This window comes from Opisthorchis viverrini, assembly GCF_000715545.1.
Source record: "Opisthorchis viverrini unplaced genomic scaffold opera_v5_499, whole genome shotgun sequence".
In the NCBI taxonomy this organism is placed as follows: Eukaryota; Metazoa; Platyhelminthes; class Trematoda; order Opisthorchiida; family Opisthorchiidae; genus Opisthorchis; species Opisthorchis viverrini.
Window position 1 is genome coordinate 208,036 of NW_008752162.1, and position 67,786 is coordinate 275,821.

General features: G+C 43.1%; 1 protein-coding gene across 1 annotated transcript; it reads left to right on the forward strand.

Moving 5' to 3' along the window:
- Nucleotides 1-5,218: 5,218 nt before the first annotated feature.
- T265_11463 (hypothetical protein) lies at nucleotides 5,219-53,228 on the forward strand (the record flags this gene model as incomplete). Its single annotated transcript, XM_009178122.1, has 6 exons — nucleotides 5,219-5,367; nucleotides 5,493-5,815; nucleotides 7,384-7,484; nucleotides 15,749-15,922; nucleotides 39,193-39,234; nucleotides 53,139-53,228. The coding sequence occupies 6 exons, from the start codon at nucleotides 5,219-5,221 to the stop codon at nucleotides 53,226-53,228; spliced, it is 879 nt and encodes a 292-aa protein (XP_009176386.1).
- Nucleotides 53,229-67,786: the final 14,558 nt, after the last annotated feature.

The window sequence follows — 67,786 nt, forward strand, 5'->3', positions numbered from 1 at the left end:
TCACGTGGCCACGTTTTGACTGGTTTCACGGGTGTTAACTTCTGAGACGGACGTTTCAGTCACAGTGCAAATGTAGCTTTAATCCGGGTGACTTGTGGATGATTCATATGGGTTCGATTTTGTTTTGTACTATAGCACACAATGGTATAAAGCACACCTCACACAATGCTATTGCTTGGCAATCCAAAAATTACACTGCTTAGACTTGGGTACCTAGATGCCAGGACTAGCTTCCTTGCAGAGCTCCTCTATGGAACCCGAAGTCCCTAGTGAGCTGTTTTCAAACTTGACCGCCTACTTTGAAAAAACGAAATACAACTGTCATCCCGAAAAATACACTCATTTACATAACAGATTGGTCTTTAACAAGTGACCCAACCAAAACTCTCCGTAAAATTTTATGACTCACCATTTGATTACATTTCATCTTTTGTGAACTTTTTAACTCCTGGTATTGTTGCTCTAGTCTAAATTGTTTTAGGCCTTTGTGCGCGCCAGCGAGAGAAAAGGATAAAGGGGAGTTATGCGAAGCAGACAGATAAGCTTACGCAATTTCAAGATGGATCCAATGTAGGCAAAACCGTGAAACCATCACTAGAGTTTAGACAAGCGTGGGACGGAATTACATATGCTAATTCTAACTCACTGTGCAATCCTCTGCTCCAGGACACCATACCCATTCACTACACCAAGGAAGTCATCATCATCATCATCATTGTCAACATCCATTTTCTTCACGGATCATTCCTTGCGTCCATTCAAAATTTACTTGAAGCCGTATTCGAAAGACAAGAATCAAAATAGACGGGAACGGACTTGGTGCTGACATAAAAAACATGTTAAGAACATGACGCAGTCGCCATCGTCATCAACGAGAGCAACAACAGAAAAATGCACCGATACTGCATTATAGTGAAATCACGCCAGCTTATATGTAATGAGAGGAGGAAGGAATAGGAAGGAAAAAATTTGGGGTAGCCCAGAGAAAGCATCCGAGATTCCTACACTTCCGACACTCAGTGGGACAATCTGGATATAATCTGACAGCACGAACTCCACTGACATCGCTGGGTCGCTGCTTCAATTAGTGCCTCTAGTGAGGTAGAGGAAGAGTCAGGTGAACCTCATTCTTGAAGGTGGAAAACACCAACGGTACTCAAACTCTCCATAGAATCTATAATTTTATTATGCTATGTTACTCTATGTCCACTGCTATTTTTTGACAATTCGGACTGGATACGGAATCAACACCCCTTTCAGTGGCCAGTAATTGGTCGTCCAGTTATGAAATGCCCTCGTGTAATTCAGGCGTATCTCCAGATAATCATTTTTCACCAAAGTTTATGGAGATTTCCGCCGTAAAATTCCGAATGTAATCACTCTCCCAACAGACTGCATGTAGTACAGGAGGATCAATAATCCATACCGCGAATTGATTTTTTATTCCAGAAGTTGCCACTCGAGGACTCTTTAACCAGTGATGTGCATCCCATGCTTGACGATTGACGTTGTATCCTGACGTAGGCGGGTAGATAAGTCCGTTGTTTGGCTGCCTGCGTCCAAACTGTTAAATTTTTGCAACTACAAAGCAAATCACCAATGATTCCCAGTGAAGATGGAACAGTTGTACATTGCTTCTCAAGCTTTCAACATAAACTGCCTTCTCCTACAGAAACAAGAAAACGTCCTCATACTATCAAAATCACACATTATCCTGTAGAAATAAAATTCTGTACGTTGTGCTGTCGGGAAGATTTTGGCTGCTGCCTTCTTTGTAACGTTCTCCGTATCATCTACGTCTCGTGAGTGACCGTATACGACTAGCTTTTTTGGTTATGGTTTGCTCAGTAACATAATTGGACCCACAGCGAAATAATATGTGTTTAGCAACGTCACGTTAGCAAAACAAGTTCTGCGTGACCTTATCATTGGAAGCACCTTGACGAAGCCTACCAAAGTTGTGAGAGAACCGTCCGAGCTTCGTAGCTTCTGTTCCATTGTCGGTTGATTTATAGGCCAGTTGTAACTATATACTCTTTTATGAAGAGTTACGGATGACAAGGCACAAAATTGTTCATCTCAGCCTCTTCAGTTTGTTCGCAATTCAGCCGCCTATAGAAAAATCTGTGTGCTATAACCGTGGTTACCAAAGGTAACAATTGTAAAGGAAATAGTGTGAACCTCAACATGGCCAGTGTAGTGGATAAACCCACCGTTATCACGACCAATGGAAGTGAACTGGAAGCTCAGGGTCGTTTTGAAGAGTAGATTATTTGGTAGCGCGGGTCCAAATATCGTTTTGTACGCGCTAATAGAGGCAATCAGTAGCTAAATTAACATCCACTTGTCTGATTTTCGCATGACCATATAAATATGGAAATGGAAAACCGGTTTTTCGGACATATCGCGGGTTATAGTAGTTGCTAGGGTTTTGGATATATGAAGTTGTTAGATAGCTGTTTCTCACTTTAACTAGATTTAGCATGTTTTCATTGGGACGGTTACACTTCGCTCTTTCGAAATGGCGCTCTTGTTTGCATGGTTAAATGTGTTTAGTAAAGTAGATGAGTAATGTAAAATTACTGGTAGCTAAATTAACATCCACTTGTCTGATTTTCGCATGACCATATAAATATGGAAATGGAAAACCGGTTTTTCGGACATATCGCGGGTTATAGTAGTTGCTAGGGTTTTGGATATATGAAGTTGTTAGATAGCTGTTTCTCACTTTAACTAGATTTAGCATGTTTTCATTGGGACGGTTACACTTCGCTCTTTCGAAATGGCGCTCTTGTTTGCATGGTTAAATGTGTTTAGTAAAGTAGATGAGTAATGTAGAAATTACTGGGGAACACTATCATAAGCTGCCGGGGGGGGGGAAACAACGTTTTGAACGCGGACATCCAAGAAGCAATTTATTTTTATCTAAAACTGATCTGGAAACGCTTCATCTGTCGGTCGTTGATCAAGAGAACAATCGCCTGTTCTTTGCAATTGGTAATCAGCTTGGATATGTTTCCTCACCAAGCGAAATGACATCATGAGCAAATAGTTGTATAGGCAGTCCCCCATGCCTGTCTAAAATTATACGGCTGTAAATGACTGAACAGAGCAAAGCCTTATCGGGACTTCATTCGCCCGTTTCCGTCTGTGCTGCGTCGTCGTCCGTATTGCCTACATAAGATTGGTGGCTTGAGTAGTTGCTGCCTGAGGACAAGTTTGTTCATGACCAGATTGGTCGGTGACCGATTCAAAAATGTGTCTATTGACTCTGACTTCGGCTTCCGAGTTTAGTAATTCAACTACAATAATTCATAAGCGTAACCCGTAGGCAAAGTTGAGCACTAGATGGAAATACACAGAAAATCCTCGGGTATTTGTAAACCAAAAAACCACGAGTAGGCAATTTTGGTATTCATTGTTGAATTCTTATACTTTTCAGAAATTCTTTGGATAAATTGTTATCCTGTGGACATATTCCACAACCATCCTTATGATGGCTGCAGTCAACCATATCTGACAGCACGAGAAATCTTAAGAAGTCTTGTTGGGCAGTTCTTCTTGAAAGTAAAGCCCAAAAGCCAGGAAAAACTGTGAAGCCGTTTCACGCTTGCTGGAATTTATCAGCAGTGAGCGTCTCGCGAAACTCCAGGTAGCTTCAACGAGGAACCGTGACGGTCCGCCTAGTAGTTCCACCGCTGAACTGGTGACCAGTGCAGCTGGTCATCAATCTGATTAGCTCAAACAAAACAAGATGAAGAGCCGCTAGTCCGCCAAGAACGGAAAACCACATCCCGTGGTCAGGTGTTGACTGGCGCCTCTAGTGAATGATTTTTCTCAACAAGGTGAAGAAATCCTTCTTCTGGCCTGCTTATTGTTTCATATTAGTGCGAGATTTACACCTGTCAGTAAAAACAATCTACAATGAAAGGCCGGGAATCACTGTACAGCTTCTTCAGCAGAATTGAAAATCAACAAAACCAAAGGGCTTGCACGCCTCATTGACCCATTGAAGTATACTGGAGTGTGTCCCCGCGACACTCACGGGGTCTCTCATACAAGGTCAGCCAATGGCTACACGCCTGTCGAACACAAACTCCTGGTCCTTTAGGATGGTGGTTGGAAACTGTGGCCCCTGGTTCTGTAGAGAGGGCAATGCATGTGCACTTACCCGCAAACCCCGCTGACTTGAATTTGGGCTTTTGATTCGAATGCCTTGGTGCCACCAGCTTTCCAAACATTAGTTTTATCAATGGATGACGGATTGAGGCAAGAATGACCTTCACACGGAATGATTTGCTCATGGCATAAACATGGAGTTCTGATGGAACAAGCCCCGTCACCAAACAAATACGTGTGCGTAGTCGCATAGGCTTGTAACACAAGTCATCACTGAATTTTATGACGTCACCTAACTCTGTCCAGCATTTTCACTTGCGTTGCCACGTTGCAACCTAATGAATTTCAACAACAACTGCTCAAAATCGACAACAGTTGCACATCTTCAGTGGAGCCCGGAGGACGATCGATGATTTGCAAATCTGGATTCAAGGCATAAAAAGATGCAGAACCGCGGTTATATATTCGTTGGAAAAATAACGATGACAACATGTTTAGAATAGACTTGTGTGTTCCATCGGCCGCAAAATACCCACATATATCGCGGATATATATATGGTGACACATTACAGCCGATTTTTGAAGCTTAGAACTCCAGCACGGTTTGGGATACTTGACCAATGGCACATGAGAAGAATTATTACACGAGTGACATTGTGATAAATTATCCCGTTGCAACCACAAATGTGGATCCAAAAATATCGAAATAATTCTGGAGCAATCTTGGTGGCGTTGAAGACTGAATATTCAAGCTGATCCCCGTATCCATCTATTTACTACTATTGTCATCTAATTTTGAACAGCATGGTCACAAACATAAAATTTGAATGCAAGGGACTAATGCGAAACTGTAAGAGGAGGGTATGAAGTGAAATATTTGAAACGTCTCATCCGAATTCGTGGCGTCAGCAGTTCCTGCCAGATGAGATGAATCCCAACATATGTAAAACGTTGGTATGGAAACACGTGTCCAAAGGCCAACAAATAGAGAGCAAACAAATAATGCCGATTACTTTGAAGTCGCAATAATCGCCAGCACAATCAGGACTCGCAAAGAAGTCAAAAAACTTCCGTCATACTGGGTTTGGTGTGAGACCAAATGTACGCTCAACCCCACCTGTTACGCATAAAAGTGTCGTACGTACGAAGAGGGCCCACAGTTGCAAGCAAGTACAAGTCACTGGCTGTCACCTTACGAAGTCTTGGTCCAGTAACAACCGGGGCGGATTGGGGAAAGCGGATGCCCCGGTAAGAGATGATCATCGGTTGGTGGACCGTAACGTTGAATTGGCAACCGGTCGCACGCAGAGCTGCGATTATGGCGTGGTATTAGTGATCAACACTGTAGTTTTGCGATTCCTCATTCCACACAGTCACTCTGCGCGCATTTGGTACTACGCGAATGTCTATTATAGTTGCTCGGCGATCCCGAACAGCGAATGTGTCAGGTTGGATGAAAGACGTCGAAGTAGGTGCCTTCAACAAAGTGAAGACGGTGCAGCCCGGTCAACGGGGACGTTTCGCGAGTTTCTTTGCAACCCGAATATGACGAGCACATCTGGTGTCAGGTGGTTTCCAGCAGGACTGCAAAATATGCGACAAACTCACCGGTTGGCCACAGTTTTCACGACATATGATAGCCTAGCCACCATGACCACCACCGAGGAAGCACTCGTTCTGGAAATACGACTCATCGGTTAGAAAGAGGCGAAACCGCCAACACTCATAAAAGGCAACCGTCAAAACTGCTGTGCAGACTGTCACCCCAAGCAGCCGTCAGCCCTTGCCTGGTGTTTACACATGCACCATGGATTCCGATCGAAAGGCTGATATCCTGGAGAATTCTGCCAAATGCGGAGTCTTTGACATCATTGCGTAGTACTGATTAGTAGTAGCACTGAGTTGAAAGGGGCTTTCCCCTACACGTTCTCCGCTGAATCGGGATTGTTGCACTCAAACTGTTTGCCCGTATGGGTGTAGCTGATCGATGTTTCCTTCGATAGACGTTGCCAGCCACGAATGTATTTCCTCATGTAGCTGCCCAATACTTTGAGGGTGTTCCGGTGAACTTGGCTGGGCACGAGCGAGTGTGTCAGCTTCGGTATGATGCAGATCTTCGTGATCTCCATTTTTTGACTCTGCGTCAAAGGGGCACGCGTCAACTCATCGGGCAGTTTGAGAAGGTGCTGCCGGTGGTTGGAGACACGTTCCCCTTTGAAGTAGAGGGGATGCCCAAATATGTTACGGTGCCTGTATGACCCAGAGAAGTTATGAGGTCTACGGACAAGCGAATGGTTCGACTGAGACTACTGTGGCACGATATTTCCTGCTACCAAAAAATCACCATCGCTTGTATCTTTCATGCATTTTCATGCCAGCTCTTCCCTATTCGAACGAAGTTGCTTTAGGATTCTATTTCGGGTGAGCCTGCTTTTCCGCACACACGAACTAGTTCTTCAGCGAAGGCTAAAGCGTCTACCTGGATTTCATGGAACTGGTATTTTATTTGCGGCATCGTCAATCCAAGAAACCCATCCATCCCATGATGAACAATAATATGGAGAGTGGATCCACACCTCTGTGGCAGTGAACCTCGAAAATGGGGAAAACCGCCACGGCATTCTCACAGGGCTATGCGATATAAACGACTAGATGTGGCGGTGCTCCAAAAGGCTCAGCAGATTTGACAACAAACACCAAGCTGAGGTTAGAAGGAGTCGCTGACGAAGCAAGCGTGCCTCAGTGATTTGGCCTACAAACAGCCGTCTCAAAGTACAAATGCAAACACAATTGACATAAGTTGTAAACTACAAACCGAGCGGTCAGCAAGCACCTTATGAAAGACAAGAACAAGGATATTTGACGCGCAGATCGGTCGGTGATGTCGGCTTTGGGATCCTCGGAACTAGGGTAATACGGGCACGTCACAGATATGACGGACAAGCTCAAGAGAATAAAAGTAAATTGAAATACCCAGCGAGCACGTTAGCATTGAAATAGCAGAGCATTCTAGGCGTAAGTTTATCCAGGCCTGGGGACGAATGCCCAATAAATGGATCGAACTTCATCTCCTGAAATTGGCTCGGTCATGCTCCAGTAGGATGGTACTGCTATGCGACTTGGTCAGCTATCCACGGGTTTTGCTGCTGAAAACACCTGTTTCCAATACTGCTCTGCCTCCATAGGTAGGCCGCAGTTGCCCTTCTATAATCCTTTCATGTTTAATCGGGTATATCAGACGCTGCATATTTCCGTCTTTTGTAGTATACGCTCTGGAAAGCAGTGTAGTTACCTCGGCGGATCTACTGTCCTTTGACTGGGATCCCATTTGCTTACTCACGACGACGCCGGCATACAGTTTCCAGGTGTGTGGACGTGTTCTGGAGGCCTGCAGGTTCAGAAATGACAGGATTTGCTATGGTATCATGGTGTCAGACTTCAACTATTTGGGCAAATTCCAGGTGGTCAACACTAGCAAGCGAACTGTCAGCATGGGGTTCCAAGAGTGACACGGCGCCATATGCGCTATTGTCATCTGATTCTGATCAGTAGGCCGGCCTGTGACCGAAGGTTTGGTCACGTCCACCAGATGCGGACTGGTCCTTTTGTGCTTCCTATTTAAGCACCCATAAACTAGTTTTGATGCTGATAGCCGACCGACCTGGAAAATACCGCCTTTGTCTCGTGATAAGTGCGGTTTGCGTGCCACTAGCCAGGCGGAACAGCGATTGTGATTCCAGGTGAGTCCAGCGGGTACGGAAATACTTAACTCGGCCAAGCTTATCTGCATTATGATGGGTGGGGTGTGCGTGCCGGCGATGTCGAATTATGCTAATCTGCGTGTAAATCACGCAGTGTAGACCAATTGGGAAGCCAAGCTCGTACCAACACTTTCTTTGTCGTGAACTCGATAGTGGGCTCTAAAGCCAGCCTTCGGTTTGCAGCACTTGCCACATTCCCCACACGTGAACCCAACGAGACTTTCCTGTGTCCTGGTTGACACAGGTGCGGCGGCGCCAGGTAATTGGTAGTATACATTGTCAAAAGTAACCAGCGCATTGATAAGTGAGTGTTAACTAGTGGTATTTTGTTTTCGTGGTTCACTTGATGTTTCCACAACCAACAAAATAAACACACAAGCTCATATCGTATTTAGAGAAAGGGTCATTCACGTCCAGACACATGGCTTCCGAGTATAAAATTAGAAGCTCATTTGAAATATGGCCACATGCACAGAATTGGACTTCGAGGAACTCTGAGTGTGATCTATCCACGCCCGACTTGGAGATGCACATCCAAATTTCAAGAACTCTCGTTTGCTCATAGAAAACATTTGTGTAAGGCATTAGAAATGGACGTTATTTATTCGAGGCCTTTTTAAGCTCTCACAAAGCTAGCAATTTCTTAAGAAATCGTTTATTTAATCTAACACCTGTTAGAGACGTTATTAGATATGGCTGTCAATTGCTGCTAGTATTTCCACAGATTGCCTGAATCGATGATTGTATCGCAGCGAAACATTAGTGGTTGATAGTAATGTCAGGCTATCGCCGATCATGATTAGGATGATGATTTGACTGATGATGATGATGATGATGATGATGATGATGATGATGATGATGATGATATGATCCGACGCCTCATTGTTTGTGTTCGGCCGTTTGGTGGGTGTCAAATATTAGTTAAAACTCAGATTATAATCAAAGCTTGTGCCAATGCGGAAGGAGATAATACGCGATGCCCTTCTACGCAATGGGAACATGAGAAAAATATTAACAATGCGTGCGGTTTTGAACTTGTAATAATGTATCACCTTGCAAAAGAAACCTTCAAAACAAGGCTAAACTTCACCTCATTCGTAGGATATTGCTTTCAGACCATGTTTCGAATCCAGCCGCCGCACTTCGGATAATCGTGTCAAGGCTTGTGCAATACGGCGATTGATCAGCCATTGTGCTTCCCTCTGGCAGTATGGTGCCTGCATACCATAAAGTTGCTGCGGCTGAATTATTTCTGCGATAATTATGTTCCTAATATGAAAACTGTTATTTAACCTCTTTGAACTTCAGTAGATTATCTTCAACTCTAGTGCCGTGAGGATTGGAGGGTTGATCTTCAGTGAATACTGCTTCGAAAGCTGAATATGTTTGGAGAAATGGAACAGGGGGTAAATGCCTTTACAAACACGTGCCGAATGAATTTCAACTGACCAGTCCAAGCACTGAAAATATGTCGAGACGTTGCCAACTCGGGTGACTCTACAGTTTTTGTATCACCTGGTCGCTGATCGGTCCGTCAAGCCCAACCTCTGGATTGCAAATGCTATAGTACACATTCAACTTCCGCGGTAATAATGTGGTTCCTCCAAAGAGGTCGGGGACTGCCGGTTATTTGCTCATCTGCAGGGCAGGATACAATTGCGAACAATGTTTGACCTTAAGACACTAGTTAAATGCAGAACTAATTTTCAATCCTGACCGATGTGTACAAAGAGACGATCGGGCACACCAGGATAGGACAGGAGGCGAGCACGGGGTTAACAGTAGTTGCTGGGGCTAAATATGTTATTCCCTCTGATCGCATATATTGATCATTAGTGGCTCTTAAATTCATGTGTTTACTGAAGTTTGGTCGTTTTCTTGTAAGGTTCGAAAACACAATCCAAAGACCGTGGATTCCACGGCTATAAGAATAACCGCACTCACTAAATGTAGATAAACAAAATAACTCGTAATATGGCCTAATATTGGCAGGTTCGATGAACATTGTTAAATAATCCAAGTGTATGCGGCAATCAAAATATTTCTAGGAAAATTATTTACAGCTGCTTAGTTCTGCAATTCATGATCCTGGGCATCGGCCTGATTTGTCGTCGAAAATTGCAGGGTTGACTTTCCCTGGTGATTCGCGATATGTAACAGTTGTAACCGCTCCTCAACCTGGTGTTACAGAATGACTACCAAAAATTCTAGCTCGGTGTTTTTGCATAGTTTAGCCGTTAGGCTTTCAGATAGGTTTTTTGAACGAGTTTCCACTTTCAGCTTTCACATATCTGTACATTAGTCGTTGTGGGTGTCTGTGACTTTCTGCAGATGTGGTTATCAGAGAGCACGTCAAGGAGAGCACCAGAATTCCACTACACTCCGGACCACCAGCGCTAGTTAAGCAGATCATTGGGCAATCCCTTCGATGATTTAAGGCTCACTCGATTACGACTGGAGCACCGATCAGTTTTGTGATCGATGCTGGCTTCATCAATTCCGGCTGCCCAAATCTAAAGTTTATTACCATAATCGTTCATCCACTCGCGTGTAGTCCTGTGAAGCCTGGAAAATTGCCGGAGTTTCATCAGTGAACTAGTCTAATAGCGTGGTTCATGGGGGTCCGCGCTCCGGCGGATTAGTGTTGGACAGAACCCACCAACAAGAAACAAATGCCCCTTTCGCGAATAACCAGGAGTAAATATCAGAAAGAGCATCCTGTATTTTCGGCCTTAAATCTGGACATTCAGATCGGGGCTGTGAGCCTGACAAATTGTTGATCACTGCAGTGTTTTGTAACTCTAGTCGGGCACGCTGTCGACAGAATTTTCCTGTTTTTTTTGAAGTGCGCATTACAGATGATTCCTAACTTGCATGAAAACATTGGTTCAGAACAATACCCAAGTCATTATTGGCAAAATACCAGTGGCAAAAAGTTAAGCTTTGACTTTTGTGTATTTTTCTCGACGAACGCAGCTACCAAAGTAATAGAACACGACGGATTTCGCAGCTCAAAACTCCAACAGAAGTTTCGCTACACGGCCAATGCCAAATCAAGGGAATTAGTATTTTTATCAATGTGAAAACTTATCTCGTTGCAATCATCGATGTGAATCTCAAAATATTTGAATAACCAATTTTTAACGAGGTGACGCTAAAGGCTGAATATCCAAATGGTCCTCTTATTCATTTTCATAAATATGGTGGGTTGGTCACAGCGATTTGCTTGATATCTGGTTCCCAAGCATAGCGGGAACACAATTTCTCATCAAATTCATCAAACGACACATCCAAGGACGTCTTGTTGATAATTATGGTGTCTTCTAGTTAGACGGCCAAAATTGCATCAATGAACGCCACAATAAACCTATCATCTGAGGGAATGGTTATCTCGATCGACCCAAAATGTCAAGAAATATTGGACTGAACATAAAAAAGTATGTAAACGTTGTTAGAAAATGACGATACTCATTCAAAGAACGAAATCCTCTCACGTCGTTCGCAGAATTTCAATGACTTTTTTGAAAACAACTCAAGTTGATTATGCTGCAGAACATGGCTTGTAATCGGACTTACTGGCGTTCTTGTTGTGAGTCTCTATCGAGATTGCCATCATAAATGCTCGAAGGCGTAGACACCTGAAAATGATTGGAGTTAGCCTTAAGTCAACTCAATGCACATCTTCTTTTTTTCCTTCAGAACAACAAGCAGCAACAGATTTGGGAGATTTTGATGCCTTGAATAAATACCGTCAATTTTCCCACCTTTCTACAGTTGCTTTGCCCTCTTCAACTGATGTTACGGGTAGATGTTCTGGTTTGCATTAAGGAGTCCGTCGTGAATACCGCCCACCCAGGTGCCGGGATGCTTGTTGGTATTCAGTTGAGATATCTTCATCCCCTTTCTGAAAGAAACTCTAATTACATTCGCAACAGCCTTGTCTTCGGACGGGGAGTTATTCTTCTGTGTATATGATAAGTCGTACGCTTCGGGACATCAACCGGGTCACTATAAACTGCTTACCTGTTGAAGAAGGTGAATAAGGAAATCGACTTGAATATTCAATCCCAAAATCTATCTAGCTCGCCCTGATTTTTTAAAATGTTTTCACATCCACATTGGTGATTGCAACGGGATAGGCTCCCTCAATGTTGAGGTGGGGGGTATTTGTTGTATGCTGGACGGGGATTCAAACCGACGTTCAGAGTCCTCTCGACGTCTCCCTCTTACTACCACACCATCCTGCTTAGAAGACTGTGTTGCTCACCCGTAAACGCATTTGTTAACAGCCTCGTTGTTGCTCTACACATGTCATTTAGCATTGGTTTTGGTTATGAGTTCAACGCTTTTGATCGAAGACCCAAGGAAGTATTAGGTTAGTTGTTGTTTTTTGGCCACATCAAACAGCTATCTTGCGAAACTACCCGTACGGTAGTGTGACACAGATTTTGCGAGATGCGGGGGTTTGTGCTTTGTAGAATGCGGAAAATTACCAAAGTGTCATAGATTTTTGTAAGAATTTTCATTATTGCATTAAAATGTGAGACTTCGCGTGAGATTGCGAGCCAGAAATTCACGATTTGCAATAATCGTGAAGGACTATGAAGAACATTCCTAAAGTTGACAAAAGGAGAAGCTAATGTTAAATAATATTTCTTCGGGGGAATGAAGCCGGGAAGATCTGTACATCTGTTCTATCCGAAATGAGGTTCACTTGCACTGTGATTCTCAAGAAACCTGCACTTAACAACCTGGCTGGTGCTTCGAACACCTAGCCACTCTGCCGGCCAGGATCGCTAAAGTGTTATGGAATGGGTTATGAAGCCTTGTATTGTCCTGAAACAGATGAAACGTGAGACAAAAAGGTTACTGTTGGGTTTGGAAGAACACGTCTATTTATGACAATACTAAAATCCTATATAATCTCGCTTCATGTGTGTCATACCGTTTCAGCGTGGGAATCAGTATCTTCAGAGAAAGAAATCCAATCAATTGATATCAAATTGGTGTATGGTTGAAGGATAAGCGTTTCAATCTTGGCTTTTCTAACCGGATGACAGAATGAGGCAAAAATGACCTTTACGCTGGTTTTTGTTGTAGCATAAATGTAGCCTTTGCTTGAAGCAAGTCCTGTAACCAACCAAAAACTTGTCCATAGTCGCAAGGCTTTTTAATTCACGTCATCACCGAATTTTACACCTCACCCAGCTTTGGGACAGTTTCCGTTGCAGATCCTATGTACAATGTATGCGACAGGGACACAGGATAGCGTCAGACGGTGCGAAGCGGAGTAATCTTTTCACGCCATTATAAGGATAATCTAATGTCCGAGAAAATGTCGGCATGATTTCGCGGGTAATCTGTTTTTGCATCCTTTGGCAGGTTGCAATATATTTTTTTCTAATAACTGCCCCACAACTGGATACAGGATCATGTCATGGTGAGCCCGACAACACGTGACCATGTGATTTGCTTTCTTTAATCGAAGAGTGATAGATGCTATATCCAGTCCAACTTAGAACGCATCGCACCAATGAACAGCAGTTTTTCACCGAAATTTTCTCTGATTGTTCAGTAGGCAAATAAAGGACGACTAACCAGACCAATTTAGAGAATGGTTTCGTCTGATAAAATGCAACAGATTATTTAAAACACAGCGAACCAAAAGCGGTAACGGGTGCAACTTTCTGCCGTATCCCTTGAAGTAATGCTTTACTTGGAAACCGAATTCATGGCAATCCACAAAACCATGCTTCAACATTTATTGACAAAATTACCGTGGTATATTTCTGCCTGGAAGTGTCTTTCTTCCGGAAAACCATAGCAGATTCTATTGTGCCTACCCACTGTTAGAACAAGGCATCTCAAAAATCCGACAGTAGGTGCGATACTTGAAGTGTGACGTACGAAAATAATTCGTACCAAAATAGCATTGTGATTACTTATCTCCTTGCAATCGCCAATGTGGATCTCGTAATATTGAAATAATCTAGTGTAAACAAGGTGACGTGTACGAGTATATATATTATTCGTTTTCCGGATCCATCTACTTAAATATGGTAAGTAGTGTATAATGGTTCAGTTAATATTTCGGGACAGAGGCAGCAAATGCCCATGCACTTATTCTCATCGAGCGATACATCCCCATCCGGAGACGAGACTTTCTCATATGAAATAGGCGTCCCTTTCAAAAATGTGGCCAAAATTTCACAAATTAACCCACAAAGTTGCCCCATGTGCTGAGTCAGTGGTAACAATAACTGACTAAGAATGCACATCCGAAATTACATGAAACCCTAGATTGAACATAGAAAATTTTCCTACACTTTCTTTCGACAATGACGATTTTCACTAGGAGACCCAACACCCCTTGCAATGAGAACAAATCTTTTTTTGGTATGATGCAGGTCATGGGTGGTAACCAATGATACCGGCATTTTTATCCAGGTTACGTCAATGAGTGCATGTAGATGTAGGCACCTGAGAATGCTTGCAGTGGATAGCCCTCAGTCCCTTCACTGTCCACCCATATTCTTCTCTTCACAATAAGCATTTCAGCCAGAAGATGACAATGATGATGGTGATGATGATAATGATGATGATCGTATGCTACGCCACCAAAGCTCGATTGGTTGTGTTGTGTTGGGCGTGCTATATCAAGGTTGAATACAGATTGAACGTTTGATGAGTGTCAGATACTAGTTAACATTCCGGACGTAACGAAGAATAGTGGACATGGGCACAAATCGAAAACAACAAAACACGCGACTCCGCTGTCCACAGCGAGAACCTGAGGGCTTAAACATGGGGCAAAAACGGTAATTTCATCATATGGCAATAATTCATGGAGGTGGGAGCAGCATGGCGGGCGTCAGCATACGTATTGTCAGCCTATAAATAGTTTGATCATCGAAAATTTGCAGGTTTGACCCCTCCTAAACATTTGTGAAATGCAATAGGTGTAAACCCTCCCGGGCTTGGCGGTATAGACTGGCTTCACCGATTCGACGAAATCAATACCACACCTATTCATACTACGAACAAACTATAAGTAGCTTAGGGGAATATTATTTTCGCTAGATGCTTGAAAGTCCCTCTGAGGGGTGACAACTGCAGAAGCCCGTCAATCCGAGATCATGTGGTTGAGTTTCAAGGACGATTAGTGTTATATCCGGCCTAACTAGTAGCTAATCCCGCTAGTGATCTGCAGTTCTTGGCCCACCTTTTAACTTGTTGTTCAGTGGACGGATTAAGGATCGACCTGCAGACAGATCTGGTGTGTTTTTCATCTAATAAAGTTCAACACATTAATTAAAACACAGACTAGAAACTTCTCGCATCCGTAATAAGTATTTGTGCACGAAAAATTCGCATCGTTTGAAATGTTTTCATGTTTGATTCAGATTATTTTGTTGACTTATATTCTGACCCGCTGAAATCTTGCAAAGTGCCAGATACACATTTTCACTACGATTTTGATAAATATTCCCGTATCCATTTCCCATGGAACAAAGATATAAGCAAAAGTAATTTTGTTGTCAGCCGCTATGTAAAATCATCTTGCAGTCTAAGTTTGCGGCTCAGAACTTTCCGCGCTCAACGAACTTATCCCCGTTTCTTCTAGAAAAAAACAAATAACGAAGGTGCAAACACTGTTGAAACACCTCTCCACAAATGATCAGTCATTGAGCAGCTGGAATTTCGGCAGCTCCTTGGGTGTATCATGCCCTTTCCGAAGCCGAGTTGTCTTTACTCTTTTCGATCCTCAACGGTTTTGAATTTTATAAGTGTTCCCCCGGCGGTCGGTAACACCCCATGGAGAATGGTGGCACCATTCTACTGCTGTTTTTCTCTTGTATTTCCCCAAGCTGTGGTCAAGTTTTCGCGAGCGTTCCTCTTCCACTCTCTCAACTCCTACGGAGACCAGCGTGGCGCCGGCCACTGAAGTCGCGGATGTCAGCATGAACGGGAACTTGTCCGTGATTGGCTCTATGGAGGTGCCAGTCACCTCCATTGGCCGCCAGGCACCCATTGATCGTCTGGTTGTTACTTTCATTTGGACGCTTTTTCGCGGTTGGTATGGTATTCTCATTAGCTGTCCGACGCTCAGCTTCTGCAAGCAACTCTTAAACTCTTCGTTCCCAAAGCAAAGCCTGTCATCATTTGAGATCATTTTCGTCCTCCCATTGTTGGTCATGATGTGATGCAATACTACAACGCGGGCTGTTATCGCTTGTTGATTTGACACACTGCCACCTAGACCTCAATACGGAAGGTGCTCTCTCGCCATGTTGTTAATTTCCGCTGGTCGTCAACGGAAATATGCTCATGACCTCGAAGGAACAAAACTCGCCGATTTCTGGGGTAGGAGTAGAATCCTTGGAATGCGTTGCTCCTGTAGTATCCTCCTCAGTCAGTTGGTACCGCTTACAGGACACCACATAACGCATCACCTCACTTCTCATCCCGAGCCAGTAGGCCCTCTGCCGGTGCATGTGGTACGTCTTGATGCATCTAGTGTGTGCCCTCTCGTAACCCTCAACTACAGGTCCGTCCTAAGGCGCGTGATGATGACGGCAACGCAAAATCAGAGTAAGTGGCTTTCCAAGAGGTGAAGCCAGCTTCATCGAGACTCAGGCGATCGAAATGACTCTGGAACTTTTCTAATCCCTTGTTTTCCTCTCCGTTGTCGATGCTGATTCCAACCCACGAGGCGGCTGCAACTTTTCTTTACATAGGATCCTTCCGTTGAAGTTGCCCCAACCAGTCCGACAACAAGGTTTTGGCACCAATCATGATCCTAGGGGCCTCATCTTCAGCCTCTGGTCTCGACAGTAAATCAGCCTGGCGGTTCTCTCCCATGGCACGTGTCGGATTGTGAAGTCGTACGTTTGCAACCGGAGCTCCAAGCGCGCGATCTTCCCACGAGGATCTCTGGTGGTCTTGATCTACCCCAGGATTTGATAATTGCTTTCGGCATGAAGTCACTGTATAATCCACACTTATCCAGGGCCCAGACGATCGCTTAACATTCTATCCCAAACGGATTTTCATCGCCCGTGAGCAGTTCAGAATATTCTTCGACCGCGGACCGTAGTTACGGCACGTTACAACACGGAGGTTTAGGAAATGCTGTTCGCTCACGGCAGGGCTTGATTAAACTTCAGGCTCGACTGCGATTAACGTTGTCACCAGCTTCCGCCTACTTCAAATTAACCAGGGAATCTGCGCTTTTAAGAAAATCTACTCCAAAGTTTGTCTGCTCCACGTCTAGTCTGATGAGGAATCCGTGCTGCACGGATCTGTCGCCTGGGCGCATGGAGTGGATTGACAGTTCGTCAATTTCCAGTCCGTATCCACCCATTGTTATCACGAATTGCGCGCACGGTTTGCATTCAGATTCCTTCCCACCCCGTCTCAGCGATACCTGCGCTCTTGTATCAATCCAATACGTCACTCCTTTTCCGTCCATACCGATAATGGCCTGTATGGCAGCCTATGTCAATGTGCTTATCGCAACCTACTCTAGAGAAAGGAGTAATCCATGGTTTTATTACTGCTCTCGTTGAACACCTCCCGGTCCCAATGGTATTCTAAGAATTCGGTTGGTAAATGTGCTTCAGAATTTTTGCCCACCACGTCTCATCTGCTGCGTTTGTCCACCTGTTCCTTAATTACCCGAGTATATGCCATATGAATGGTCATCTGATTTGACTAGCAAAATTTGAATTGGAAAGGCAAAAAGCATCCAGGCCAGTCAATCATTCAACCAATTTCGCAAAGGTTAATGATGCAAGCCGCACTGCTCTCGTTGAACACCTCCCGGTCCCAATGGTATTCTAAGAATTCGGTTGGTAAATGTGCTTCAGAATTTTTGCCCACCACGTCTCATCTGCTGCGTTTGTCCACCTGTTCCTTAATTACCCGAGTATATGCCATATGAATGGTCATCTGATTTGACTAGCAAAATTTGAATTGGAAAGGCAAAAAGCATCCAGGCCAGTCAATCATTCAACCAATTTCGCAAAGGTTAATGAGTTCGTGCAAGCCGCAAAAGTACGACCGTATGTGACCAGCTTTCAGGCATCGCTGTGCTTTTGAAGCCAATATCAAGCCGCTTTGTATTCAAGTTATATTAGTTCCCCTGTCCCATTCTGCCATGCAACTCCAAGTAATTTTCCACTACACTCGTTAAGTACCTCTCGGTCTGAATGGTATTCTACAAATTCAGTTGCGTAAATATGCCTCAGACTTTCCCCTAAATCACGCCTCGTCTGCTTTGCTTTTTCGCCCCTCCGCAATTACTGATCACATACTACATGTATGGCCGTCGGTCTTTGTCTACACTAATGCACTTGATGTCCTCAGGACTTTTCGTGGTGAGCTAAAATTGCAGTTTCATCCTCGCTTTATGGACTTGGAACTGCACCACAAGCCACCCAATTCTCTTTTTCGGCTCCGAAATAAATTGCAGTTGTTCCCCAAGGTCCGTCTAGTCGTCATACATTGTACCTGCAATTTGTCAACGAATTTCAGTGTCTCTGTGTAAGGGTGACAAAACTCATCACAACGCGAGTCTGTGATGACGAATTTACTTTGTAGTCATCAGTTGAAGAGCTCCCCAGGCATATAGGTTAGTAGCGTCTGTTGACATTCAGTACAGCCTTCGTTAATCGATCTAGCCGGGATGACCCGTGTGTCCACGTGAAGATGACGTCTCCACAATTTTTACGCAATGCAACAAATCTGCGGGAGATCATGTGTAACAAAAAAGTAATGGATAAAACGTAATCATTCATTTGTAGTAATGTGCCACTCAGAAAAGCAGGAGGTTTGAGATACTGCCCAATTCTAGACAGGAGCATTCGAAATGCCAGGTTTTGACTGGAATCACCTACCCCCCGTTCAGTTACCTATTGTGAGTATCGAGGGACGTCACTTACGCTAGTTTAGCTGCAGCCTACGGAAACAAAATGCCAATTCACATTTCGATTGTCCCGGGAATATCGAATGAGCCAGCCGCCATATACCTGCATACGGTGTTCTAGCCGTCCCCGGGTGTTTTATTGTTTAGGCAACTTATCCATAGGGCATACACAACACCACGAAAGATTTGCGCACCTAGTGCCAATTCATCATTGGACAGAATTCGGAGATGCAGTTTGACTCACAGTCCAAATGAATGAGACCAGTATACTCGAGAGAATTATCTGGTTTCAGTTTTGCAGCGCCAAAACGAAGTTAATGTACAAATGAGCTCATTTGTATCTATGACGAGTGCCAGTTTCCCCGGAGGAACTCTAGGATCAATATCCGATAGCGACCTTCAAATAGCGCGGAGCCGTTGTAAATTTTGCACTCACATGAACCCACTCGCTTGTTCGGAATATATTTACTGTGTGCCCTTGGCGGTAAGTTCCTAATGTATCAAGCGATCGCTAAATTCTGTGCGTCAACGAACTACCCAGACATTCGTCTGAGTTTGGGTGTTGGCTGGATGCCCAGTCTCTTCTGTTTTGTTTCTATGCCGAAGGGTGTCAGTGAATTGCCCGCGTGAAACGCTGAAGACTGCTGACCACTGATCACATAGGGTCACAACAAGGAAAGTTACCGGGACGGGATTGCTTGGATTGGACTTGGATTGCTTAAAACCTGTTGTATGCATTCAGTAGAACTACCTACCATCTAGCGGCTGACGACTTATTTCGTTTCGAAGTTATGTTGAATTCTGCCTCCACTTGGCTGCAAACAGTATCCAGTTCTGTGCAGTGTAAACTTTTTGTATACTGTAGTCCACACTCCATATCCATCGCAGACTGTGGGCGACAGGTCTAGTCAACCGAAGCAAGAGTGTCCAGTACAAAATGATTTTGCACGCTAGTCCTAAGAAACACACCTGTGGAACGTGTAAACTAACTGTCACTTTGATTCTGCTCGGTGGTGTGGATTCGTGTTTGAGTTATTCATCTGCATTTTTCTGTCAGCCTTATGCTTTAGTTGAACATCACATTGTACGCCTATCTATTGGATCCCATAAAGGGGAGACCAGTTTTTGGCTGCTGAATGGTGTTCCGCAATCTTCCGGGTAGGTGGTCGTTTCAAGAATAATCATAATGTTCTTGTGTATCAACCGCGTGGCCAACCGCTCTGTTTTGTCACCTGTGTTCTATTAGTCAGTGCCTAAGCAGGTATTCTTCCTTCCCTAGTAATCGGTCTCTTCGTTGTGTTGATTTCTGTGCTGTACCGGGCATCTGGCACATAGAAATGTTCTTTCTTGGGGTAACCGCTTAATAGTCCTGGACAAGATGCAGCTGGCTTAAAGTCGGTCCGGTCTCACGCGCATAAATAAGTCTCATCTTTATAGACAAGTTGACAAATCTAATACAACAACGTCAGGTTGCGGGTGTCTTTGAGGAGCAACCGCTAAAGCAGACTTTTTCAAACGATTCTCTTCCAGTCTGATTGCTAGACAAACGGATGCCTTCAAAACCGTTTCAATTAAACATCCTATGATGTTGTAACGGAGTGTAAGGGAACTGATTCAAAGTCGAAGAAGCTAAGTCTCTAGTCCGGCCAGAGTGAAGAGAGAAAGCAAAATTTAGGCACTGCGTTTTAGTCGACAGATGACGACAAAACTGCCCTACCTGCGTCGATTGACTGGACCATTTTTACTTATACTGCACATCTGATGTGCAATAGTACGTCAGATCTGTGAAAGCGATAGGGTGAGTCTACAAGGTCTGAGAATCCGGATAGTTTTGGATGGAATCCTTCGGTTTAAACCAACGATTTCTGAACAGCTATTTTGATTGAAAATACAAGCCATGCCTTATGACGTTGGCAGAGCACGAGGCGGACCATTTGCAATTCATTATACTTTGACAAAATGAAACATCAGTGTGTGTCCATTAGAAATAGACACTGCAGACAGTCTTGATGTGGGTTTCGACATCGTATTCGTGTTTACGCAGCTCCATTAGATGAGCTGTTTCCCGAGCTACATCTGGTAACTGAAGACAGATAGATAACAGGATAACAGGGGAAATCAGTTTAGGCATTAATTAGGAAGACTCAGCACGCGTAAGTTTGACTGCGGATTATATGTGTCCAACGTATGTCTTGACTAATGATTAGGGATGCTTCCAAACGAACAAGGAATTGTGTTTCCACGCGATTCATCCTTACATCCACCGGCAGAATTCAGCATTTCCGAGGAAGATATGGCCTTTTTATGCTAAACAGTGTGATTGATTGTCGGTGAGTTATACGGAACATCGAGCTAAAAATGTTTCCCTGTTAAAAAAGCTATTTCAAAGAGCTTTTTGTGAGTATCAGGATATCCGAATTTCGGACGTTCCAAAGTGTATTGATATAAGCGTGTTTGGATTTCCAAGGGTTCTCCGGTAAACAATCAAATGAGAGTAAACTATGTAGGTTGACTGACAGCAACACGTGATTCTACAATGAACAGTCATCCATTTATGAGATCGACTGCTCAGAATGTGGAGAGCGAATATTAACTAATCCAAAACAAGTTTTTCCATAAGCCCTCGATGTTTCGAGAAGGCAAATGTTACACCCCATTAGAATGCTTTGTTACCAGGGAAAATGAGCAATGCAGCGGTGCCGTAAATTATATTATGTAGGTTGACTGACAGCAACACGTGATTCTACAATGAACAGTCATCCATTTATGAGATCGACTGCTCAGAATGTGGAGAGCGAATATTAACTAATCCAAAACAAGTTTTTCCATAAGCCCTCGATGTTTCGAGAAGGCAAATGTTACACCCCATTAGAATGCTTTGTTACCAGGGAAAATGAGCAATGCAGCGGTGCCGTTACTGTGGGTATTGTACAATGCTTGGAATCAACAGTGGTCAGGGATGCAAAATTGATTGAGTCCGTGAATCCGTGTCCATTCAAAGCAACGCATTTTTCCCAAGAACTACCTAGACACATGGACTGAACAAACGGGGCTTATGTCACGGTATAACGATTAACCAGGATTCAAATCAAAAGACCTTTGGAAAAGGTTGTCAAAGCATTAAAAAATGACGGTCACCGAAATGACCCGATTTCATCAGTGAGGAACTATCAACTTGCGCTTGTCTTCCCACTGTTTTATCGCACCTATGTTTCCGGAATGCTGCTATTTAGACGCCGAATTTTCCGGCGAATTTACCGCGGAATTCCGCGTCTCATCAACAATTGTCTGATTTCAGTAAATTATAACAAAGTTTAAATCAACGGACATTTGTCAAATCATTAAAAGACAGACACCTACTTAAAGCAAAAGATATATATTGATATGAAATGACCCGCGTTCATGAGTTATGAGATACCATCTTCAGCTTGTCCTTATCTCACCTATGGTTCCAACTTGCAGTTGTTTGACCATCGAGCAGTTCGGCAAATGCTCCTCTAAATGGTGCGTTTCTGAAATAGCAGTAGTAAAGATCTCAGGCTAATTGCTGGCCGAATCTTGCTTTGCTCTCTTTCTTAGCAGTGTTGAACACATCGACCCTTTGAAAAAGGGTAAAACCCTCGTCGAAATTATCGCTGTTCACTTCCGACCTACATTAATCAACTTCCTGTGATGGCCGGTTTATTCCCCGGTGAAACAAATCCCAGTTGGCCCATCCAAATCAAAACGACTGAGCTGAACTGAACTGAACTAAACGGAACATAACTGAACTGAACTGAACTGAACTGAACTGAACTGAACTGAACTGAACTGAACTGAACTGAACTGAACTGAACTGAACTGAACTGAACTGAACTGAACTGAACTGAACTGAACTGAACTGAACTGAACTGAACTGAACTGAACTGAACTGAACTGAACTGAACTGAACTGAACTGAACTGAACTGAACTGAACTGAACTGAACTGAACTGAACTGAACTGAACTGAACTGAACTGAACTGAACTGAACTGAACTGAACTGAACTGAACTGAACTGAACTGAACTGAACTGAACTGAACTGAACTGAACTGAACTGAACTGAACTGAACTGAACTGAACTGAACTGAACTGAACTGAACTGAACTGAACTGAACTGAACTGAACTGAACTGAACTGAACTGAACTGAACTGAACTGAACTGAACTGAACTGAACTGAACTGAACTGAACTGAACTGAACTGAACTGAACTGAACTGAACTGAACTGAACTGAACTGAACTGAACTGAACTGAACTGAACTGAACTGAACTGAACTGAACTGAACTGAACTGAACTGAACTGAACTGAACTGAACTGAACTGAACTGAACTGAACTGAACTGAACTGAACTGAACTGAACTGAACTGAACTGAACTGAACTGAACTGAACTGAACTGAACTGAACTGAACTGAACTGAACTGAACTGAACTGAACTGAACTGAACTGAACTGAACTGAACTGAACTGAACTGAACTGAACTGAACTGAACTGAACTGAACTGAACTGAACTGAACTGAACTGAACTGAACTGAACTGAACTGAACTGAACTGAACTGAACTGAACTGAACTGAACTGAACTGAACTGAACTGAACTGAACTGAACTGAACTGAACTGAACTGAACTGAACTGAACTGAACTGAACTGAACCGAAATGAATTGAACTGAAATGAAGCGGAACGTACTCAAATGAACTGAACTCAAGTGAAATGAAAATGAACTGAACTGTGAACTGAACTGACCTGAACTGAACTAAACTAAACTGAGGTGAATTTATTTGATCTCGCGCAACTTCATTCAGCTGCTGTCAGTCTTGATATGCTCACATGTGCACTGCAGACAATAGGACACCCTATTCCATTACACTTCCGACTATTTGTAATTCTGCACCACTTTTCACCTTCTATCATTCGCTTCGGTGATTACGGGCTTAGACTTGAACTCTCTTCCAACTGAGGAACACAATGCTGGGAGGTGATCTTCCGATTTCAAGTGAAGAACGAGAGTGCTGGTGATGTGACTGCCGGATGAGCCCCAAACGTCCCTACCGTATGCTTCATTTGCTGGTCGTCTAACAAGGAGTGGATTCGGGACTGAGACGCCAGGAGTGAATCCTTGGCTAGTAAGGTATACATTTTTCTGCACACTTGTTTCCGTACACCACGAGGTCAACTCACTTGCTGAATTGAGATGCAGCGCGTCTGGAATCGAGCAAATACTGGCTCATAACACATGAGCTCATCCTTTTGGGACATTTTCTTTATCTTTGGTTTACAGGTGGTTCCCACATTTATGACGATGTCGCAAAGCACTTTTTGACGATGTGTCCAAACCGGTTGAAGGGAAAAGGATAGTTGTGGGAGATTATCGATAGACTATTAAATTTTCTTTTGCACATCTGAACAAACCAATCCGGGTTTTTGGTTTTTTTAGGTTAACGGCCGCTAACGTATTGGACTGATGACAATTACGTACACTCATGCGTCGTCCCGTACATAAACCGATTCTCAATAGGAAAAAGGAACTACAAACCCGAATTGCACCATGCAGTTTTCGCCAGGCGGTTTCGTGTACTTGCTCAGTTGTGGCCTCCATCAAGCTTCGAAACATTGAAAACAAATGCGCCCGGGATGCGCGTTTCCTGTCTGCAACACTTGGTTGGAATCAATGAAACAATTGGGCAACATTCACAGTTACCAGAAGCTCTGTCAATGCTGACTGGCAGAATTGTCTTCCGGAGCTAATCACTATTACGAAGAAAATACTTAATATCGTCTGATTGCCTGAGTGTCTCAAACTGCCGCCAAAATTTATTTTTTGCACATCATTTTCGGGGTAATTAGAACATCGTTAAATTTATTCATGGATTTCGCTCAATATTTGAAACGGGGTCTCACCTCTCATGCGTAGGTTCATGCCATGAAAACATCCAACAAAACCCGTTGATGAAACAACGCCCCCGTTGCAGGACTAGGTAGCACCTTGTGTTTAGCGGGTGATAATTCTTGTGCGCTGTTCAGCGTCAGTGGTTAACATTATGTTTTATCAGGTGCATAACACGAGACCCACACTGATCTGTTAGACTGATTAGTGCTCGCCATCTGCACGATTATTCCTGCTCATGATACACGCAGTCATCAGGCGCAAAACCTGGTTAGTCCATGTTTATCTCGTTCTCCTGGGTTTCTCTGGATTGACGGGTATCTATCTGTCGATTTGTGTGTCAAACTGCCTACCTTTCTACCTACATGTATGTTTGACCATCTACCTGTCAGACTGCTGTCTGCCCGTTTGTATGTATGTATGCATGCATGCATACATTCATATTCGGGTGTTTGTAATTATATGTATTTATTGCATGTAGGTATATACATACGCGTGTGTGTCTCTCTATGTCTACTTCGGTTATTCTATCGGAGAAGCTTAGTATATGTATTAGAGGAACTGACCGGTCCGTTGATTGAAGTAAAATGCAAGTGCCTTCTTCCTGGAATGCCTTTTCCAGTGAAATTCTACATCCACAGTTATGACAGCGCCATTCGTCCGCCTGAATGAGTTCACAGTTGCATAAATTGCGTTATATCGCTGCAACCAGAGACGCTAATTCATGACTGGCTAGTAAACCACATTTGATTTTCCAGAAATTTCACCAAGTGATTGTCCTCCATGTGAGCTGCAGTAAGAATGAAGAACCCACTGCCTCTGTGGAAATCCTTAAGACATTTGCTAACGCTCTAGATTGCCTGGACGTCTCTCCGTTGTTTCCACAGTTGAGAATGACTCAGAGCTTCGAGGTCCTTCCTCGAAAACGAGACCTAGGAATCCTGTGAAACAATGAATGGCAAGTCTCTAACCAACTGAAAGAGGTCCACGTATTCGCGCTTGTTTAGGGACTAGTTCCGGGCACAACATCGGCGATATGGTTCATAACCAGCTATGACAGTGTCCTATCCCATACATTAAAGACCCGGATTGCCCCGCAACCGCAGTTCTACACCTTGCCACTAACCCGTTTGTGTTAAAATACCCCACTGAGCAATAAACATTACTCTCGAAACTGTTCCTCAAGCACCATAGCAAAGATGCACAGATAATCGTATGTATTATCATCTACCATGTGGAGACGGATCAGCTTACGCAATTCCAAGATGGATCAACATAGACAAAACAGTGAATCCATAACTAGTTTTTAGACAAACGAGGTATGGAGTGACACATACTACCGATGAATTAGTGAGCAATTCTCTGTTCCAGGACATCATACACATAAAACAATCACTAAGTATTTGATGCTCCTCGGCAATCATCAGCAACAGCATCATCATCGAGAGCAACGGCAAAGGGAAACACTGGTGTTCCACTGGCATAAAAGCATGCCAGTTCATTTGTAGTGGAAAAAAGAATAGTGTGACCGGAGGGGAAACCTAGGGCTAGCCTACAGCGAACGTACGAGATACCTACACCTCCGACACAGTTGGACAATCCATATATAACCTGATGAACGTCACGTCACAGATATCTCTTTGTCTACCACATTTGGCAAAGCGTTGAGGATCACAAGGTTCGAGAAGGGAACGAGAATGAACAAGGCATCAAATTTCTTTCAGCTTTACTGGCCAGTGCACTGGGGTTCCAACCCGATATCAGCATTTCGACTGTGCCTATCTAGACATCAAATCAGCTGCCAAGGCCATCGTGCTCCCTTTGGGTTGAATAGTGGCTAGGAACAAACTGCGTGTTCTAGCTGAATGTGTTTTTTTATTTGATCAGTTGAAGGACAACATGTGAATGAGTTTCATTTAGTCCTCTTTGAGTTATAGATCAGCACCTTGTTAAATGTCTCGCTGTCCCGGGATATGAGTGCCGCAAAATTCTCTGTAGTGTTATTCAGCTAAATTGCTGACGGTAATGTAAACCTTCATTGAGAAGGACACGAAAGGAGCAATCTTATTCTGAATTCGGAATGTCGTGCTGGAAGTCAAGCCAAACGGCAGAGACGATTTCAGCTCCAATGTGGTTAATTTAGGGAGGCTTCAAATGATGTAACAATAATCCGTACGAATAATCCATGTTAGATGCCGTCACTTAGGGAATCACGCACCGGTGATGTGGATCCCTTTCCTGATGAATGAATCACATTATAACCTGTCTTATGCGGACAAATAAGGTTGTCTGTTGGCCGCCCTTAGCCAAACAATTAAATGTTGCAACTACTTAGCGCACCAGTGATGATTCCCAATATGGATGGAACATTTGTACATTCCTTCGCAGGTCTTAGTGGCAGACTACCTTTTCATGCACAAACGCATAATAGTTTCCAAAGATACGCAGTGTCTCTCTCGAGGTGAAATTGTTCACCTTGTTATCTCAGGGGAATTTCGGCCGACGCGTTCTTCGTAACGTTCTTCGTATCATCTACGCATCATGAGTGGCCGTATGCGATCATTTTCTTTGTCAACATTTGTTCAACATTTGTTCTGCAGACTAAAGGGATCAACCAGAAAATCGTGTGAGTTGAGCGGGCTCGAAATTTTCAAAACAAAATCAATGTGGCGGTATCATTTAAGGACCCTAGACGAGACCTGGTAAGCTTAAATTTCTGGGGACATCACTCTTTACAGTTGCGTCCGAAAATCGTAGATTGTGCCCAATTTCCGGTTGATTACCTTTATAAATTATTACCGATGGCAATCCACCAACATATGTTTTTCTAACCAGTTTCACTCCGTTCATAATTTAGCCTCGTTTTGTAAAAGCTGTGTGCTATAAACTTGCTCACCAAAATCAACAAAACTTTCTGATTTATCAAGGATGCAAATGTGGGAAACACCATCGTTGTTGTAGACATGTAGAACTTGACCCGGGAATAGAATGCTGAAATAAGCTAGTGGTGCAGTGCAGTGTGCTTACGGGATGTAATTAATAAGTAGGTGTAATAGAATGATATAAAAGGCTCGTAAATTCCGTTCGAAGTTGGTTCTCTGGCTTGCATTTGAATACATTTTCACGGCGGTGTGCATGTTGTGCTACACGTTCGATTAATTGTTAACTAAGGATCTTTGGCGCATTAATGATGTAAAGATCCTATAGTGATCCCGGTGGACAAAGGTTAATGTTTGCGTGAATATACAGCCATGGACCATCAGTAGTATATTTTCTAAGCACATCCTCACCCAGGGCCCTTGAATATAATTCGATTGGACAATAAATGACAATAAATGACCATTTAAATCTCCAAGCGGGAACCAATATTTCCTGTCTTTTTAAGGTTTCTTATAATTATCGTAGCAATCGGCTGTATTAAAAATGTTAAGACCACTAGAATATCTGCTTAATACTTGTTCCAAATGATCACCTGTTTGATGCACTCAAGCGACATCTGGATATCAATTTTAATAATTTCATGCTACTGACAAATGAGACGTAGTTAAAAATTGCGATTCATCTAAATGGATATACCAAATTGATCTGCTATCAACTGTGCTGATCGCACCACAGATCTAAGGCGCTCAAAGTCATGAAAACGCATGAAAAACAACTTACGGTTTCGTGCGACGGGATTTCTTCCATATGGTCGATTCCACCCACGTAGCTCCCAAAACCTTGAACTGGGGCTGCATGAACCAGAGATCCTATAATTACTCGGGAGTAGTACAAAACGTAGAACATTCCCAAGTTGATGCAAAGAGGTGATTCTTTAGGTAAATTTACAGGCAAACATAACTCTTAATAGATTTTATGAGCATATCCTCACCAAGTGCCCTAGAATGTCATTCGATTGTGTAACAAACGACTTGCGGTTATTACAGCCGGCTAGCAAGAACCAACCGTTCATATCTTTCGGGGAACATACCACAAAAGTTTATTTTTATTTAGTTGTGTTTATTGCGTCAAAATTCCATGGTTTTGGTAGCCGCAAATAGGTAAGAAGGTACAAAAATTATGGTACATCTAAACCAATGCGGGAAGCCCAAAAAATTACCTGAAACGCATCTTCATGCATATGTGTGCTGATGCACGCCAGGTAGCGCCCAGATCAACGAATAATGGCCCTCAGCGCCGGAAGTAGAGTTTTTGACAAATGTTCTGAGCACCGTACACTTCATTGATTGAATCTTGCGACCGATCATCGAAACTGCCAAAATTAGGCCACATTAACAACCATTTTGTTGATCGACATGCGGTCAGTCCGGTTATGCATTTGGCTGTGTAATCCACGGTAACTGGATTGTGTTATGAGACTTAAAAGAATACGACCAGATTATAATGATACTTTTAAATTAACAGCATAAAACTGATCAATAAATGGGAGATAACGTAACGTAATATGGAATTAAAGTTTTAGCCCGAGCAACCGTTGTGAATCGCGTGCTAGTCACCTGGCATCTCCTGGTGTTTCCGATCTTCTTTGGTATATATCGGTCAGGATTAAAACTTTTCCAAGGTTTGCCTTGTTTGCAGTCGTACCCTAGTCCCGAAAATGAGCAAATAACAGTTCATCCTTGACATCTTCAAAGAACCGCATTCAATATGACCTATCTTTTATGTACCTCCTTGCGTCGATAACGAGGGTTCAGGCATGAAGATCCGTCCCGCTCCAGAGCCCTACTGTAGGAAGATAACTCAAAACAAGGGACAGGATGGCCTTTTGAAATCAAGCAAGTGCGAAATTCACAAACAGCATCGCGGTAAATAAACCGCAATTTTGACTTCCAATTCAGGCTTTCGGATAGGCGTTGGGTGGCCACTCATTACTGACTGCTTTGCTGAACTAATTGATTGCTTCAGCGTTCGAAAAGCAACTGGATTTTCTGACATTTCTGATGTTCCCTCTATTAAGCTTACGCTGTGGTTTGAGCGTTCTGGTAGGTTTCAAGCATTCCGGAATATTTATCAGAAATCTGATTTTTTACACCAGATGTCTTGCTTCAATACTTCTTCCATGACCATGCACTGTTTGATACCGCCCAACGACTGAAGTCACATTTTCTAAAGGACGTTGAACGCGACGTACATTGGAGACAAGATATTACGAGTGGCTTGACTTGTCTATCAATAGAAAAGCTTCGGATCAATCATTATGTCCGGTTGACCCCGAGGTGTATAACGTAAACTTGTTGCAAACCAAGCACTTCCACTGGTACGACCAGCCGTTCTGCAAACAAAAGGAAATCAAAAACTGAAAGTGTCGGTTGGCTTTGATCTAAACTACACAAGGGGTTTTGTCTTCAATATGTTGCGGCTATTTGAGGAAATGGTCCACGGGAACAGAAATCATCCGGAAACCATGGTATGGGGCAAATACTGTGATTTAGCCAAAACATATTACTCGGTCTCGTCCGACCCGTCTTGTAACTTGTTTGGGCATTTCTTTCAATAATCTGAGAAAAGAATCATCGGAACCGAAATAAAGGCCCGTGAAATCGCTGGGTCCGGTGAAGCAGTAAACGAGTGATAGCATCACGTACCAAATACCTAATACCGGGGCTCACGGAATCTTTGGTACGCGAAAGATTGTGCTCCTAAAGGATTGAGTAATCCAAGTGGACCAGGTGTGCCTACGAACAACGCGAACAACTAACTCTATGCTTACCGGGCCCTCGGATTCCTACACAGAGATGCAATATGCGTGACATGGCGAACATGCATGGCTGCAAATCCACCCGAACTATTCATGAGTTTCCAGGCCAAGAAAGGAGCAGTTTTGATGCGGGGTTCGGTTCGTTCTGTAGGCACTGAGCCCTCGCAAGCACATCCGAGTGCCGTGCAACATGGCCGCTGGTTTCTTTGCTGAACTAAGCAATTAGGTTAGAGATATTCCATCACGAGTGCAGGTGGCATTGTCAGCGCGCTGAGAGTGGAAGTGCGGTTGGGTTGGATGTGCTGTTTGTTACATTTGCGCGAATTGTTATCTTCTCTGATCAACCTTAATCGATGGTTGATCGTCTGGGTGAGCATTTATAGTTACCTGTTGAGTGAACTTTTTTCTGATTGGTAGATATGCAAGATGAAGCATTTTGGTGGTGCTATTGACTTGGCAGTTACAAATATGGATTCCTTCTCTCCAAAATCTGACATGGCTTTTGGTAAAATGAGCCGTTCTGGCGCTACCTGATAGCAGCGTTTTAAGACTCATCATTTTGATATCTGTCTACATTCAGCGGTTTCAATCGACGTAACCTATGAACACAAATGTTTTACCAGTAGCAGAAGCAGTCAACAAAATAGTCCCGCGTTAGATACTTAAACTGAAAAAGCCATCGATGGGGAAGGAATTACACTGCGGACAATGCACGGGGTCTCTTACGCTCATTCTATTTATAATGTACTTGAATCGAATATTTCAACAAGAATTTGTGTATTGCGTCGGAAAAATGAATCGTCGCAGTATGGATAAAGTGTTCGTTGTACGGGGGACTGCAAGTCGAGCCGAAGTTTCCTAACCTCAATCAACTTCATGACCGTATTGAAACTAACGAATTTTTGTTTCATTTCTCGCCAGTAGGTAGCCAAATGCTGGGGGGCGCGAGAGTGAAAATGATTATTCTGGATGTACCACATTACTCAAAAGTTTGCTGCGATCTCTTCGGCAGCCCACCACCTGTTTCGCCATTCTTCAGTCTCACTCCGAGTTTCCTTCTGCCTCACATCCTGTTCCAACCAAACTTGGCCAGATTCTGAGTACTGCTCACATTTGCGCATGAATTCAATTTTGACAAGGGACTCAGATGAACCCAACTGAATCGCTTGTTTGAGGTGGTCTGACGCAACTGAATGCGCTGACGAAGCCGCCTCATATTTTGGTCAGCACGATTTTCGAGCTTCCACAATGCGTTCTTCTTTATTCATGAAGTTGCTGAAAACTCTTGGATAGCTCAGGACAGTCTCCGCCACTCTTCGCTTGGATTAGATATGCACACTTCCTGAATTCCCGTCAAATTTATGTTCAACACGCTCCGTTGAACTAACGAGAGGTTCATTTGGGTCTCCTGTCAAAATCGAATTCGTGTGCAGATGAGACTAGTCATCGAAATTTTCTTACTCTAGTTAACTAGTTTATTCAGGGATATACCTTCGAAAATTGAACGATTCATAGGGATCATATTGTATAAAATTAAAGACAAAAAACAAAATTCGAAACACGTTAATAATGTAGAGCCTCGGCCAGGGAGTCATCTTGAGTCCCTAAGGAAATTTGAACTTCAGAAAGCAGTAGTCCACGGATGAGATAAAATTCAACCTTGTTCAGGAGATCACGTTGTTTAGGTGATATATTAGTACAATTACAAGACCACACGAATTGCCAATATATTTCTCATTTTTTCATTGTGTAGAATGGTGTCGCATATCACTTCATTCCGCTTTGTGCCCATGTACACTGAGCTTATTTACGACCTGAATACTACCTAGAAGACGACATACTAAACGGCTAAACACACTGACATACACGGACTTCTTGAAGCCTGTTTATCACCATCACACTTTCATCGAATGGAGACTCCGGTGCACACCCGTACACCGATTTGCTAACTGTCTCGACGTGGATTCATGGTCATCGGATTGTACCGGTTTCGATTCTCAGATAACTGCCTTTGATCGAGGACCCAAAGACATCTTATGTTAATTTTGGTGCAGGGGGCACGTCTCACATTCAAAAAAGAGAAACAACCCATTCGTTAGATTCCACGCATTCTGTGAGCCTCAGGGTTTCGCCGCTATGTCATTATGCGTGTCTGGAATGGGAAACATGACCAGGATGTCACAGGTATGTGTATAAATTTCATCTATCCTACTACAATTTGAAATTACGCATGAGATTAAAAGGCAGGATATCAAGAGCTCCGATGAAACTGAACCGCCAGGGAAAACCTTCCTCCCGTTGACAAAACGACAACTGTTCTGCTAAACCCCACCAGCATTTCGTCCGTTAAGGGATGACAGGAAGAACTACACATCTGTTCGACCTTCACCGAGGTTCACTTGAACTGTGCATCTAAAGAAACGAAAACTGGACTTCCAGGCTGATGATCCGAACACATAACCGCTATCTGCTTCTCGCACACATATGGTTTTAGTGCTCTTATGACATATTGCCCAAAGCATGCACAAGGACTGAGCAATCGCCCGAACACCCTATCCTGGAAAAAAACTATTCGAGTTCTCGAGGGTGAATTGGAAACACGTTATTAATATAGAGCCTTGGCCAGGGAGGCATCTTGAGTCCCTAAGCAACTTTGAAATTCCGAAGGCAATTGCCCACGGGTGAGATAAAATTCAACCTTGTTCGGGAGATCACGTTGTCTAGGTGAAATATTATTACAAGTTCAAGACCACACGAATTGCCAATATATTTCTCATTTTCTCATTGTGCAGAATGGTGCCGCATATCACTGCATTCCGCATTGTGCCCCGTACACTGAGCTTATTTACGACCTGAATGCTACCTAGAAGACGACATACTAAACGGCCAAACACACCGGCATACACGGACTTCTTGAAGCCTGTTTATCACCATCACACTTTCATCGAATGGAGACTCCGGTGCACACCCGTACACCGATTTGCTAACTGTCTCGACGTGGATTCATGGTGGATTGATTGTACCGGTTTCGATTCTCAGATAACTGCCTTTGATCGAGGACCCAAAGACATCTTATGTTAATTTTGGTGCAGGGGGCACGTCTCACATTCAAAAAAGAGAAACAACCCATTCGTTAGATTCCACGCATTCTGTGAGCCTCAGGGTTTCGCCGCTATGTCATTATGCGTGTCTGGAATGGGAAACATGACCAGGATGTCACAGGTATGTGTATAAATTTCATCTATCCTACTACAATTTGAAATTACGCATGAGATTAAAAGGCAGGATATCAAGAGCTCCGATGAAACTGAACCGCCAGGGAAAACCTTCCTCCCGTTGACAAAACGACAACTGTTCTGCTAAACCCCACCAGCATTTCGTCCGTTAAGGGATGACAGGAAGAACTACACATCTGTTCGACCTTCACCGAGGTTCACTTGAACTGTGCATCTAAAGAAACGAAAACTGGACTTCCAGGCTGATGATCCGAACACATAACCGCTATCTGCTTCTCGCACACATATGGTTTTAGTGCTCTTATGAATTTAGTGCCTGGTATGGGCTAGACGAATCAGCACTGCGTAATCCTAAAAGAGATGAAATTATTTTCGGTTTTGAAAGATAATTTTTGTCTGTGAAAAGGCCAAATTTCACTCACAAATCGTGTAAGATCTCGCGTATCCTGGAATGAGCTCACGTTTATGTTTTTCCATATTATCTAAGCCTCGAGAGCAGTAATTTCTGTGAAGGAACTTCAATGAATCATTAACTCGGTTAGCATACGGTTGAGAGGTATGAGTTTTCATCTTGTAGTTTCTAATTGGAGGAAAAAATTAGGCAGAAATGACCTTTACACGGATTGTTTTGCTGGTAGGATAAACGTTTGGAACAAGCCCTTTCACACAAAGGTTTGTGACTCCCTTCACCACCAAACTTTATCGCGTCACTTAACTTTGCATACCGTTTCGCTGCCAAACCACTGCATAATATATGGGGCAAGAGGCAAAGGATGACATCTGAAGGTGCAAAACGGAGGAATCTGCTAACATCATGTTAAGGCAAGTATGGTGCACGAAAAAACGGTAAGGTTTCACAAGTAATCGTGTTTTTCTTGCGCTGGTATGTTTCAACATGACGTTTGCCAAATAATAGTGCCCCAAAATCGACAACGGGATCACATCTTGATAGGAGCCCGGTGAACAGATGATACGCTTGAAAATCAGAACCAATTGCATACACAGACGCACAGCCACGCATAAATCTTGACTGGTACAATAACAATGGCAACAACTTTGGCGTGGACTTAAATGTTCCCCCGACGAACCAACCATGGTCCATTACGTGAATCAGGTTAGAGAGCACAGCCGATTTTCTCAGCTTGTAACTCTGACAGAAAGTGCGACACTTGAACAATGCCACATGAAATGTATTATTATCTAGCTAGCATTGTAATCCTCAATGTGGATCAGAAAAAATCGAAATAAACTTGGTTATGGTAGATGACGTCAACGACTGATTATTCAGATTGATCCCCTTATTTATCTACTCAAACAGGGTGAGCAGGATGTGGGGCTCCAGCTGATGTTTCAGAATCAGGACATGAAACAAGTAGTGAAAATCTAAGTGATTCTGGACATGAAACAAAGTTTTAACCCAGCAAACGAAACCTTTGAAGGAAGGTTTTACTTCACCTCATCCGTAACTGATTGTTTTCGGAAGTCTAAGGTAGCTAAAGTGCTTAGGATAACTCACTGGTCGAAGCTCGAAATTACTATGTACCGATTCCAGCCACGGCATCTCGAGTAGCATTCTTCTGGCTTTGTCGATACGGCGACCGCGCAGCACTTGCGCTTCCCCCGGGCAGTATGGCAGCTGCATAAAAAAGGGTTGCTCTGGCTGAATTATTGCTATTAAGCGGTACCCAGTAATAAATCTCCTTCTTCTTCTTCTTCAATCTGATTTTCAGCAGATTATTTTAACTGTAGTGCTCTGATAATTGGACGGGTAAACCTTAGTGATTACCGCTTCGCAAATTGAAGCTTTTAATGCAATTGAACAGGGCACACATTTGGTTACAAGCACCTGCCCGATGTAGTTTATTTGAATGGCCCAATCACTGAAAATATGTCGACACATTGCCAACCCGGGCAACTATACAGTTTATTTACCACCCGGTTTCTGATCAGTCCGTCAACCACAACCGTTGGAATTTCAAGGTCTCGTGAGCCAATGGCCCTCCTTGGTGCTGATGCATCCTGTGCCGGTGAAAGTAAAACCTTTTCAACCCAGCTTCCAGGCTAGTCACAGTGGTTGGCAGACACTTGATATACCGCCCATAACGGTTGCACTCTTGACGTTCCCCATTTCTCAGAGACTATTTTGGTCGTGTTCCAAGTGGATGACGCACAAGCTTTGAGTTTCTGAGAAGGTCGGTTAAATTGAATACGGTTCCTCAGAAGAGGTCGTGGCCCATCGATTCTTTGTTCATTTGCAGAACTGGGGTACATCAGGAGAGGCCCTGTGGACACCAAGTGAATCACAATCGATACTTCTGCTAAAACTGTAATTTTATCTTAGGGATATTACGGTCAAAATATTTTGCAATAATTGATCAGTTTTTACCTGGTTTCACCTTAGTGGGATACCTCTAATTTGGTCGTATTCTTATAGGTTTCAAAACACCATCAAATGACCGGGGACTGCACCGCCAAAAGGATAACCGTACTGACAGCATGTAGATCAACAAAATGGTTCTTATTGTGGCTTTATTATTGCAGCTACGATAACCATTCTCAGGGTTCAACTATGCAAGTGTATTCGGTACTCAACATATTTGTCATTGAACGTATTTTCAGCCGCCGAGGTCCATAATCCGCAGAGCTGCAATCTGCACAGCAGGCATCTGCATACATATTCTCAGCCAAGCAAATTGTTTGGTCCTAGAAAATTTGCAGGTTTGAATTTTCCGGGAGATTCGTTAGATGCGATAGTTGTGAGTACTTCTCGTCTTGACCATATGCTCTGATGCTCACTCTTTGGGTGGAATTTCTACTGGAACTGACTCAACATCTTCATACTACCAAAAATATATTAGATGAATAATAGTTTCACAAGATGATTGAAACTTCGTTCTGCGACGTCGTCATTTGAGGACTCCATCAGCACAAGTTTACGTAATTTGGTTTCTGTGATTTTAGTTGCTACATCCTGTTTAACGGCGAGCTAATCACACTACTGGCCAAAATTTACCTGGTTGTTCAGTGGGTGAATTTATGAGAGACAATCAAACAGATCTAGCGGGGTGTTTCCTCTACTGAAGTGCAACCGATTGTTTAAAATACTGCATTGAAATTCTTCAAATCCGTATTAAGATTGCTTTGAAAATTTCAGCAAATCAGAAGTTTTAGCATACATCACATTCCTGATTCAATGCACTACATCATCGAGTATGAACTAGGTTTCGTAGGTTGAAGATTCGGGATACCGATGGTCATTTGAATTCGGGCATTTTCAGCATGTTGCGGTAAAGTGTGATTATTATAATAAAAGTAGTTGATTATCACAACACCACCTCAGTGGGATTTACTAACCCGTCAGGTTGTTTAAACATCTAACTTTTTATGGGATCAGTCATTTCAGTACGAAACAGATGCAATGCCGACAGTGAATGATTGAACCAGATGCTCAAAATCATAACTTCTAAGACGCTGGGCTGATCGATTACTTCAGCGATCAATCGGAAACCGGCGTTCCTGAATTTCTTGACGTCCTCTCTATTGCGATTTCTGTGTGGTTTGAATGTCTCGGAAGGCATCCGGCATTCTGGAATACGTTTCAGAAATATGATCCTGAATACACCGGATTTATTGTGTCCTCACTCCATCTGAGTGTAAGTGAAGTGGGTCGGGTGTAATAAACCAAGAGCTTGTATTCTCCAACTTACATACAGCATACACGCGGGAACGTTGTTTTCGTCATTGTTCTGGAATTTTTATTTTGCTGTAGGCTTGTAGGCAACGAGGGCTGTCAATAAGAGGTCGATAAAAACAGCCTCAGATGAATGATTTCATCTAGCGTGCCCTGTAGGAAACTGATGCCAAACTAGCCTTCGCAGCTCTTCTGGAACGAAAACGCTTTCTGCGAACATGAAACGATCACCAAAAACGAAGGGTGACAATCGTGTTTGATAAAGCTGAAGCAAGTCTTCATTTGCAACATTTGGTGGCCACTTGGACAGGTGACTCGGCAGCGGATCTTTTACGGTTATCTTGCGTGCCAGAGCAAAAGTGATTAGAATTCCTTCGATGGCTTCCGTTAGTGTAAATCGTAGTTTTAGTTCAGCTGATATTTTAGCTATAACTGAATCTTCTGTGTCCGTTGGTTTATATCTCCTCATAGTTTCGATAATGCATCCACCTGACTGGTCTTGTCGGTAGATTTACTCTTGACGCAGAAGTGGTAACCGTGTACCACGGTAGCTCATCTTTCAAGTCGATTAACAGAATAGACCGAAACGTCGTTCTAGGACCCAAACACGGGTACTTGTGTTTTGTACCAGGAACTAAAATAAATTTCCGGTCATAAGGAAGCTTGTGGACCATTATGGCAGCAAACATTTTCACCAGGACTTCTTACTCGATCTGACGTTCACTTCGTTCTGTAGCTGTAAAAGTGCTAGCTACATGGGCTATGGCTTTTACCGAGCCAATTTCCGAGCCACTTTCTAATACTGATTCAAATATTTGTGAACGGCATTCTCCTCATTCCAATCGGTTGGTCTGTTGACCAGTGTAGCGTGCAAGTAGGTCAAAATGTGCTACCCAGGACACGACTCATCGGGCAAGGGTGCGTGATTTACAAACAAACCAATCTTTCTCAACAAAAAGGGCAATGAGCTGGCAACACTGTCGGCACCAGTCACCTCATTGGGCTGTCAGCCACTCCCAGAACCTTCGGTTATAGCTTTCGTTTGGGCGATTTGTGTACCGGTGGTATGGTGACATCTTTAGTTGTGTGATGCCCAAGCTCTGCAAACAACTCCTCAGCTCCTTTCTCACAAAGCATGGCCTCTGAATACTTAAGATCATTTGTGGAACCCCGTGGTTAGCCAGGATTTGACGCCTAACTACACCGCCTACTGTCGTCACTCGTAGACTTCATACGGCCGGCGCCTCGATCCATTGTCACAGGTGTTCTGTCACTATCACGATATAAGGAATTCCGCTGGCCGCCACTGGAAAAGGCTCATCATTTCAACTTAACATGGCTCGCCTATTTCGTAGACGATAGTGCCTTCACAGGATAGGTTGGCCGGTCTCATCTTTCATCAGTTGGCACCGCATAACCGAACACCACATGATACATCACCACAACAATCGTCCAGTTCGATGAGGGCCAGTAGGCCCTCTGCTGAAGTCGGTCTTACGTCTCGATGCATCATATGTTTGCCATCTCATCTCAACATTACCAGCATCCACCTCAGGACGCGCGCCATTGCGGGCAGCAGCTTATAAGAATCCACAGCTTCCCAAAGTCAACCGTCCGTAACACAGGATCCCGCCGTTAATGTTGTACGAATCTTCCAGGCTCCAATTCGACGACGTGATTGTTGGAACCAAGCATAGTCCTGAAGTCCTCATTTTTGTCTCTGGTTTTGACAACCAAATAGCTGGGTGGTTCCCCTTTTGTGGCAAGTGCCGGATCGTGAATTCCTACTCTTTCAACTATGGTGCCAAGATCTCAAGTGTCCCACGAGGATTTCTGGTTGTCTTAATCCATTTCAGGGGTTTGTGATCGGTTTCGATATGAAATCTTTGTACAAGCAGGTATGACCTGCATTTATCCATGGCTCAGACGATCATTAAACATTCTCCTTTAAGCGCATTTTCACCCGTGAACAGTTCGAAATATTGCTCGACCACGGAGCGTACTGATGTCACATTACAAGTCGGAAGATTTCGGACAGGCAGCTTGCTCACTGTAGTGCTAGGGCAAACTCGAGAACAAACTGCCCCCAGGATTGTCTGATCTATGTCTATGCTACACATACCCATTGCCTAGGCTGATTGCGTGCACTCACAAGCCGTCAATTTTCAGTCGGCATGTATCCACTATTCTCACTATTTGCTCAAGGGTTTGCATTCCCTTTCGTTTCCTCCCCGTCTCAGGGCTACCCGTTCGACCCTAGCAATTAGGCAGATCACTGTCTTCCTGTGTATTCTGGTTACGATCTGTATTGTAGCTTGTGTCACGGCGCTCATCGCAAACTACACGGGAGTATAAGAGTAATCAAAATTTGATCATATGCGACTGGTCCGTACGTGAACGTTGATTGTTGCAGTGGCCAGGCATTCCACACCTGTAGCATCGGCCATTTCGAGCGTGCTCCCCGAAGGTCACGTGATCGGTAGCAATGTTGGGACTATGATTATGAATATGGCGTTGGTTCACAATTTGGATGCATTCCGTGACCACCGCGAACGATTAATGACTTGGTCGATTCTATTCTCTTTACTGATTGTAGATGTGGTAGCTCTGAGGGTGCATGGTGTAAATCCCCCAGGAAGAGGAACTAGGGGGATCGACCGCTCCACAGAATGCCGCAACCCTTGTTTCCCCATATTCCAGATGTACCTTGGTGCATTTGTCCATTTCTCAAGTTTTTGACAGAGATATTGCGCAAATGTCGGTGTAGGCCTTAATCGGGTGGCATAGGAAATCAGTCACAGACTAAAAGTATCATCCGATTCTTACACTGAGAGGCTCGCCTGTTAGCTGTGCATCAATACCGGGATGGTTTTATGGAGGCGCCAGAATAATTGAAAATGTGACTGAGATACGATGAATGGAAAAGTACAGGAAATCATCATGGTGATCCAGGGGCACTAGATGTCGTAGCTCCCAGGTAATTTTCAAACATCGAGCGGACGAACACAATAAGCTCACCTTGCTATTTAGCGCATGAGAGGAATACGAACATTACAGAATAAATTAGGATGGCATAAAAATGTCGTACGGACTCGTTTGAAGAGCTAAATAGACAATTTGCTTACCAGACCCAAACCCGCCGTCATTATTATCAATATCCAGACATGTTAACACGTCATTGGTTCCCAACAGCAGATGGTAAGAAGAAAAGAGAACAACTCTGACCATGGTACTCCACGGTTACACAAGGACGCCAGAGAGACAGATGCATATTTTCATCCCTTCCCTGTTACGATGTGAACGGGGAAATTTCGCATCACTTGTCTAATATCACCTTCTGAGACGTTGATTATAGTATCAAGCTTCTTTGAATTCAAGTCCTACCATTTCCCGGGTCCCTGTACAACTCTAACTTATTTTTCATTACTCTCGCTAAACGCCTCTCGATGGTTCCGCAAAGGTGCTTCAGTATCGTTTTTTCAATTAGGCCCCATCTGCTCCGGTTTCTGACCTCTTCTCAATTAACCACAGTGGATGTCAGTTGCATGACTACCTCTGCGGTGCCGCAATGGTGTCCCTTTACTTTCGGACGACATTTTGCAGCACGATGATAAGATTGCCAGGATAAAAAAATGCACTTCTCCTCTGGCTCCGAAAGGTCATTACAGATGTTCTCTAAGGTTTTGATCAGTCGTTTAGCATTGTGCCTGCCTTAGTAACAGCCACATGATCTGTCTTGGTCTGTCTCGGTCTACACTAGTGCTCTTGATGCCGTGAGGACAGGCCGTATGTGGCCCGCAGTCAGGTAGCACAGCTTTAATAAATTGCAGACAGTGACCTTCAAATAGCGCGGGGCCGGTGCAGCTTTTGCACTCACCCGCATTCACTCAGATGTTTCGATTATACGTTTGTAGTTTACCCTTATCGGTCGGTCCTTTTTGACACCAGGCCCTGGAGTGGGAACAGCAGTTTGATATAACACCATCATTCCGTTTACTTTCCTCCGATATTTCTCTAAAAACTAGGTGTTCTTTAGGGTCGCCACCAGCTGTTTGCGAGAACCCGCCCCAAACATTCGCTGAATTCTGCGTGTTACCTGTCTTGTCCACGTGAAGTTCCCTCTTGCTACATCTTTGCGCAATATGGTAGTTCGTATAATAAAGATAATAAATAAGAAATATTGGTTCTTTTCTAAAACGTGCCACTCAAAATAAGCACGATGTTTGAGGTACTTCCGAATTTAAGACAGGAGAAGACGAAATGTCAGGGTTGGGCTCGAACCGCGGAACCCAATCAGTAAGTTCCCAACCCACAAACGGAGCTATTTTGATCTCTGTATTGACAACGTTTTCAATACAAGAAGAAGCGTCTGATAGTTGGTCTATGGTTTTCGTTGTGAATATGATAATCTGTGAGTAAAATGTGGGGTATAACACGTTTCTGTCATTCTTGTTACATGACTAGTCCGGGCGAAACCTGACATGGTGAGTTCTTCGCGTCTTGCTCCTAGTTCTTTTTGTAACAAAGGTTGTCATCTACGTTAACTAGTCGGTAGCTTAAGAAAACAAATTATCAATTCATATTTTGCTTGTCCGTGAAATTCCGATTGAGCCAAATATCATACACCTGCATAGGGTACTCTAGACATCCTCGGGCAAAATGTGAGATGTCCAGTTCTTTGCATCTCGCTCAACGTTGCGTCCGCTATTTCGAATAAGGAATGGATTCATTCACGTTAGTTAACCGACAGCCTAAGGACACGGATGGGCTGATCAAATTTTGCCCAGCCAGGGACGTTCGAATAAGCCAGCTACCACGATGTGTTCTAGCCATTCTGTGATGCTACATCATTCGCAAAATGTATCTTTGGGGCAATAGGAACACCCCGAATAATTTGCGCAACCATTGAAGCCATTCAGCGAATGCTGAGGAGTATTCATGCACGCAATTGAAGCACAACCAAATATGATCAGCCTACAGGCATTTCATGGAGGACGAGGTCGACGGGTGTTCACCAATGCGCAATGGACAGCCTGGATCAATTCCAGATAGTGTCCCTTAAACTAGCGCTTGGCAGTCGTAACTTTTACACTCAGCCCCAATTTTCTTGTTTGAAATGAAGCCGTTGTGTACTAATATAAGTAAGTTCTATCTCGCACCAGGCACGGGAAGGGGGAAAGCATTTGGTGGCGAAAACCTGCCCTAAACGATCGCATAATTTTGTGGGTAACCGAACCAATCTGACTGCCTTTTAAGTTGCGCTGGATCCACAATACCTTGCATTTTCCTCTTATTTCGTAGGGTGCAAGCGAATTGTCCGGGTGGAACACATTCCTCTCAATAGATGAAAATGCTAACGCTTAAGCTGCTGAATACTGATGGCATAGGTTCAAAACACAAAAACTTATCGGGACAAGAAATACATTATTCTCAATTAACCACAGTGGATGTCAGTTGCATGACTACCTCTGCGGTGCCGCAATGGTGTCCCTTTACTTTCGGACGACATTTTGCAGCACGATGATAAGATTGCCAGGATAAAAAAAATGCACTTCTCCTCTGGCTCCGAAAGGTCATTACAGATGTTCTCTAAGGTTTTGATCAGTCGTTTAGCATTGTGCCTGCCTTAGTAACAGCCACATGATCTGTCTTGGTCTGTCTCGGTCTACACTAGTGCTCTTGATGCCGTGAGGACAGGCCGTATGTGGCCCGCAGTCAGGTAGCACAGCTTTAATAAATTGCAGACAGTGACCTTCAAATAGCGCGGGGCCGGTGCAGCTTTTGCACTCACCCGCATTCACTCAGATGTTTCGATTATACGTTTGTAGTTTACCCTTATCGGTCGGTCCTTTTTGACACCAGGCCCTGGAGTGGGAACAGCAGTTTGATATAACACCATCATTCCGTTTACTTTCCTCCGATATTTCTCTAAAAACTAGGTGTTCTTTAGGGTCGCCACCAGCTGTTTGCGAGAACCCGCCCCAAACATTCGCTGAATTCTGCGTGTTACCTGTCTTGTCCACGTGAAGTTCCCTCTTGCTACATCTTTGCGCAATATGGTAGTTCGTATAATAAAGATAATAAATAAGAAATATTGGTTCTTTTCTAAAACGTGCCACTCAAAATAAGCACGATGTTTGAGGTACTTCCGAATTTAAGACAGGAGAAGACGAAATGTCAGGGTTGGGCTCGAACCGCGGAACCCAATCAGTAAGTTCCCAACCCACAAACGGAGCTATTTTGATCTCTGTATTGACAACGTTTTCAATACAAGAAGAAGCGTCTGATAGTTGGTCTATGGTTTTCGTTGTGAATATGATAATCTGTGAGTAAAATGTGGGGTATAACACGTTTCTGTCATTCTTGTTACATGACTAGTCCGGGCGAAACCTGACATGGTGAGTTCTTCGCGTCTTGCTCCTAGTTTTTTTTGTAACAAAGGTTGTCATCTACGTTAACTAGTCGGTAGCTTAAGAAAACAAATTATCAATTCATATTTTGCTTGTCCGTGAAATTCCGATTGAGCCAAATATCATACACCTGCATAGGGTACTCTAGACATCCTCGGGCAAAATGTGAGATGTCCAGTTCTTTGCATCTCGCTCAACGTTGCGTCCGCTATTTCGAATAAGGAATGGATTCATTCACGTTAGTTAACCGACAGCCTAAGGACACGGATGGGCTGATCAAATTTTGCCCAGCCAGGGACGTTCGAATAAGCCAGCTACCACGATGTGTTCTAGCCATTCTGTGATGCTACATCATTCGCAAAATGTATCTTTGGGGCAATAGGAACACCCCGAATAATTTGCGCAACCATTGAAGCCATTCAGCGAATGCTGAGGAGTATTCATGCACGCAATTGAAGCACAACCAAATATGATCAGCCTACAGGCATTTCATGGAGGACGAGGTCGACGGGTGTTCACCAATGCGCAATGGACAGCCTGGATCAATTCCAGATAGTGTCCCTTAAACTAGCGCTTGGCAGTCGTAACTTTTACACTCAGCCCCAATTTTCTTGTTTGAAATGAAGCCGTTGTGTACTAATATAAGTAAGTTCTATCTCGCACCAGGCACGGGAAGGGGGAAAGCATTTGGTGGCGAAAACCTGCCCTAAACGATCGCATAATTTTGTGGGTAACCGAACCAATCTGACTGCCTTTTAAGTTGCGCTGGATCCACAATACCTTGCATTTTCCTCTTATTTCGTAGGGTGCAAGCGAATTGTCCGGGTGGAACACATTCAATAGAATAGATGAAAATGCTAACGCTTAAGCTGCTGAATACTGATGGCATAGGTTCAAAACACAAAAACTTATCGGGACAAGAAATATCTTTGGTTTGCTTATCGCCAGTGTCTTGCAGTCACAAAAGCTACTTACCAAATAGAGAATGATGATTCACTTCGTGCTGGTGTTACATAGAGGTCTCTACCAAACAGCATCTATTTCAGTGCAGTGTAGGCTATTTGGATACCGTAGTCCACATTCCACACAAAAATTCTATCGCCTCTTGTAGGTTGCCGGCTGTTGTAAACCACGGGCTATTAATTGGTAGGTAATTGTCTTTATTAACTGAGCTCGTAGAAACACATCTTTAGAGTTTCTTACCCAACCGGTTCTCGCTAGCGTTGACTCGTCTTTGATCTATTCATTTGCATTTCCTGTCAACTTCGTGCTTCATTTGAACGTCAGATTGTACGTCCATCTAATGAAACTCAGAAAAGGGAGGCCAGTATTAGGCTGTTGAAGAGTATTCAGTTCACAAGACCCTAGAATCCGGACGGTTATGGTTACATTCCTTTGGCCTTTGCGGAACAAATTCTGGACCGTTATATTGATGGAAAAACACAAGCCGTGTCTTGTCACGAAGCGAAGACGTTACGGAACGCTTTCACTTCATTTTATCTAGGCAACATCACACAAGCGATTGCCTGTCGGTTAGGGACAGACGTTTTGGATAGACTTAATGAGGGTTTCGACCTCGTATCCGGTTTTGCACGGCTCCATTAGATGAGTTGTGTGTCGACCTACTTCGGGGACCTGAAGACAGGAGATAACAGAATCTCATTTAGGAACTCGATCCAAGCATGCTAACGATAGATTCACCACGCTTAAGAATGACCAAGCATCATACATTTATAACAGCTGTTTAGAAAAATGACTATGAATATTTTCAAACGAACTGCTGTGCGCATAATGAGGTATTGAAAGCAGTGACGAAGGTCCATGATAAGATGGGATTCTCGCTGCAGCAGATATCGATCGCGAATGTGGAGGAAAAGAACCCGATCGAGGCGGGTTTGAAAATTTTGGAATTAGCCAGGCTCTTTGGCCTGTTGATAATCGAACGAAACTATGTCAGTTAGCCATCCGTACAGGAAAGTGTCTGGGTTCTCTTTGGTCAACCATATTCCGCAATTAGTTCAAGTAGTATGATATCAGACGGAACAGTAGAATTCCTGTGCTTTCCGATGGTCTTCCTGAGTTCAGAATGTCTTCCGTAGGTTACGAAAATGCCCTTACTTAAGAGGAACTATCTTCAGTTCGCTCACTTCCCCACTTAATATTGTGTGGGAATAGTGGTAAGCAATTTTGTGCGTTGAACTGTATTCCTAAGTGAGGCTTGCTCGGACGTCCAAGGGTTCTCCGGTGAACACTCAATTAGGAGTAGGGTGCGTATGCTCCGTAAAATAATCCACAAAATGTTTACCACCAGGTTTCCAGATGAATGTTCAATGCCGATAAAAGTACAAGAGTGCTAGTGCTGTACGTACCATATTTGTCCCGAAGTTTCCTTCCGAGAAGGTAGTTTGCTGGACGTTTTAATGGTTCTACGGGGCTGGTGCTTCTCGTAGATGACGGTCAGGATTAATTAATCGGCACATAAGCTATTTGCGCACACATGTTCGAGTGCATAACGTGGTCAAATCACCTGCTGAATTGTGAAGCAGTCCGTCTGGAATTGATCGAATCCCACCTCGAAACATATGAGCTCATCCCTCTTGGACAAGCCATTATCCGTTGGCTTATGGTGGTTTGACGAAACGTTTTCTCGACGATGTGACCAATCTAAGCGACGGAAGAAGAATAGTTTCCGGGAGATAATCAAAAGACGACGAACAAAATTATCTATCCCGCAAAACCCCAAACCTCCACCCAAAAAGTTGCCTAGTGGGTTCCAAGCGTGTATCACGCTACCTGAATGGGAAGTCCTGAATGGTGGGTCAATCAATCATCACAACCAGGACAGATACTGGGTCAATTATGACCAAGTTCTTCTGTTCAGACATGAAAATTCAGATGCGACCAACGTGGTTTGGTGTCGTATTCGTTACAAAGTTGCCTCGCATGTCCCATATCCGGTGTTCCGTTCCAGGTATGGTGATTGGATATGCACTGATGATGAGCCATAACAAGAGGGCAACTCGATTCTAGTGCTTCCGTTTCTTGCGGAACTATTACGCCAGAAAAGGACGACCGTCCGATCGACAGCGTTGTGATTATGAACAAAAGAATAAGAGCTTCCTTGAACATCTAAACAAACCATGTTGATTATTTGAGTTGCTTCAGTAAACGGTCACTAAATGTGTTGTATTCATGACCGTTTACATGATCCTATGCGTCCCCAACAACTCTTCTCCACCAAACAAATCGATTCATACCTGAAATAACCCTTCAATGGGCATTAACATATTTTTTGATATAAATTGTATAAGAAAAACAACAAAACTGAAATGCACGGTGCAGCTTTCGCCGAGCATTTTCATGTTCTTCCTCGGTCGTGGCCTCTATCAGGCTTCGAGACGTCGAAAACAAACGCGCCATGGAAGAGGGCATCTTATCTTCAGCATTTGGCTGGAAGCAAGACGACAATTGAGCAACATTTACTGTTAGCAGAAGCTCTGTCAGTAATGAGAAGAAAATAACAAAATCACATGGTTGCCTAGGTAACGCTGATTACCGCTGAAATTTATTCTTTTGGATATCATTTTCAGTTTAGGCAGAACATCGTCAAACGTTTCAAGGATTTCGCTAAATACTTCTAGCGAGCACTTTACTCTGATGTGCAGTTTCATTTCATCAGCACATGGTACAAAGCTCGCTGACGAACCAACGTGCCCGTCGCAGAATACGTAGAAACTTGGCTTCAGCTGCAGGTAATTTCTGTACACTGTTCAGGGCCAGTGTAAAACAGAATGCTCTGTCAGGTACATAAAATGAAATTTACGAATAATCCCAATCGATCTGACGATTGTCAGCTAGACTGATTAGTGTTCGCTATCTGCTCGGTTAGGAGTACTAATGGTACAGGCAATCGTTAGACGCACCACCTAGTTGATTCATATTTTGCTTATTCTGTTTTGCTTCTGTAGATTGACTACTATCCATCTGCACGGGAGTTTTAGGATCGGCTCCTGATCCAGTATCCGCACTCGTCCAAAATCCTACTGAAGAACCCACTGAGTTGCGAAGGACGCAGTCCTTGATATAGGACCGAACTGATAACATTGTTACGCTAGATCAAAGACTCCTGTAATCACAAAAACTATTTTCTACGAAGTGCAAATACGCTGACATTCACTGATATGTACAAACGAGTGGCTTTAAGTTACCAGGAAGAATGAACATGTCTAAAGCGTTCAACTTAGCTGGCGAAAAACAACAGGAAGACTCATTTTTGGGCGCCTAAAGAATACAACCTTAGAAGGGTAAATCTGACAGGCTGCGACATTTCCTTCTAATTATGTGAGAAGAGTAGCCGCATGTGAATCTACTGCCATAGTACAGTGAACTACAGCTCATCGCATACTCTAGACATTCGAAGCAAACTTAATCTTTTAATTGAGGTTACTGGGCCAGTCCAAAATATCACCAGTGTGTCCTATCTGAGATGGTAAGCGCTTCGTTCAGTGACGCAATCGATATGTCACTTAATTCCTTAATCACATAATTGCGTTCGAAATGACTCGTTCAATAGCAATTCAAAATATCAGATATTGCGCTGAACACATACAGCTATTTCCTCATCATTCCGGTGCATCTTGAGCTTATAATGACCTTGGAAATTTCCCACTTGTAGACTTTCCATCGCCTGAAATAAATAATAAACACACGCTCACTAGTGCATTATCAACCAAGTTCTCGTATTATATCATACAACGAAGAAGACGAAGGAGCCAAATGAGCAATGAACAACAATTCCGAAACTGTTTCCTAAACACCAATGTATAGTGATGCTGTTTTCCACCTAATCACTAATATGATCATTCGCTCGTTCAGGTCCATGACGAAATTCAAAATTACACCAAGTTTCGACGGATCGGAACGAAGCGCCGTGTCCGATGTGCTGACGTACATTTCCAATGTTCGATTGACTGAGGATTGTCTGAATCATTCAACGCAGCTACCTAGTTCACTAACGACGCCGACACACAATGTGCTTTAAACTTGAATCGCACCAGAATGGTCTGTCACTTGATTATATCGATCGTTTTTACCCGCGTAATTGTACACATTCGCTTTGTGCCCCATAGCGAAACCTTGTCATTTGGATTAGTATTTCATCTTGTTAGTGAAGCCTATCTTTGCTGAAGGACAGAGAAGCTGTGTACAGATCTATGTACTTTGGTGGAAGTCAGCACCTATGAGCAACTCACTCCAGTAGGGAATGATGAACCGGTGACCTTCCGGCCAATGCTTAAATGCTTTCAATACGTTCAGCCACAAAGGACTCATCAGCAGTATGGTCGCTTTAACTTAGACGGCACACGTGGCCACGTATTAACTGGCACATCGAGTGTTAACTTCTCAGATAGAAGTTCCAGTCATCGTTTAAGTCCACACCTCCACCGACTTAGTTGTCCTTTATACATAGAGATTTGGACTCTTTTCGTGTCATAGCACAGAAAGGTAAGGAGCACAAGTCCTCCGACGCCATTGCATTAGCCACTCATTCAAATTCGTCTGTTGACCTGAATCCCCTAATCAAATATTCTCAACCTTGACATTCACCTGTCGGAGGCAGCGAAATACGTTTACCATTCCCGACAAATACACTCATTTTCATCACAGTTTGGTATTTCACAATGACTCAACTGAATTTCTCGGCGACATTTTGTAGTTTACCATATCACCCTATTTTATCACTTCACTATGCGTTGTCCCGTTTTTCACCTCCTCGTACTGATGATCCAGTGTACGCTTTTTGATGTCATTCTTCACGCGAGTGAATGTTAGTTACAAAGGAGAGCTATGCGAATCAGACTGATCAGCTTGCGTAATGTTTAGAGGGGGGCAATGTAGGCGAAACCGTGAAACTAAAACTAGAGGTAAGACTATCCAGTTATGGAACGATGCACTACCGGTAAATTATTAATCCCTTCTCTGTTCCAGGGATTTATAATAATAAATAATCTCTGTTCCAGGATAATATGCATAAAAACACATGTGGACAACTCACTTCCCTAGGGCAATCATGAACATCGTCATCGATAGCAAAAACACCGGTGAATACTGGTGCTCTGCAGATGTACAGAAGTGCCACTTTAATTGTATTGGAAAAAAAAGCATAATGAAGCGTGAATTAAAACCTTGTGGTAGCCTACAGCAAGCAAAAGAGATGCCTATACCTCCGACACTCAGTCAGACTCTCTGGATGGAAACTGACAGCATGAACTTCACCGACATCGCTGGGACGACCACAATTATTCCGATGTGCCCACAGCTTCCGACACTGAACCAAACGGGTACCGTGATAATCGGGTGGCCTTCAGCTTAGAGGGCAAGTTACACAGATAGCACCCAGACTCTTGTAGTCGCCTTCTCTGACTACAAGGTGAACCTAATCGGCAGGTTAGTGAGCCATGCTGGACATCCAACCAAAGTCTTCCTTAGTTTGGGGCCCGCGTAAGCTCATGATGGCTGAATTTACATTACATCGCTCAAGCGTGTAAACAAAATTGGCGCTGGTGTTGTCAGGGGTGACGGAGCTGGTGGTGAGTAGTCATTTGCAGACTGAAATGTACATAAACCGTTTATAACCAGTCACACAAAAAGTGCTGTACCATTAAAGGGAATCGGTGACATGTACGGTGCCGACCAGTAGTATAGTTTGCCTAGCTAGATGAAAGCCAAAATAATCCAGAATTTAAACGCCATACCTTGCTTCGTCACAGGTTCTATCTGTATCCTGAGGAACGGTTTTGGGATGAGCAGACAATTTCACGTTGACGGCACCGTCGAACACTATGTTGCTGGGCATGCCACATACTGCGAAGTATTCATCAGCGGAACGATGGTTGAATAGGCACAAGTATGGATGTGCAAGACCAGGGGATTTTGAGCAGCATACGTCTGCGCAACGTGAGCAGGGAGTTTCAGAAGACAAAACAAAACCTTATGTAGAGTGTTCGCGGGTGTCAATAGTATCTGACGACTGTCGCGACACCTGTCCCCACTGTCACCCAAGGATTCACACTTATTAAGCACGTATCGCTAACTCATTAGGAATACACAAAGAGGCGGACTACCACTGGCCGCTGACTACCAACGGACTACCAATCCACAACTGATAGGTTTATCTGCAACAGATTTGATAAAAATCACGTGCTCCGTGTCCCTAATCCAAGCGTACGTGTATTCGTTTGCTAGACAAATATCAATTCGCTTGTCGAGCTTTCTTCATGTACGTTGGCTGCCGTCGTCGCAAAGACTGCAGTTTTAGGGGCATTCAGACAACAAAAGTAAACATCAATATTAAAAAGGGGGGAACGATGAGGCAATTTATCGACGAGCTCGTATTTCGACTCACAGATTGGGAAGCTGCAAGAAGCCTGGTACTAATACACTAATGGGATGGTCGGTGAAACACGTTGACAGAAAGCCATGTTGCTCACTCTTCTTAGAGGCAATCAGGTAAGCACGGTCCTCGAATTTCCCTCAACATTAATCACTTTCTGAAACCAGACTGGACAAAACATGCCAAACATTTTCATGAATCCAACGTTTATCTGGATTCGGTTTAGTCAGCCCGTCAACACCAAAATAAGTATGTAAATGTATAGTGTGTATTTTTCATGGTAAAACACTCCTCAGAAGAGAACATGAATGAAACTAATCAAAGTTGGTCGGGTCAAAAGCATAAGACCTGTTGTTCACAAGGACGGTATTGACTTAGGAAATTGGTTGCTGCACAGGGACACCAAAATATCACAGTTGATTTACCGGTCGCACAATGATTTCTCACACGCATATGAAACTTGTCGGGCAACAGAAGCGGCATTAATCGAGGAGGGCTAGATGTTATGCAATCCGGTCTGCAAACTTCTTGCATATAGCCGGGCACCAAGAAGACGTGAATGAGCAAAGTTTGGAAATTCGTTTGTTGGTACTGGGCAGTTTGGTGTTTTAACAATATATGAAGGAAATTCTGGATGCTATTGCACAGGACCTCTCCGACAGCGCGCCAAAAATCACAATACTTACTTCCCATAGTTGGAGGAAGCACACCATGAAATATCAAGCCGGAGTAGCAAGCCTCCATATACAGCACCAATTTTTGTACGCTTTTACGAATGCATGTAGGCGAGGGTGCCTTCAACCTCCTGGCGTAGAGCTGTAACAAAACAAGAGGGAAAATCCTCGTAAGCTCGAGATAGTCGAGCACGTAAACGTGAAATTACAGATCACAGGGCAACCCAGCATTTTAATTGCGACTGTGTATGTTTTGGAATGGGTAATATTGCTGAATGATTGTTGAGTTGGTCAAATCAAAGTGAGGAGAAAGTTTTTGCCCGAATCATGCTTAACGGGAATTTTGAGTGATTTCCGTTTGATTGAAAACTTGAAAAAGGCGTCACGCTAATAACGGACTATAAGTAGTCCAGAAGGAATGATAATTTCCACGGCAAATGGATTTTCGTGTAACAAGTTGAGTGTCATTTGAGATGTTGATCCCTTGATTAGAGAATGAGCGACGTTATATCTTGAGTAAGTGCGAACAATCTGGTTGTTGATTGGCCGCCCAAGGTTGAATGGTTAAATGTTGCAACTACAAGTCGCGCCATTGCTGATTCCCAATGAGGATGGAACATTCGCACATTGATTCTCGGCTTTTCATCACAGACTGCCGCCCGATAAAGAAATACGAAGAACTCTTCACACTACTAACGATTCGCTCTGCGTCTCTAGGAGTAAAAAAAGAGCACACTGTCATGTCAAAATTATTCCCTATCACGTACGCCGCATGAAAGTCCGTAGACGACTAACATTTCTGTTTGTGTTATATAATTATTTTAGACAGTTGATGATGATGCGTCAATATAAGCTTAGCTAGGCCTCATCTATTTGTTCACAGTTTAGCTCACTACTGAAAAAGCTGTGTGCTATAAACGCGGTTATCAAAAGTCGCTAAACTTGCCAAATCTCCTCGTAATACAATATCGGGGACCCCAACATGGCCAGAGAAGAAAATGAAAACGAAGTCATCAGGACCGCTGTAGGCGAGCAGGTAGGTTAAGGAGACCTTGAAGATTAGCTTATCGGATGGCGTTCCACGAATAGGATAGCGCAACAAAAAGGCCACTGAATTAAAAAATAGTGGACGCGCAGGAATTTGACCGACTTCCTGGAACTCCACTTAGATTATACACACACATGAAAATAATAAAAAATAAGCATTTTACAAAGCCCAAAACTCTCACCTGAAAGGATGGATATCTAGCTATGATCAAGAAGTGCCTTAAGCATGTCAACTTCCGCGCAAACTCACCTTTTCAGCACCTTCCCTTTTTTTCAAGCTCTTTATCGACTTTCAATACCTTCACGAAGTTATCCAGTGTAACATCCTGAAACAGATGGACGCGAATCAACTCGCCCCTGGACGATAGTGCTCTTTAGGATAATTCTATTCATAGTACCCATCGATTTGCAGTGTGACAAACAACTGAANTTTCTCACACGCATATGAAACTTGTCGGGTAACAGAAGCGGCGTTAATCGGGGAACTCTAGATGTTGTGCAATCCAGGCTTCACGCTTCTCGCATATATCCGGGCACCACCTGCATGCAAGGGTCACGAAGAAGACGGGAATGTGCCAAGGTTGGATATTCCTTTGTTCGTACAGGCCAGTTTCTTGTTTTAACCATATATGAAGTACAGTATGTAAATGTATAGTGTGTATTTTTCATGGTAAAACACTCCTCAGAAGAGAACATGAATGAAACTAATCAAAGTTGGTCGGGTCAAAAGCATAAGACCTGTTGTTCACAAGGACGGTATTGACTTAGGAAATTGGTTGCTGCACAGGGACACCAAAATATCACAGTTGATTTACCGGTCAATACATGTAGGCGAGGGTATCGTTCAACTTCCTGGAGTGCAGCTGCAACAAACCAAGACGGAAAATTCTCGTAAGCTCGAGATAGCTGGGCAAGTGAAGGTGAAATTTCAGATCAGAGTACCCGGGTTTGCAACCCAGCATTTCAATTGCGGCTGTATATGCTTTGGAATGGGTAATGTTGCTGAATGATTATTGAGTTTAAAGGAACACTGTGCACCACGATTAGCTTAAGGACCCTGTTTGAATGCGTTTTACTAAATACGCATTTGGTTATAGATGGCTACCCTGTTAAAAGTCATTTGTTTGCCCGGGACATGAGAGAACCCATATCCTCTGTGGTGTTACTCAGGTACGCTGCTCACCAGAAAGAAAACCTCACTTGAAAATGGCACGTAAGGACCAATGTTTGAGCGAATAAGCTTGTAGCTACAAGATCGGAATAATGAATGGTTAAATAAAGTGAAGAGAAAGTTTTAACCCGAATCATGCTTAACGGGAATTTCGAGTGATTTCCGTTTGATTGAAAACTTGTAAAAGTCCTCACGCTGCTAACGGACAATATGTAGTTTAGAAGAAACGGTGATTTACACGACGAATGTAACAAGTTGAGTGTCATTTGAGATGCTCGTCCCTCGATTAGAGAATGAGCGACGTTATAGTGCGAAAACGATGTTTGTTGATTAGCCGCCCAAGGCTGGCCGGTTAAATGTTGCAACTGCAGGTCACACCATTGCTGATTCCCAATGAGGATTGAACATTTGCACATTGATTCCCGGCTTTTCTTCACAGACTGCCGCCCGATAAAGAAATACAAAAAACTCTTCACACTACCTACGATTCCCTCTGCATCTCTAGGATTAAAAAAGACCATACTGTCATGTCAAAAATATTCCGTATCACGCACGCCGCATGAAAGACCGTAGACAGCTAACCTTTCTGTTTGTGCTATATTCATTATTTTATGAAGAACAATTGATGATGATGCCTCAACATAAGCTTATCTTGGCCTCATCTACACGTTCGCAGTTTAGCTCGCTACTGAAAATCTCTGTTCTATAAACGGGGTTATCAAAAATGGCGAAACTTACCACATCTCCTCGTAATACAATAAAGGGAACCCCGCCATGGCCAGAGAAGAAGATGAAAACGTAATCATCAGGACCGCTGTAAGCGAGCAGGTAAGTTAAGGATACCTTGAAGATAAGGTTATCGGATTGCCTTCCCAGGCATATGATAGCGCAGCAAAAAGGCCACACAATTGAAAGAATAGTGGACGCGCATGAAATTGAACGACTTCTTGGAACTTCACTTAGATTATGTACACACCCGAAAATGATAAAAAAATACACATTTTGCAAAGCCCAAAACTCTGACCTGAAACGCCCAATATCTAGCTATTATCAAGAATTGCCTTAAGAATATCAACTTCCGCGCAAACTTACCTTTTCAGCACCTTTTTCCCTTTTTTTTCAAGCTCTTTATCGCCTTTCAGTACCATCAAGAAGTTATCCAGTGTGACATCCTGAAACAAATGGACCCACGTCAACTATTTCTGGGACGACGGTGCTCTACAGGCTAATTTTATTCACAGTGGCCATCGATATGCAGTGTGCCAAATAATTGGAACCTATGATCTGCTCTCCATATTCACTCAGGTTATTTTCACGACCTTCGCCAAAAGATGGGAAATGAAGAGGTTGATTCTTCTTCTGTTTGCCGAGCATGGCATTTGGGTGTGCTTTTCAAACCGATTGTTTGTAGTTGATCCAAACAGGAGTTGCCTGGAAGCACGACCAAGTTACTCTCGTCTACCTCAGTAAATAAAATAACGAACTACATGTGAAAACTAGCCGCTTTTGTGGTGAGTGCTACTCATCAGTACTCAACTGAATCCCAGTGTCGTGTAATTGCACTTTGTGTTTCACAGTGACCAAATTCATGTGCTTGCTGCACAGTGACTCACATCACCACGGTGGTCAATTACCACATCTTGTAGACATCTTGGTGCTCGTAGTCATGGAACACTTGGCCTGGAAACGATTTCTGAAATAAAATAAAAAACAGGTGCAGTGAGATTTTCGGAAGGCAGACGTTTAGTTCAAATGGAAAGAAAAGAAGTGCTCCTAAATTCTATTGGATATTTGCTTCCAGCCTTGTATTTGAATAAACTTTCACAACGATGAGTGCACCTTGCGTTACAATTACGATTAACTTTAAATGAACTATCTTTATCGCGACACGGACCTATATACTCCACGATGATCCTTGTACGTAGACAACATAGAACATTACAAAGATTTTGTGGAAGGGTATTTATTTTACGTGAATATGCAGCCAACCACCAGCTACAGCATATCTTCACCCGGTGCCCTTGAACGCAATAATATCGGGCAAAATGACTTCCGATTAGTATAGCCTCCAAACAAGAACCAACCTTTCATTTTTTTTTAAAAGTTCACCCCACTAATCCTAAAGATTGGCTGTATTAAAAATGCCATGATTACTGCATTATATGCTTTAAGCTTGTTCCAAATAATCAACTGGCTGATGCACTCAAACGGCATCTTTTTATCGATACCATTAATTTCAGATTACTGACGAATGGGGGATGGTGAAAAGTTGCTATTTATCAGCGAGGATACGCCATAATGGCAGCATTTCAATGTGGTGCTGAATGACTCAGGGTTCGGTGGCATTTTCACTCATGAAGAAACACGAAAGAAAATAATGGGATATGAGATCTAAAGTGACGCGCAAAACCACATAAATTTCTGCTAGCCGACTTAACCCATACATGATATTCATGAGAAATACTCCTCAAAACTGGAACGTTTCAAAGCCAAAGAACGAAACCCGTCTTCTACAGTCTAGATGCTACAGACGGGAAAAAATATTTGTACCCAGTATTTACTTGGGATTGTTTGCAGTGTCGTCGGAGGTGAAGGTAATTATATTCTCCATTGGAATTTTGTTTGCACGCACGATTTGATACGCATGGAATACATGCGCCTGAATGGTGATACAAGTAATAGGTAAATGAAGGATAGCAAACCGAGTAGAGCAGATTTGGACAAACAATGCATGCAGATTGTTTAGGATCATCCACCTTAGAATACCTGTGTAGACCCAGGTCAAACGATTGTTCATTGCTGATTTTGCTGCACTATTGCTGAAATTGGATTAGGAGCACGCCCCAGTTGACCAGTGCGAACTTTTCAAAACCTTACTTAAAACAAGCCTACCAGAACCAATATTGCCATTCCTCCCGGAAAAGGCTATTCTGTTGTTCATTTCTACTGGAAAGTGCTGTCTGCAAGATGCTGATGGAATGGTGCAACAAACTGCATGCAAGTACCGGATCTCGGCCAACCCTCTAAATTCCTTCAAAACTTCTACGAGTTTTCTTCCAGGTAGCGAGTGCACTATCAGTCAACGAACAGTGAATCTTCTGGTAAGAAAACTATACCCGCACGATTTGAGAACCTTTGTGGAGTGAAGATGTCGAGGAAGCAGGAAACACTTGCGTTACACTTCTCTACGCCAGCCAGTACACGCAAAAGTCCCAAAGAGATCTTCCGTGAGGCAAGTAATCACTAGTATACATGACCAATCTCTAGATTAAATAGTTTCAACAGTTAATCTAGTGAATAAATGCAGCTTCACAACTGGAGCCATGAAACCGCACGTGGAACCTCCGAAGGCTTTAGAAATTATCGGTTGCATGTTCTACTTTGGGAGTTATCAAGCTGCTGGTCCTGGCCAACTCAAACATGGCAGCGAAATATTTTGCCGTTATTTGTCTACCTGACTTGCTTTTCCTGGGAGGAGGAAGCAGTCTTAACAAACCGAGTGTATTCGATGAGGAACCACAGGAATGTATCTGTCACCGGGGAATTCCTTTGACTTTTGTTGTGACAAGATTGTTCCCGGGCAAACTTTGTTTTGAAATCAGGGCACTAGACCAAGAAGCGAGATTCAAGTCTTCGACAAGTTTTGTGAACAAAGGCTAAAAGTTTCGTCAAGTCTCAGAACGATGACATGTGAAAACAATGAATCGCACTTTTATTCAAAAGACGCAATAAATATGTGTATATTTATGGGCATATGATTCCCACATACCCAGGGTACCCGAGATTAACTTGATCAGCTCTTTAAATGGTTGCTCGTGTGCCCAAGATTTCACACCAGTGTGCGCAGATCTGTGATTTGTGGACAAATGTGGATCAGTTAATCGAGTGCCCATGCGCACATGACAATCCTGAGCAGCAAACTGAGTACTGAGTATTGTACTGGAAGCTACCCAGCAAAATTTGTGTTTTCAGCAGTTCAGCTTAGAATTTGACGAACCTATTAGACTCATAACTTTTCAAAAGCTAGGTATTTACACTCTGCGAAGATAGCTTGTCTCATGGCGCTTCTGGTTGACATAAATTGGTGACAAAGAACGTCACATGAAGCTTTGAACCAAGGAATTTACATTTCTCTGTGGTTTTGGTTTACATAAAATTACAGGTAACTGAAAGTAGAATAGTGGATGGGCTCTCTCAACCCAGTGAAATGTTGCTCCGATATTTCTCGGTACTCGTCATTTTCAGTTTGCAAAATCTGGGGTGCGCGTAGTAAGATTTCCTTTCCTATCTTGATGTGTAAGTGATGATAAGACTTTACAAGGCATTTGAACTGAAATTGTATGGAAGGTCTAATAGAAGTTCTGGTTTTAATGAAACTACACCTTAGAATTTAAAACGCTTACCTGCAAATGGTGGCCTACTTGAATTGTTGGCGTCTGAAATGTGACTTTAATCTACGTTGATTTTACCACTTCGTGCATGAAGTGGACTCATTAATTCGCTGTGCAATATTCACTAAACTTCACACGTCCAATCCCCCAGCTCTACAGTTGATAAAAATCTACTGAAATTCAAAGTACCAAAATGGCAGTTTCCATATTGAGCACATAGTGATTATTGTAATAATTCAGCCGCAGCACAGTTTTGGTATGCAGCTGTCATATTGCCCGAGGGGAAACATGGGCTCAGCGATCGCCGGATCGCGCAAGCCTGGACAGGACCAGTTGTGATGCCGAAGCACGGTCAGTGAGTTCTAGCTCTTATTAGTGAAAGACTATCCTGAGTTCCCAAGCTAACTTGGACATCCGAAAGCAACATCCTGCAGATGAAGTTTAACCTTTGTGTGAAGGTTTCGTTTGCTAGGCGAACTATGAATGCAAGTACATTACCACAAAAAATGTCAATAATTTTTCTCATGTTCCCATTGTGTAGAAGTGTATGGCGTATTTCTTCCATCCGCCTTGGGCCTATATCCGCTAGGCTTGTTAATGATCTGACCGTCAACCAGTATTTGACATTCATCAAACGGCCAAACACAACCAACTGGTCATCGTGGCAGATCATCATCACCACGAAAGGCAGCGACATCAATTAACTGCCATATCCGGCAACGTCTCCTACTTGAGTCACCGCCGAAAAAAGATTATAGGAAAATGCGAGCGTTGCGAAGTTTTATAGGGAATCGAATAAACAGCTTCCATTTCTAAAATTTTCCACAGAAGATTTCCATATTCAATCCAGCGTTTCACGAAAACCTGGATGTGTATCTACAAGTTGGTTGTGGACACAACTTTCTGATAATGAGTTGCTCAGAATTTTTCATGTGGCGTTGGTCAAGTATTGCATCTTCTGTCAAAGTCTGGAGCTGTGAAAATCGGCGGCATTCTATCACTGGGTAGCCGCGTTAGAATGCGGTTGGATACACACTAAAATTTCATACTACCTTACTTTTTTTCATTCAACATGTAAGAGTAGATCTCCCTGTTGCGTTTTGGGTTCCGATTTTGATGGACATCATTCGTTTTCGAGGCTCGCTGTAAATGTGATCTCGTTATCGATTTTCGGTCGGCTGTAAAGTGGCAACGCGAGAGAAGACAAGCTCACATGTGATATCTTACTTGTCTTTTCTTGCACCGCACCCTCCTTAAGTGGAGTGAGCAGATTTCTCTAGTTTGCATCATCTGAGGTCATCCTCTATCTCCTGCCCCACACATTGTACAGTGGTTTGACAGAGAAACTGTAGACAAAATTCATTGCACTGATGAAATTCAGTGACAACCTGAATCACGAATCGTTAGAACCATAGACAAATTTTTGTTTGGTTACAGAACTTTTTCCAACTAAAGTCCACATTTATTCCACCAACAAAACCATCCCCTTAAGGTCGTTTTTGCCACATCACCTCATCCGGGCCTAACAACAGGAAGGGGGATTCCAGTCTCCCAGAGATTGTGTGGACATAGCTTAAAAGTTCGTCAAGTGTCAGAACGATGGCATGCGTACACACTGAATTTTACTACTGGATACAGACACATTCGATATATGTAATCGTTTTGCATATGATTTTCATATAACCCAATGCAAATAGAGCACGAGTGGACAGGTGAATTTAATCAGATTGGTTTTCTATGTTTATTCCAAGAAACACTACTTGATTATGTCAAGTAGTGCAGAAATACTTCCTCATGTTGCACGGCGAGTACGGTGCTCACGAAAATGGTCTGTTTGGCATAACAACCAATGTCGCTGCATAACAAATGGTCATTTTTGAGATTCGCGGGACCTGGTTCTTACAGCAGGTCATCCTAGGCTAGGGTACGGCGGAGTCTAGGAGAGTGTCTGTAATATGGTTAACCTACAAAGCAAAGTTAGATGACTTGTGATGGCTTGAAGATCACTGCATTCCTAGAATGTTCCTATTTTATGCAAGGACATAACTTCTACTCGCAGGCAGGGATTTCACGTAACATAACGCAACATTAAACACTGACAGATGACGGTGTTGGTCCTCGAATAAGGTGTATCACGGTATACATCTTAATATCATATGAATTAAATAGGTCCGTGGAGTCGGCCCCACACGAAATGAAATATCGTAGCACGACAAGCAAATGCCGCCGAAAACAAACGCAGGCGAAAAAGGTGTACCCATCAATTGTGGTTTTGAGCAACCGACTTTTTAACTGAAACATCACAGCCAATAGATAACTAGGTAGAACACACTGCTTGGGAGAACATTGTCGGATATTTCTCCGTTAGAAAAGAATTTCGTGCGGACTTAAGAAAACATTGAGACTCAAAATAATAAGAACACCAACTGAAGCATACTTGATTTCGATAATTTTTCCAGGAGTCGGAACCAGCGACAAGGACAACGCAGTTATTTGACGACTCGTTGTTAAATATGGATGACCAATTGTGAACACCGACAGCTTCCAACCAGGCAACCAACCAGGATGAAATAAGAAGCGAAAACCGATGATTCACGCCCTGGCTTACCTGAAGCCTCATGTTTAAGGGAATTTTATACTGTGCGCCTCTTGTGAGTCCAACTTTGCCTCACCCATTTGTGGCGTTAGCGTGAGAAAGCTATCCACCAAAAATCTAAGAGAAGTGTGGTACATAGTTTCTGCCAACCAGGATATCATCGGCAAAGTTGGTTAGATTGTTCAACGGCCGATCATTTGCGCAGATCGGTGATTTGTGGTATATTTTGGGACAAATCTGGAAGAATTAATCGAATACCCATGCGCTCATGACAATACTGAGCAGCAAACTAAATCCTGAAAATGGTTCCAAGCAGCATCTGGCATCATGCGTACATTTGCTAATAACTTTGTTCCATGGGGATATTGATAAGATTTTTGTATTGAAAACTACCCAGCAAATGTTGTGTTTTCAGCAGTCCAGCTTAGAATTTGAGAAATCAATTGGTCTCATAACTTTTCAAAAGCTAGGTTATTACTCTCTGCGAAGATTGATTGCCTCATGACGCTTCTGTTGATATAAATCGGTGACACAGAACGTCATACGAAGCTCTGAAACATTTACATTTCTCTATGGTTTTTGCTTTACATAAAATTGTGGACACAACTTTCAGATAATGAGTGGCTCGGGGGTTTTTCATGTGGTTTTGGTCAAGTATCGCATCTTCTGTCAAAGTCTTGAGCTGTCAAACTCAGCGGTATTCCCTTACTGGGAGGCGCGTTGGAATGTGGTTGGTTCGCCCGCGGTTGTACGTACGTCCACGCAAAATCATTATAAGCCCTTTTTAAATGAAAATTTATCCATAATTCTGCCTTGCTTTGCAAATGTTCCTGATATTGAAGGTCATCGTTCCGGGTTCGGTTCCGCTCCTATTGTCCTCTTGATGGTCGTTGACTTTTTCGCTGAGCATTTCAATTTGATTGGAGACGATTTATCACCAATCGTGATGACAAACACTTATACACCGCTCCGCCCTTCTTCGCCCCACACTAAAACACTGATGATGTCACCTCTATTGGTGATGAACTTTTTGCAATCCAGTTGTCCGGCTCAGCAAACGAGCCAACGACCACCGTCTACGCTACCGTTCATATTCACAGAAGAAGAAATCCACGTACAAAATTAGAATTTCCTGCAGAAATATGGCCGAAACTTTTAGGGTGAATTTAGTGCATTTCAATTTGGATAACAGGAAAACGGATGAATACACGGTTTCCATATCATTTCAGAAGGAGCGCACCGACTTCGTTCACCCGGTCCCTAGCGGGCATCGCGATGGGGGATGTATAGGTCGGAATTAATTTTCCATAATTTCGCACAGGATGCGACAGCCCAGCATCTACCAAGTTCACATAGATTGACAACGCTAGATGAAGTCGCTTGTTACAGAGCAGTCATCAGTCAGTTGCAGGCGCATTGCATCTGATTCCACTTCCATAATTTCGCACAGGATGCGACAGCCCAGCATCTACCAAGTTCACATAGATTGACAACGCTAGATGAAGTCGCTTGTTACAGAGCAGTCATCAGTCAGTTGCAGGCGCATTGCATCATGATTCCACTGGGTTCTACGGAGGAATTTATATAACAGCGCCGGGATACCAGTTCACTGTCATTTTTCCCATCATACGCAGAGCATTTTGAATGCCTGTCAGACTTCTAGCACACGTGTAGATCCGAGCTTCCACTACCACGCATTATGACGGTAATTAGTATGGATGGATTTTCTAGGCATTAGTCGCTCAAATCCCGTTCGCTTTTATCATTCACAGCTCGTTTTATCGCAGTCGGTATAACATTTGACATCCTCAAATTTATCCCATGCAAGATATCCAATGGAGTTCGGTTATAAATTGACCAATCCATCAATAACAGTAATTGATAATCGTTTTCCCTATTTAAACACGAATACTCGGTTAATTTCCCCGAAAACCCCGGGCATTCCCATATCCGAAAACCACGGGTGGGTCAATTAGGCATTCAGTGTTAGATTTTAATTCAACCTGGACCTTCCACGGATGTTTGAACTAATTTCGGGTTCCACGACAATGTAGAAAAATACGAAGTCGGCTATAAGTTGCTAGCCGAGGAAACTTATGTATAGATGTTCGAGACTTCTTCTTGAATGTAAAGGCCTTCTGCTGTATACAAGCCGAGCAGCATCATGCAGGCTTTTCCTCCTTAATATGAAACATCTTACGGAAATTCAGGCGGCCTCGAACCTAAACTATTACGGCCTGCTTAGTATTTTGAGCGCCTTAACGTTGGGCCCCGAGCGGCCGGTAAGCGTTGTGTTTAGATCTCACTAATTCTGAACATAGTACCGCCTATCCAATAACAATAATCCACACCACATAGTCACGCTTTTCAATTGGCTCCTCGAGCGACCACACAGAACCTTCGAAATTCAGCGAATTTATTCATCCCCTGACATGTCAATGAAGCCAATCTAAACGGAAGGATATAGAGGGAGTGTAAAACAGTTTTATCCTATTTAGGAATCTTTGTAAATGCGCACCTCACAAATCCTGGATAGTGTTAGTTTAAGGTTGTCAACTACTGCGATCGGCTTTGAAAAAAGGATATCTCCATTTATTCAAGGCATCACGCTTTGACGACGAAATTTATCGACAGAGGGACAGATTCCGAAACTCTATTAATTGGGCAATTTTGTAGATATATTCTAGTTTTCCAACAACTTACCTAATGCTGACTGGCAGAACTGAATTCCCAGATAACTCACTATTAAGGGTAAATTACCCAGCGGCGCCTGGTTGTCCGCCTAACGCAAATAACCTCCGAAATTTATTCTTCTGAAAATCATTATCCGCCATCATTATCGCCATCCATTTCATCGATTCTAGTGAATTTTTAAACGCTGCCTTAACACATGTGCAATGAACACATATAACCAAACTCTTTGATGAAACAACACTCCCGTTTTAGCAATAGTTAGCAACCTGGGTTGAAAAGGTGGTAATATCTGCACACCGTTCAGGGTAAGTGGCTAAAATCATGGTCAATCAGGGGCATAACAGGAAATCCACGAATTATTCCGATCCCTGTCACGATTTTCTGCCTCTGCTCGATTATTACTGCCCATGTTTCGCGCAATCATCAGACGCTATACTTGGTTAATCTGCTTGAAGTTTTATTCCTCTGTGATTATGTACGTTAGTCGGAAGCCATTCATCCATCTACCTACAAATCTGAATTGGGACAGGTCAACAATACGCACTACTTTTGTTTCAGTGTGGATGATTCCAACATTGGATCACTCTCACAGCCTAATGAAGTGCCGTTTAGTGCCGTGACGGACGAGGTCACTAAACGTTCCAACGTGATTTTTCTGCGATAACGCGGCGGGCAAAATTTAGCTTAAAGCAGTGGTGTCATCGTGTTGTCTTCCCGGTTACCCGTACTTTTGTGCAATAGCACGATATGGCTTAAAGCAACTTATTCTTCTGAACATCATAACAATGCACTGGTGTTCACAAAATCGCTAGCATTATTATCTAAGTTTGCTCTTTCATGCCCGCGGAGAAATTGAAAGTTAAATTGACTAAGGTTTTGCTGATCGGACCTAGGAAAAGTGTAGGGTGTACTGGCGAAAATTTTGAATGTGAGTTTGGTTGTACTCGCTAGTACATGAAGCAGTGCGCTTTCTCGATTTTGTTAAACGTCATCTGCTGAAACTTGCGTAAATTCATTTAATGTTCAAACCATGTTTTCCAAGATATGGGGCCATGAATTATGCGAACTCACAGCATCATTATGCTTGACCGAAACAAGTCTTGTATTCACACAATCTGCTCCTTACAAAGTAAACTACGCCGTTCGCCACAGATGTGGGTTTATGTTTGCCATGGGGATTAATGAGTCTGAATCGTTTAACTCAGCTAACTAATTCACAAAAGACTTCGTCACATTATTACTGGGGGAACAGTTTTCCTCTCAGCTGCAGTATTCCCGGACATTTCTTCTGCTCACAGACAGTGAATCCATCGAAGATAATGCGACACAAAACACGTATGGGTGACGATGTTGGTTTCGGACTAGCGTGAATCACACTGTGCAGCTCAGTGAAATCTGAGTTCAATAAGTCCGGGGATTCGCAACCACACCAAGCAAAAATCGACGGGGAAATACTGTCGGGAATATACACAGTGCGCTTAATGCGTGTTCATTTTTTGTTGCTTCTATCCACCACTTTTCCAGTGAGACATAACAACCGTGGAGTGAAGCACGTAGGGCAAAACTGTCTGGGGTAACGTTGGCGAAACTATTCATATTGCAAACCATTTGAAGCAGGCTATGGAAACCCAAGAACAAACTGAAACCTACTCGATATCGACAATTGATCCAGGTTTTGAAACAAGCGACCAGAACAACCCAGTCCTCAGACGGCTCGTTGTTAAATATCGATGAAAATTATGGACACCGGCGCTGTGGATCCGAACTTTGTTTTGTATGGAAATAGTGTTTAAAAGTTTACCGGCCCAAACCTGAGTAGACTGCGGTGCAAAGCTTATCTTCCAACCATATACTAAATCAATTATTTATTCATTGCATTTCCTTCTTAGAAGATAATGTGTCCCACGCTGAGATGCCAGGAAGCACCATGAGCGTGAACACATTTAATTACAAGCGACATCTGATACGAATAAGGATTCATAATAAACCAAATGGTAACTTTTCGTTTTTACATTTCATCACATTCAAGACAATGCAAGGTGCTTTCATCCACTCCTTAGCGATCTCTCTGCTCATGACAGTGGGGCAGCGGTGTGCGTGTGTGGGAAGCAGAGAGTAGTTAGGTGTTCGGGACACCAGCCGGAACGTCGAGTAACCGGTTTTCGAGATTCACTGTTCCAGTGAGCATCAGTGAGGGCGGAAAAGCTGTGAAGTGCTAGCCCGATTCACACCGGGGAAGAAATGTTGGATCAATTTCGCTAACCAGATCTATTTATGCCTAAGTCAGAAAAGTGTTTCGTACTCCTTCGAAATCACAAGCTCTTATCGTTTACATAGAACGATGAATCGTTGTCTAGATACGTGGGCACGGTTTCTTTCAGAAAGTTGGCAGACCATTTCTCAAGAGAGAACCCGGCATCTGATTTGCCGGTGGACATGACCAACATCCATATGCACACCGAAAATTTCCCCGGAACGGAAAGTCGAGCGTACAAAATTTTTTAACGTAGAGTTAAAAATCGATGGTGTATTTTGTAAACAACAGATATTCGTCAAAATAGTTGCAGCATTCTTTGTTTTTTTCCATTTGTCTCAAGGATCAGTCACTTTAAAGATTTGTTCGGATATGGCTTCCAATATATCTCATTGATGCTACGCTGTCACCTTTCATCCAGATTGTCTGAATTGATGGTGGTAGGCTAGAACTGAATCCTTTAACCATTCTTGTTTAATCTTAATCTCACAGTAGCTTACCCACCTGAAAACTGATTTCACGTTTGCTGCGGTGAACAATGACGAAGGGGACGTGGATGATGATGATGATGATGAAGACAATTATGAAGACGATGATGGTGAGGATGATGATGAAAATATTGAATCACTTAATTTGCTCTATTGCCTTTAAACATGGACCCGGTAAACCAACCGGATCTCCCATTTAAGACTTTGCAACGATGTACAGTTCCACCAGATTTATAACTGGAACGAAGAACAAAGAACAATAATCTGAATTCGGAAGACGTCTTCTGTTGTTCCTAGTGAACCGTGTTCGCAGTGTACAACGTGACCCGAGAGTCTCCTGTAAGAAATGCTATATATTTGTTCGGCCTAATTGGGCAGACGGATTAAGGGACTTCAAATTAAGATAACAGTTTCGTTGATGTTTTAGGAGTGTCTAGGTCATTTTGTAAGGAGCTCAACGACTTCTTTCAAACACGCACTAGAGGACGTCTTGATGGTGGATGAGTGTGTCGTTAGGACCATCCGACAATTTCAACTTGGGTGCAACAACTCAGTATCTACAAAGAGTACACGGAAGTTGCTGGTTACCAGGCAGTATTTGGGCAAATTCAAACTCACCGCATCACGATTCAGTCGGTTGGTTGAATGAAGTTTAAATGACAGTGTTGTGCTATGCGTTGACATTCAATCTCTCCGTCACTCGATTAGCTTGTTAGCGGCTTGTCAAACATTTGGCATACGTGTAAAACCATGGTTCGGAACACCACTAACCATTCAATAATCCTGGAATAGTGCGTTATGACAGTAATTGTTTTCAGTTGATTTTCAAGGGACTTGCAACCCAAATCCCACGCGTTATCATTTACAGTTCATATTTTCGCAATTGGTATAACATTTGTCTTACTCAATTTCGCACCATGCCGGAAAGTCAGTGGCGTTCGGCTGTAATTCAATAAATTATTCAGACAAACGGATTAGCAAATGTTTTTCCCGCTACTAATGCACAGGGTATTAAATTAGTCAGAAAATTTCTAGGCAATTTTATATCATGAAACCATGGGTTAGACACTAAACTGATTCGGCTCCCCTCAAATAGGGCGTCAAAGTTGCTCCTGTTTTCCACAAGAATATTATGGCGAGATGAAGCCCATAAGTTCTGATGGTATAAAAATGGTGAGAATTTTTGTGGAGGTTTTTATCTATAAGTAGATTCATTTATGACAAAGAGCGCAGAAGCACCGTGGAGCCAATGCATCCTCCGTGAAAATCATTAGCGCTGCCCATCTCGTGCAAATCCAGGTAGTTTCGAACCGAACCCATGAAGGTTCGGCT